The sequence below is a fragment of the Aristolochia californica genome, unplaced genomic scaffold (assembly GCF_029961685.1).
Source record: "Aristolochia californica isolate CCGP_79_NKW_82.1479 unplaced genomic scaffold, dmAriCali1.0.hap1 SCAF_11, whole genome shotgun sequence".
Classification (NCBI taxonomy): Eukaryota; Viridiplantae; Streptophyta; class Magnoliopsida; order Piperales; family Aristolochiaceae; genus Aristolochia; species Aristolochia californica.
This window is the reverse complement of record NW_027181782.1, coordinates 812,897-866,317: the sequence shown is the minus strand read 5'-3', so window position 1 is coordinate 866,317 and position 53,421 is coordinate 812,897. Positions and strand designations below refer to the sequence as shown.

The following is a 53,421-nucleotide window of genomic DNA, read 5'->3' as shown; positions in this document are numbered from 1 at the left end:
ATCATTCTTATAATGTTACTTTTACCCCATATAGATAATAATGTATATAGCCATGTCAATATGCCCAAATCATTCTTATAATGTTACTTTTACCCCCATATAGATAATATTGTATATAGCCATGTCAATATGCCCATTTGTGTGGATTCTTAGCCTTGTTAATGAATATCATTTGGTTTTAACAAAAACGTAAATTCACATAGTGGGATATCTGGATTAGACTAAAAATCTATCTTTACATTTATTCATTCTCCAAACACCCTCCTCTTTATTCTCCTTGATCAGTAAGCAAAATCAACTGATGTAGAAAAGTTAGAGAAGATCTCATCTTGTGACAAAAGATCAAACAACTGACCCCCCACAAGCTCAATTTCAGTCTCCAATTGTGCACTAAATCCCTTCTCAGAACTGAACTGACTGTTCCCAATTGCACCCACTCTGTCAGTCTCCAGAGACCCCATGAAGCTCTGCCCATCACAATTCTGCAGCCACTCAGAGAAGAGAAGCTTTGGGAGAGAAGTCTTTAGGGTCTCTCCAGAGTTGACTTCCGGTGCAGTCTTGGCTGCATCAAGAGGCTTAAACCACTCAATAGTTGAGAATTCGTAGCTGGGTGGAGGTGAGGTTTCTTGTGCTTCAGGAGTTGAACTGAGAGACGGAGAATAGTAGCATTTGGGCTCGATTGTTTCTCCCATCTTCAGCGTTTTCTTCTTCAGATAAGAGTTCCAATGGTTCTTGATCTCATTGTCTGTTCTCCCTGGTAAATGCATCGCAATTTGAGACCACCTGAGTAGCAGAAGATTCAGATATCGATAATTATAATAAATCGGGGTGAAAGGGGAAACGCTTACTTGTTTCCCAACAATGCATGGAGACTCAGAATGATCTCCTCCTCCTCCACAGTGAAAACGCCACGTTTCAAACCGGGCCTCAAGTAATTTATCCACCTCAGTCTGCAGCTCTTCCCGTTTCTCTGCAACCCTGGCGATTTCAGAAACGACAGGGTTCGATTAGACATTTCACAGGCAAAATTTTCATTTAATAAATCTAAGTCGTAATTGACCCTATAAAATAAACAAGTCAAAAATGCCACCGAAACTCGCGTTTCGAACTGATCGATTTTCCGGTCTGTTTCTGGCCTTTTCCAGAGACGAACAGACCGGAAAACGGCCGCCACAGCGGCGCTCGATCAATTCGACGAAGACACTAACGCGCGCCGGGATTCCATCTGATCAATGCATCCCGGCGCCTGAGTTCTTTCCCCAGAGAGACACTCACCAGCCTTGGCCGGGACGGAGCTCCAGCAGCCGTGGCCGTGTCTGAGCACGCAATCCCGCAGCCTCTGATCCTCCTCCGGCGACCAGAGGCCCTTCCGGTACTTGGGTTTAATCGGCTCGCACTTTTTGCACCCCATTCGCCGGAATACGCCTCACTTCCGGTCAATGCCGCGGACGAACTGTTTCCTGGAGTAGGTAATGTCGTCGAGGGGAAGACGAGGCCGAAAACGTCGAGGGCGAGTTGAAACCGACGGAGAAGGTCCCGGGTTTTAAAGGAAAGATTTGTCGCAGTTCTAATTTTTTATTACCAATTATTAATTAAAAAAATTAAAAACCGTTAAAACTCGAGAGAAAACAAATAATAGTTGACGCCAGCAAGTGACGTAGGTTCGGCTGTCGCAGCCTTGCAGACTCGGCGCCGAGCCGAGATGAGTCACCCTTGATTTCATCAAGAGGGCCTAAATGCGGGTCCCACTGGTAAATTCATAAAAATGATCTATCTCAAGTCTGATCCAAAAACAGGTGGGCCCGGAAGGTTTTAGTAGAGATTAAGCAACTATGATACTCCAGAGCACCACAGTTGGCACCTTTTTCTGCAATGGCAAACGTGTCATCTAGGACTTACGGCTTGATGACACGTATGTCCTTTGTAGACTAGTAAGCGTTGACAAAAGAATGGTCATATCAACGGAACCCTGATTTAAAAGAAAAAGGAATATTAAAATTAAATAAATATAAGATTATTAACTTATTATGTAAAATGAATTAAAAAAATATTTTTTTAATAATATCCTTTTAAATATCAAATATTAATCTTATTTATTTAAAATAATTACCTAAAATACCCATTAATTTTTTCTACCTAACCAAGAGGAGCTGTTAGTTTAATTAGGGTTTTGAGGAAATTTTTAGTTCTTTTAATTTGAGTTACTGAAAGATAAATTCATTAAATAATAATTATTTATATTATAATTTATTACATGTTTAATTACTTAAAATCAAATACTAATTAATACCAATTGCAAAAAGTGATTAAAAGAAATGTAGTGAACATAACATAATTTAACTACTTATGCTTCTAACATGAAATTATAAGATCTTTTAAATTCTAAGAGAGATTAAAATCATCTTAATTTAAAAAAAAAACTAAATATCATCTACTCTATCGAAACCTCAAAATCTGATACACCTCAATCGATATATATTAGCTTGGCTCAGGCTAAAAATAGTATTAAAAATAGTAAAATTTGCAATGATGATGCATTGAGACTCTTAAATCTGATACATATCGATCGAATACGTTGTGTATTGGGCTATATCGGTTTGGATCGGGTTTAATAATTATTAAAAAATAATAAAAATATAATATGTATCATGTATTCTATAAACATATTCAAAATCCAAGACATAAATATATCACTAATATGCCCACCACTAGATGCTAAGATATAAAAATACAATATGAAGGTACATGACACATATCAAGAAGATGTCCAAGTCCCAAGCTCTGAAAGGCAAGAGAGGGAAGACTCCATTTTTTAAAATTCTTTATTTAATAAAAAATTCAAATTTTGTCTAAGCTTCTTAGTGTCTTATTTTATATTCCTACAATATTTCTCAAATGATATTTATTTAAATAATCAATTTAAAACTCTTGACTCTTTGGGTCGGTCTTGCCTAATTTATATAATAAACAAGACCGAAAAGACAGAAGGAAAAGAAAAAGAAAAACTTAAAAATCTTTCGTTTTAAGGGACTAAATTTGTTTTACTCAAATTCTTCTTTTATTACAATAAATTAAAAAAAGAAAAACTTAAAAATCTTTCGTTTTAAGGGACTAAATTTTTTTTACTCGAATTCTTCTTTTATTACAAAAAAGAAAAAAAAAGATAGAAGGAAAAAAAACTTACGTTTTAAGGGATTAAATTTTTTTTACTCGAATTCTTCTTTTATTACAAAAAATAAAAAAAAAAATTTCTCATTGCTCAAATAGGAAATAAACGTGCTTAACAACAAGGTATTGAAGTGAACAACATTAACTCTCCATTAAGTATATTAATTAGAGAGATTAATTAATTAATGTACATCAATCACATCTGATTTGTTCTTGGTTTAAAAAAAAAATTATAAACCTCAGGGACTTTTTTAAGTATTAATTGACCTTTCTTTCCATTTTCACGTGCTTTATTTGAAGTAATTAAGTTTTTAATTAGCACAAATCTCAGTTAGTTATATAAAAATTAAAAATCTCTCTCAGTAAACAATCTTCACCAACTTCTGGTTTCTTTTCCATGAGTGCCCTTGTCATCCTCTCCAGTTATTTGTCTCTCCTTACAGTTTACATTACGATAGTCGATGATCGAACGACTGTTTGTGCTGTCATAGGAAAATAAAATCGTTTAAAATTTATATTTAATTTGATCAGTTTCTTTTCCATGAATAAATTTTCGATTCTCCATTTCGTGGAAGAAAAAGAAAATGTAAATTCTTTTTTTAATATTTTATCTCCTAAAATTAGAATAAAACTAGAAAATTTTGGTCAAATAATTGGTTTTAGATTGAAATAAATATATCCAAAATCATTTTTTTTACTACTATCTCAATCAATTTGAAACTTCAGGCTGTCTGTGAGTTTGCCTGTCTATGTTAGTTTCACTGGATAAATGAGCCTTCTCTCTTCCTTCTATATTCTTCTTCTTCCTTACCCCTCTTTGTTGTCCACACTTGCAGTTCTCTCTTCCTTCTATATTCTTCTTCTTCGTTACCCCTCTTTGTTGTCCACACTTGCAGGTAGTAGTTGGAGCTTTCACAGGTCAAATCTATCCACCACTAATTTTCTCTCATTCAATGACTAATTCCCACTAATGACAACCCTTTTTCCTTGTCTTCTTGTCAGTTTTCTAATTGAACAGGATTTGTTAAACTTGGAATCTGATACCTGAATTCACAGTTTCTGGGTTCTGTTCAATACATCATTTCATCCATTCAAATCAATGAAGAATTCACAGTTATAACTGAGAGATTTTTAAGGGTAGTTTGATGCTTCTGGAGATAATCGTCATCACCCATGAAAGTTTATAAAATGAAATTTTGGTACCTGAAACAAGTGTCCAAGTTGCTGTTAATTTTATTTAACCATGGTTTTAATACTTCAAAAACAACCCAATGATGGATTCATGAAATAGCTTTAGTTTGATGTGGTCACTGATTCCTAATCCATAGACAACTAGGAAGATAATACTTTACAATATATTTCGGTAGAAACCTGGGTAGTGATTATGCTGAGACTTCCACCTTCCTTAAACAGTTCTTTCTTCACTTATCTGCCATTCATGCAGATCCTTTGGTGGGTGGGAGTACTGCAATAAGGGGATACTGGTCCTTGTAAATGTCTCTAACCTGAACATGATCTTAACAACTCTAGATCATTTAGCTACAATTTTCATGCAATCTGATTCTAAATGTAAATGGAAATAAAAAAAAAAGGGATATGCAGAGGCATGCATTAGCTAGTGTGTTACCTACTAGTACTACTACTACTACTTGGGAGTTTCAGGAAATCACTTGGAGTGAGACAATTAGTTAAGTATTTCGACTATAAGTCATTCAACTGATGAGTCTTCAGTGGTCAGAAAAACCCTTAAATTTCCATCCCTTACCCTTTTTCAAGTTTGATTAGTATTAAGCGTGCTCCATGTTTATGACCTTAATGATTTTTTTATGACCAATGACTCTCAAATCAACAATTTTTTTAGTATTTAACCTTCCAACTTGTCGATTAAGTCGGTTATTTGTCACCTACTTACATAGACAATGGCTGAGGGGCGGTTTTTATTAGAGCGCGATTAGGAAAAAAGAGTTGGCTTAAGAAAAAAAGTATTTTCAAATTCAATCTTTTAAGTAATTGGTATGTAAGAATGTGATTGTTACTTCAAAACCCTTACATTTTCATCTCTTGCTGACCCTTAATCATTGTGGTTTTAATGCTTTCTTCTTATCTTATGTCCATCCTTTAAAGATCAATATCTCTTGTTTACCTACTACTTTGATCAGTTTTGTTAATATGACACTCTTAAAGTCAAATTATGTTTTTGCCTATTGTGAATCAATTAAGTAAGTGATTAAGGAAGACTTAGAGACTCCAAAATGGAGTCATGGACATAACAATTCCCTTTTGTTTTCTTAAACTTAGGTTAGGCAACAAAGGAGTCATGTAAGGGAGGTGGTTCTTTCTCACAGCCAAGACCCCTTTTACATACACAAACACAACCACCTTCAAATAATATTTTAAAGCACTATGTGAGGGGTGATGGAAATGATATGACATAGAAGTACACGTTTCTTTTATCAAATAGGGCAAGTCAAGTATTTATATAACAAAACACAGGTTTGAACTTATTAGAGTGGTCCCTAAATGATCTCAAAAGGTTGAACAATGGATACTTCCAAATGGGAGACAGAACATGGTTTGACCTCCTATAGTTTACTTCCTATCCTTTTAATAATCCTTCTTTTGATGGGTTCCTCCAATACAAATATGGGGATGAAGGGACACATGTACATAACCAAGCAGCTTTGGCCTCACAAGTCTGATATTCAAATATTTATGCATTTTCAATCACTGATAGTCCATGGCAAACAAGAAGTGTTTTGATGAAAAGAGGAATTATTCTTGAGTTTTCTTCTTGGTGTTTGAAAGAAGAAAAAAAATTATAGTAATTGAAGATTTTTTGTTGAACTCCCACAAATTAGAGTGGGATTAGGCAAAGAGTTGTATATTGATCAAAGAGTTGAGGTTCACCCTCATAAATGAATTTTTATTCATTTAGAAATTCTTTCATTTGTCTTTAATTCAAATATATCACTATAATTCAACTTCTATCAAAGAGTTGAGATTCTTCAGTTTCTCACTATTGTAATTCAGTCCACCCACATAAAATAAAATAAAAAATGTACTTCCATGGTGTCCCCTTGATGTATTATTTATTTAGAATTTGTTTTATCTGATTAAGCATTATATAAGACTCAATTGTATTTTGGAGCTAATCAATTATTTTAATTTTGTAATTATTAAACATAGAGCATTATTAATATATCTTATTTATTTTTATTTTTTAAAGATAAATTTATTCATTTTATCAAAGCCTCATAGAAGTGTCTTAGAGAATACTATCAATTTCTTAGAGCAATTGAATGGTACAAGGCAAGGCTAGTAGCAAAAGGATATACATAGACATATGACGTAGATTATCAAAAGACATTTTCATAGGTGGCCAAAATTGAATACGGTTAGAGTTTTGTTATCTCTTGCAGTTAATCTAGATTGGCCATTACACCAGTTTGATGTTAAAAATATTTTTCTCCATGGATATCTTGAAAAAGAAATCTACATGGATGTTCCTCTAGGATATATGACAGATTATGAAGCTAGGACGTGGTGCAAACTCCAACAAACTCTATATGGCTTGAAGCAATCTCCTTAAGCGTGGTTTGAGAAATTGAGTTTGACAATGTAGAAATATGGTTTTAAACAAAGTAATTGAGACCGTATACTATTTTTAAAGCATTGACGGAGTAAAGTAACAACTTTGATTATATATGTAGACGATATGATCATTACTGAAGATGATCTGGAAGAAATAGCAAGACTTCAAGAGCAATTAGCAACTGAATTTTAGATGAAAAATCTGGGAGAACTTAAATATTTTCTAAGAATCGAAATTGTTAAGTCCAAGAAGGGCATATTCCTTTCCCAATGAAAGTATATCCTAGATTTATTACCAGAAGTTGAACTACTGGAGTGTAAACCTTCAGATATCCCAATAATCCTAAATCTCATGCTTAGAGAATACCTAGACCAAGTGCCAACAGATAAAGGAAGATACCAGAGGTTGGTTGGAAAACTTATTTATCTCTCCCATAAACGACCTGAAGGGAATATCAAGAATGTTGTCTAAGTGAAGATCATATGAATGTTGTGAATCAAATTCTTCGATACTTAAAGTCCTCCCATGGGAAATAACTCATGTTTTCAAAAAACCATCACCTGAGGGTTGAAGGTTATACAAATGCTAATTGGGTAGGGAATATTTTAGATAGAAGATCCACTTCAAGCTATTTTAAGTTTGTTGGAGGGAACTTAGTTAACTGGAAAAATAAGAAAAAAAAGTGGTAGCGTTATCAAGTGCTGAAGTCAAGTTTCGTGGGATGGTTAATGGTTTTGTGAGCTTCTCTAGCTTCGGAGATTATTAACCGAAATTGGGTGGCCCAAACTGTGAGATGGACTTATTCTACGATAACAAGACGGCTATTGATATTTCACATAATTCGGTTCAACATGATCGGACTAAACATGTGGAAGTAGATTGGCACTTCATCAAGCAAAACCTTGAGGCAAAGATAACTCAATTTCCATTTATTAAATCTGAAGACCAATTGGCAGACATACTTACAAAAGCAGTATGCAGCAAGAACTTCTATAACTCACTTAACAAACTGGGCATCCGAGATCTATACGTACCAACTTGAGGGAGACTGTTAGCATGAGATCCTCCCTTCTTCCTCCATCGAATTGTCTTCCAGATCTGTAAAAAAATAGAAGAAGAAATCCTCTATAACATCAGAGGCGGATATGATCTAAGAGACCAGAGAAAAATTAATTGTAATTTTTTTTTATATAAATACAAATGTAAATGTATGAAATGGAGAGATGAAAATAAGACTTTATCAAAAAACTTACAATATTTATTGCCTTGCATTGATTTTATATTGAAAAATGGGTGCATCAAGGCGTAGGTAGGCCTTTGGCGGGTTAAAACGAGGATAGTAGGACAAAATTTTGGAAAATTCTCCTATGTCAGCCAAGGGCACATGGTCCATCGTGGTATAGTTCCAACCTCAAATAAACGGACCTATGGCTTTATGTGACCGACTCTTTTCCTTGAAGCCCTCTCTATTTATTATCATTTATTTCAAATCAATGGGCTTGGTACTAGGTCTTCACCCATTTTATTCCATTTAGAAATTGTTAAAAATATGCAAAATTATAAAAAAGATATTTTATTTTTCCTAAATATTAGGTATACATGAATTAAACTTATTCTATAAATCGTTGTCTTTCGATCGTTTATCCAAAAAAAAAAAAAAAACTTTTGCCTACCAACTGTCGTGGCATTATTAGGGTGGGAATGGGGTTAGATTTAAGTCAATCAGACCGCAGTTTGATATACTAGATCAATGTACCATATAAAGCTCTATGCAATTTTCATGACATTCGAAAAAAAAAAAGCTATGACTATAAAAAAAAAAAAAAAAAAAGTTTCATGTGGTAGATTATCACCCAAAAAAATTGCCACTCAATGTTGGTAATCTTTCGATGAAATCCATAATTAGTAAACACTGTCGATAACAAGATATAGGTGTAACCTCATTTTAATGGTGGAAACATTCTATTTCTTTTAAGAAAATGTTTCCTTTTTTTTCTATCTGTTCAATTTAATGGGTATAGTCCAAAGATGTCTTTTCTTGTAAAAATTGCTGAATTGACCATCTAATGTATCATAAAAATGTAGTTATTTGTCATATGCTTTGTATCATATGATAGGGTATGTAATACTCTCTCACATAATCTACGATTTGTAAAAGATGCTTCTATCTCCCATCCTTATATGACTTGAGGAAGCTACGTCGGAATTCATGGAGGTTACGTTCTTCCCTAGACTATTCCCCAGTTTTGCATCTGAGCGGTGTGGCTCTCATGCGTGCACATCTTCTTGCATCTCGCTGCCTCTCTCTCGTTGTTCTTCCAATGAGTGCTAACTCTTTCAGGTCCCCTTGTCACCATTGTCTTTTTGTTTCAGGTAAGCTCTCTCTCTCTCTCTCTCTCTCTCTCTCTCTCTGCAGAACATGCTGACCTTCTGGAGTAGCTTCTTTACTTTACACTCTGTTGATAAATATCTGCTGTGACATACAATTTGAATGATTCATGTCCTCATATATGATTCTTTCACGTCATTTTGATTTTGAAAGCATGTTTTTACACGTAATATAGAAGTTGGATTTCTGGTGCCTCTGAAGTGTTTGCTTGAATGGCTTAATGACATTGCCTTTTTTGTTATGGTATGCAATAGTAAGTTCTACTGGAGCTTTTTACGTAAAAATTATGGTTATTTTTCAAAAAGAGTTCCGATACAACATAATAAGAAAAAAAATGCCCAGATTTAAGCAGCAGAAAATAACACATGGAGCTAGTCTAACTTCCAAGTCCTCTGAATAGGCATTAAGTAGCTTTAACTCATCTTACATCAGTGATGATCATCGGTTATTTGTCTTAACTCTTGAAGCTAGTGCAAGGTAGGACTTTTTGGATTAAAAGCTTACTAGTTGAATTTTTCTATAGAAAGTTATCTCATATGAACTGTTTTATTTGGAAAGTTGCTCATATAGTTCTGTAAGTGGGATGATAAAATGCTTCTTTATTTTTGTAGAAAAGAGAAACCCAGAATTTTTTTGTCATTCCTTCCATTTTCTATGATTACTTCCTTGTCTTTCCTTCTCAGTGAGAGGAAAGTAGGAAAAAAGAGAAGTTGAAAGTTTTAGAAATGAGATGCTGGTGGAGCTCAGTTACTTTCTCATGAAACTTATAGAACGAAGAGTTAAAGCTCAAGTGTTGTTCCAAAGCAATCTCAAGGGCCTCTATCAGAAATAAAATTGTAATACAGTGGAAAAAGTTTCCCTTGAGTCTTTCTATGAGACTATCCTTCTATGCATTCAACTCCTTGATCTGCTCACTAGATTGATAGTCTAATCAACCTCTTCTGCCATGGTCTTGGCTTGTCCTTTTTTTGGAAACACAATTATTCGGTCCCTTCATTGGAACCAACAACTCAAATAGCCCCTCCCATGCTCTACATCTGAAAATAGCATTTCATCAACCTGCAAAAGCATTGATCAAATCTGGTAACTTACTGAAAATTAGGTGAACGGAAGTGATTTTTACTTGGTATTTCAGAACACTATCCCATGTTAGTTTGTGTGCATTGTTCTCGTATGGGGCTCTGTTTCCAGAAGCATAGTGGAGAGCTTGTTTCCCCAACAATCTTTATATTTATTGTGCAGCAACTGGAGGTTACTAAAGCTTACTTTTCTTTTTCCTTCATTCATTGCTGTATTTTGTCTTGCTGTTCTTCCCCTTTCAGCTTTGTTAGTTAGCTGTGATTTATTTGTTGCAACTCTCAATGACAATATTTAAAAAAATTATATGTTCTCGTTGCTATGGCTTGCTTTTGTTATTTGATCTCATGCATTGAAAGAACATTTGTTCTTTAAGGAATTGTTGGTTCAAAATTTTCTTAATTTTGTATCTTTTGCAATACGATATGTTGATATTTTAGGCCTAAAAGCACAATTTTCAATTTCAGCTTGTTATTCTGTCAACATCCTCTGTCATCTGTGGATAGCTGTGCAAGCAATACATTTAAGCTAAGCAATCAAGATAAGTTGAATCAAACTCCTGTGCTCACGGTGCATGGCCTATCCATCTGCTGTTCTAAGCTTATGTTTGGGCCCCACCTTTGTGGTACTGTCGAAAACAGTCCACTCTCTCAATCTCAAGCTTGGTACATTGTCAGACATCCATATTGCTACACGAATCCTTGGGGCTTACTGCAAATGTGGGGCGGTTGACTATGCATGCCAACTATTTGATGAGATAGCTCTCTTGCCATTCTTAATGGATGTTATGTCTTGGAATACAATAATCTCAGGTTGCATTCACAATGAAAGAAATGTAGAAGCATTCAGCTACTTCAAACACATGTTGAGAAACAGTGATGAAGGCAAAGGATTGGTGCCTGATTCTTATACACTCTCTAGTCTCCTCTCTTCCTCTCATTGCTTAGGAAATAATGTAAATACAGGGAAGCAACTCCATGGCTATGCTATAAAAACTGGAATTATTTCTGGTGTTTCTGTAGGAAATGCACTAATTACCCTTTATGCTAATTGGGGCCACACTTCAGAATCAAAACTTGTTTTCCAGTCCATGCCTCAACTCAATGTTGTCTCATGGACTGCACTGATCTCAGGTTATGCTCAGAACATTTCTGACAAGGAAGAGGCTGTACAGTTGTTTGTGCAGATGGTGAGGGAAGAAAGACCTAACCAGTTCACGTGGGCCTCTTTATTTAGTTTGTTTGCAGACAGTGCTTGGCTGATGCAGGGGATTTGTTTCATCTCGTTGGCTTTAAAAATGGGTTTTCTTTCTTTTCTTCATGTGCAAAATTCACTTGTGGGGTTCTTTGCAGATTGTGGTTGTTTGGAAGAAGCAAAAGCCACATTTGATGTTATACTTGCACCAGATATTGTTTCTTGGAATTCTCTATTAAAAGGATACTCTCAGCTAGGATTAGGAGATGAGGCACTTCATGTTTTCAAGGAGATGTGCAACAAAGGGTCAAAGCCAGATTCGATTACATTTCTGTTAGTTTTATCAGCTTGTAGTCACTCTGGGAAGACTTCTCATGGACTAGCTTTGTACAGGAAAATGGAAGAAGATTACAACATTGAGCCAAGAACAGAGCATGTCTCTTGCATTGTTAATCTATTGGGTCGAGCTGGTAAAATTGGAGAAGCAGTGGAGTTCATTCAAAATGTTCGATGCCAGCTTGGTTCCTCTGTGTGGAGAACATTGCTTGGTGCTTGTCGAGCACATGGGGATTCGCAGGAACTAGCTGAGATGGCTGCCAAAGAGCTACTCCTGTTGGAGCCTTATGATGCTGAAGCTTTTATTGTACTTTCACACATTTATGCTGCTAGTGGAAGATGGAATAGGGTACGCCATCTCCGACAAAAAATGAAAGAGAAAGGAGTAGAGAAAGAACCTGGGTTTAGCTTGATTCAGGTGAACCACAGGGTGCACACGTTTGTCGCTGCTGATTGGGCTCATCCCTGCATTTATGAAATTGTAACAAGTGTTATAGAACTGACTAACAACATCAAGGATGAAGATGAAGTTTTTATTAATGAATTACTGCTTAAATCGTCTGTTTGAATAAAAAAACATTGGCAAGATCAAAGGACTTTGCCATTCTAGTTTCATTATTATTGTAACGCTGGGGCTTTCTCAGTTTAATTCTCTCGACTACTGCGGTGTCGATCGAAAGCGCTACAACGGGCAAAGTGGGTCTGCCAAGAAGAGACGGAGAGTTTTGCGTGTCATCCAGGTGCAGTCAATCTTGTCGCCTTTAGAAAGCGAAACTCGTGAGATTATTCTCGGAAACATCTCAGCAGACAAAGGCGTTGAATTGAAGCACAAGGAGACGCGAACATGTCTGTTTTCTGTAAGCATTTCCGGTTTGAGTTTTGGTTGCCTTGGGAAGAGTAAAACTGTGGGTTTGTCGTTGTCTGGAATTGAGTTACAGTGAGCTGATCGAGCTTTTATGGGGACGACGGAGGAGAATCCTGGATGCAACATTTTACCCAGAAAGTGAACACAGGAGATGATCATCGAAGCTTTTTTCGCTTTAATCTTTTCGTCCGTAATTCAGTCGGGGCTGACCGGAATCTGATCGTATAATGTCCCTGTTCTACATAGTTATTTAAGGGTATGTTAGTGCGCAGCGTAAGTGACTTCACTTGGGGGGGGGGGGGGGGGGGGTGGGGCGTTAGTTAACATGACTCAGGACATGATATTCATGTTCATGTCCTGATGTCGTTTCATGTCATGCACACGATCATTCATGAATCAGGAGTTCATGTCCTAAGAGTAAACGGCGGAAAATGTTTTCCGTCCGATTTTGAGAATCATGTACATGACCCACGCACGGGGCTCTCTCTAGCGCACCCCTCTCCCGTTCCCGTAGCCCTCTCTCGTTCCTGTAGCTTTGTCATCTCCCTAAACCCTGAGCTCTCTGCTCCCTCTCTCGTCTCCACCATCCTTCTCCGGTCTCCCTCTCTACGGCCTCTCCCTCTCGACCTCCGTTGTAGAGTACGGGAAACCGAGAGGCTCTGTGATGGAGGTTGAGAGGGAGGGAGGCCTTCCTCCCTCGGCGACGGCTTCTCTTCTCTCTTGGCATTCCTCTCTTCTCCTCTCCCCCCTCGGCCATCCTCCCTCTCCTCTCCCTCTCTACCTTCGTGGCAGGGCACGGGAGGTCGAACATTTGTTGCAGAGCTTCTCGGCCTCCCTTTCTTTTCCCTCTCAGCGTACCGTCAGAGCGTCACCTCTATCGGCGTTGCCCACTGGCCTGTTGTCGTTGCCCACCGCTGCGCCGCTGAGGAAGACGATGATGGTTTAATTTTTCCTAAGTTAGGAAAAATTAAACTATCGTCATAAAAATCATTAATTTATAAATTTTATTTATAAAAATAATTATTTTTATTTATTTAATATATTTATTTCATAATTTCTATATTAAAATAGTAATTTAATAGTCATAATTAAAATATTGTTAAAATAAATATTTGATAAATTATTTTGGCATAATTATCCGATTGCTATAGTTAATTAAACCAATGGTTTTAAATTTTGTGATAATATATTATTAATTAATAATACATAAAATATATTATGTACATATATATAGTGTGTTAAAGTTATGATTAGAACAATTTTTTCTCTTAAATTATTTATTTTTAGGTTAAAGTATATCGTATGTTATTAATAAATTAATAACTCAACGTATTACTTTCGTTTTTGTTATTTATAACGTTATTTATTTATTATTTTTAATTAATCATGTGCATATTTCATTGGCTCATGTAATTACCATATTAATGCACAATAAAAAATCTAATTCAATTAATACATATATTAATATATTTAATTATACATTAAATAACTTATTCGTGTAGTAATAATGGTTGTTTTACCTAATTTGGGGTTTAAGGATTATGTTGTAATTAAGTGTACTGTAAGGGTTTATGGATTCTCTTATTTTTTATGTTTTTCTCATGTTGGGGCAATAACACTGGAAATTGTTTTCCAGTGCACATGAAGTCGTCAATACTAACACCAAGTGCGAAGATGATCTTCATGTTGAACATGAACTTGATCTTCAAAAATCCATTTGGGGGACTAACCCCCCTTAAGTTACTTCACTTACGTTGGGCAAAGTGGGCCGAAACGTGTTAGTGCGCCCAGTAAGTGACGGGGGAAAGGAAATACAGTTGTATTTCGCTTTCCCCCATTTCAGGTGCGCCCAGTAAGTGATGGGGGAAAGGAAATACAATTGTATTTCGCTTTCCCCCGTTTCAGGCATAAAACCATGGTAAGTGAAATCCGAGCGGTCGAGCTCAGATTTCACTTACCATCGCTCAAATACATCTCGCGCTCGAGGGAGAAGCTTCGTCGAACGACGTTTCGGAGAAAAAAAAATCTCTCTCGACCTTCGGCTTCTCTTCTCTCTCGGCCTCCCTCTCCTCTCCCTCTTGACCTCCGTCGCAGAGCAAAGGAGGCGGGAGGCCGAGCCTCTCGGCTTCCCTCTCTTCTCCCTCTCGGCATACCGTCGGAGCGTCGCCTCCGTCGCTGTTGCCAATTGGGGGCCGCCTCCGTCACCGTTGTCCGCTGGCCCGCTACCTCCGTCGCCATTGCCCGCTAGCCCGTCGCCATAGTCTCCCGCCGTTGAGGAAGACGACACGCACAGGAAGACAAAGGCTTAATTTTTCCTAAGGTAGGAAAAATTAAACCGTTGTCTAAATAATAATTTATATTTTTTATTTATAAAATAATTTTTTTATTTATTTAATATATTTATTTTATAATTACTATATTAAATTAATGATTTAATAGTCATAATTAAAATATTGTTAAATTAAATATCCGATAAATTATTTTGGCTTAATTATCCCATTGCTATAATTAATTAAACCAATAGTTTTAAATTTTGTGACAATATATTATTAATTAATTATGTTATTGATAAATATATATTTATTTATTATATTAAATTTTTTTTATTATATTAATTTAGTGGTTTTTAATATTAAAACATATCTTATGTTATTAAAAAAAAATTATTTATTTATTATTCACTTATGTTATTTTTTAATTTTTTATTCATTTTTAATAATTTATTCTAGTCACACGTACTCAGAGGGAGTCCGCAGTACAATCTACAAGAGCATCATATTATTGAGATGTTTTAGCAATTCAGATGTGGCAAAATTATTGACTATTATGTTTTAATGCCACTAAATATTTTTTGTGTTATACTTTTGTATGAACAGATATAGTTTTTTTATATTAAAAAGGTGATTGAGTTATATTTGTATTATTTTTATTTTTATTATTACGATATTTGTGTAGTACACTATATAGTACGATATTTGTATAATTATTTCATATTTAGATATTATAAAATTAAAATTTGATTACAATTTTAATAATATAAAAGTAAGCATTTGTTTAATTATTATATTTATTATATTTTATTTATTAATTAATATTAAATTAATTTTCTAATAGTGAAATATATCATAATATTTTATTTATTAAATGATCTATATGCACTTTACACCACACTTTCCATTGTGCACACTAAGGGGGGGTTAGTCCACAATGAAGTGGAAAATTGAATTGAAGTAAGATGAATTGCTTCCACTTCAACTCATGTTTGGGTGTTAGTATAGACGAGTTCAAGTGGCTGGAAAACAAATTTCAGTGTTAGTGCCCCCAAATGAAAAGTATGATATAAAGAAGAGAATTAGTAATTTTTTATAATATACTAAATAGAACATATACCTAAACATATAATTAACCAAAACAAACGTGATTACTACACTTATAAGTGATTTAACGTGTAGTCCACAATATATTAATATCTTAATTAATAAAAATATATATTATATTACTTAATGATTATAATTTATTATAAATTAAAACAATAATTACGTGTGACTAGAATAAATTATATAAAATTAATAAAAAAATTAAAAAATGACATAAGAGAATATAATAAATAAACCTAATGGTTTAGTTAATTATACCAATTGGATAATTAAACCAATTAATGATTACAGTTTATTATAAATTAATATACTAATTACGTGTGACTAGAATAAATTATTTAAAATAAATAAATTTTAAAAATATCATAAACGAATATAATAAATAAATAAATTATTTTGTACATAAGATATTTTTTAACATTAAAACTCACTATTTTAATACAAAATAAAGAATACATAATAAATAAATAAATATATTAATTTATCAATAACATAATATATTTATTTACGTATTATTAATTAATAATATATTAACACAAAATGTAAATCCAGTGGTTTAAAGTTTATTATAATTAAACTAATTCATTATTAAAGTTTTATTATAAATTAATATACTAATTACGTGTAACTAGAATAAAATTTTAAAAAGTGAAAAAATAAAAAATAATAAGTCGTCGTCGTCGTCGTCATCGTCATCGTCATGGTCGTCGTAGAGCTTTGCGGCTCCGAGACCTTCGATTTTGGATTTCCCAGGCGGCTCCGAGACTTTCGAAACAGCCGCAAAATTCTGTTACGGCGTGAAGATCAACCTCACAGCAACAATTGTCCCTTCGTTGCTCTGCGCCGACGAGGTTCCTATCCCAATCCGTTCTTCGGAGTATCATAGACTCGAAAAGAACCCTAAAATCTTGCTAATCACTGATGCCGATGGCAGAAACCCTAGGTATTGCACAGCGAGAAAGACGGAATGATTGAAGTTGGGGCAAACGGAGAAAGCAGAGAGCGAAAACGAGAGAAAGCAAAGAGAACGAAGATGAGAGAAAGCAGAGAGCAAAGACAAGGGGAATAAATGGGGTGAAAAAAATCGTCAAGGGACGAAGGCCGAGGGGGAGGGAGAGGAGAATAGCGAATGAGGATAATTTTTTCCTTTCGGGTGGGGGGAAGAGGCAACGCGCGTTGCGCGAGGAAAGTGGATGATTCGCAAAAAAGGTAGGACTCAACTTTGCTCCGTTTTTGCTTGGACAGATGAAATGGTGTAATCTCACTTCAATTCAAATCTTTTTACACTAACACCTTATTTGTAATGACCCAGGTAATGAGGGGGAGATTTATTGTATTTCATACATTTACTCTCACTTTATCCGGCTTTCCCCGGATAAATTACTTTTCGTTGTATTTCATTTCCGTCCGCGGTACGCTGTGGAGTATTAAATCATGCCCTGCGAGCCTATCTTAGTGAGGGGTATAATGAACATTACGCTGCGGCAGATCAATTGATCATCTACCCACAGCGACGGCGACTGCGATTACTGACAGCTGGAGTGACAATGATGTATCCACGTGGCACTCGCCTACGCCTCGATCAAGCAGTGATTGAGAATCTTGCCGCACTTTCATGGCGTGGCAACGGAATGTGAGATGCGCTTTGTTGGTTAACGTGACAGTAGGAAAAAGCAATTGGGTGAACGATCAGATCCGTTGATCCAGTAGGCCATCCGGTGAGAAAGGAGGAAATTTGGATCTATAGCCGCTCATTGACATGGGTCCACCATATAAAATTATAAGAAAAATAAAATAAATTATTTAATACGTATTAAATAATAATAAATTTGATAGAGACATAATAGTACTTCAATTTAAATGGTTTTTGTCTTAGATGGGCTGAGATGATAAGTGGGAGAAGAAAGCTGAAAACTACATGGATAGAAGAATGCCAACTAAATTGATGGAAAAGGATCGATGTCACATTGTCTCATATACGAAGTGTGTGACATTAATAACCATGATAGTGTCTTTTAGTAACGTTACATAAATATGTAATATTAGTAAATAAAATTGACCATCCAATCGGTATGATGATTGGTTTTGGTCCAATCGCGTTCGACTTGATTCAACCATTGGTTTGATCGGGTCCAATCGTTTTTTTTTTTTTGTCTATATATATTATTTTGTCGAAGTTGGATATTAATTAGTCTTTGGTTTGTTGATACTACATTTTTTAAAACTAAAAACCGATTTCTTTATCTGATTCACTTAGGTTGAACCGATTGGTCTGATCTAGTTGTGATAAAACTGGTAGTTTCCATGGAATAGTTGTTTTACATACACAAATCCCAGTACGGTGAGAAAGCCAAATATTTTTGGGATGGGGACAGAGGAAGAGCGTAAATCTTGAAAGAAGGGGGTATAAAATTACGAAAGAAAGAGGTAAGGTAATTCTCATTTCTACTATTTTGAGGACAACGATGCCCCTCCACAATATTTATACTGTTAGAGTGGTTTTGTCCACTCTTGTAGGCGGTAGCTTTCTGCACCTAACAGATCGGTCTTTTGGGTGTATTAGCTAGCCGTTGTCATGGTATCAAAAAAATGGGCGGGGCGGGTGTCAGAGTAGTTCCATCCACTCTTGTAGGCGATAATTTTCCGTACCTAACAGATCGGTCTTTTGGGTGTATTGGCAAAGATTGACACCCATATTTCATGTATATAGCTTGTGACAAGGCATATAAAACACCCACATAGAGCTAGATTCCAATTATGGAGCAATTAGAAAGTCAAATCATGAGGCATTACATAATAAAAGTGACCTAACACCCATATCTTCAAAAGAAGATTAGATGTTGAAATTACCCTTAGTACCTCCCTACGTAGAATACCTGTAAAGGGTAACCCACCCCTAAAGGCTGGCCAGCCATGCGTGATTATGAAGAGAATCTTAAACTACCTGTAAAGGGTTGTCACTTGTCACCACCATTTTGGACTAATGAGCTTGAGTGCTGGACCACGAAGGCAAAGATTGTCTTGCTTTTGCATTCAAAGCCACCAGTTATGCCGAGCCCACAAGTTCTTTGGTTTTTTTCCTGTTTTTTTTTACTCATTGAGTCGGATCGGATTTTGAATTAGGCAACTTGAGTCCTGATCCGACTTCAACTTTCATGTATTGGGTCTTGAGTACGAGTTGAAAACGAGTGGAAGAGTGGGGAGACGAGGACTGAGTCCCTATTGTTAGTAATTTATAGGCGCAGTTTCAGGACTCACTGAGTTAACTCATAACTTAAACAGGTTAACTTACAATTTTTACTGGGTTGAAACTGTTAATCAATTTGTAGCCTCTAGTTTGTTCTGAGTCAAGCAATTGAACTCCTGAAAAATCATTTGGATTTAAGTGGTTCGACTCAAGGGCCGAGTCGAGTCATAACTCGTGACTCATGAGTCAAGCAATTGAACTCCTGAAAAATCATTTGGATTTAAGTGGTTCGACTCAAGGGCCGAGTCGAGTCATAACTCGTGACTCATGATTGCATGTTTAAAGTTTACTGGAGTACATGTCGACACTTGAGGGTTTTGCCTGGCCCACAGGATTGATGACCACATGCATGCTTGGATGGAAACCGTTGGTGGTTTCCTTTCCTAGGGTAGTGTGCACGGACATGTGTGTGGTCCATGTTTGCAGCCCGGTTGGAGATGGGAAATTAATGGTCCGGTTTGGTCGTATCTCTTTTCACTCGATGGTTAGCATTAAGTTGGACCAGACTAAGCTGAGATCAGAGCTAAATATAAGACCACGCTATCTTCAGTGGTCCGGCGAACTTGCTTCTAAGATCCAGGCCGAGAAATCGTTCAGCGGGGCCCACACGACTGATACGCGGCGGGATCTGGACGATTACTAATCTTGAACGTGTACTGGCCGACAGTTTCGCTCGGACTTTGAGTGACAGTAAATAGCGCCGACTCAATGGATGCCAGGTGGAATTTTCTGCGTTTTTCAATTTTTTTACTTTTTTTGCAGCTGTTTTAGGTTGAGAGTGGAGATATTACTGGCAGACACCGCGGATGAGACGTGTGTTAGATTATCTGGATAATGTGGAATTACACAATTATTCCTTCATATAGGTATAGCGTCATAACCCTTTCAATGAGACAGACAAGGCTATTTCGGTAACTTAATTTCTTTTCCCCTGATAGATTTCCCAGGTTCTCCTTCTCTCTCCTTGCGTTCATCTCTAGCTTGTTACAGACCTCACTATCTATTAATCCCCCCAACCCCGCAATCTCCACCAACTTCTAGCCAGAGCTCTCACGCTTCCCAATCACTCATCCACTGAGCTGATACCCACCAAACTCACTGTCAATCTCCTTCGCTTGTCTTTTCAATTCACTCGAGAATTGCCTTATATCGGTGGGAATTCTCAATTCAGTGGTTCCGATCGGTTCTCTTGTTTCTGAATTTTGGTGAGAGGAGATGGGAGAGGAAGAAGCTAAGAAGGTAGAAGCTCCCACGCCTTCCGAAACTGCAACGGAAGCTCCCGTGGCTCCCGCGCCTGCGCCTGTGCCGGTTGAGGCGATGAAGGATGTTGCGGAGGAGAAGGCGGTGATTCCGGCCGAGAAGGTCGATGATTCCAAGGCGCTTGCGATTGTTGAGAGTAAGTGTTTTTGGGTATCTGGGGATGGGTGTTTGGAGGTTGTGTTTGTTTGGTGTGTTGGGTTAGTGAATTTTGGTCTGAAGCTGTTGAGTTTGCGGTTATGGTCTTTTGTGTGTGGAAGTAGGCGCGGAGTTGATTGTCGTGTTTTGTTTTTCAGCTGGCTCTGCAGATTCGCTACGAACGATCTTCTTTTTAGTCGATGTTAGAGTAGGATTTCTGCGAATTTTCCTTACAGTCTTCTGCATCCTCATCATCTTCTTCTTTCCTCTTTATTTCTTTTTTGAATTCCTGTTCAGTTAGTCTTTGTTTCAATTTTCTTTGAAAAAGAAATATTCATGTATTTTTTGTGAGGTTATTTCTGAGAAAAAAATTCGAATTGCGGCTTCTTTTTTGGCTGTTTCTTTTTATCTTTCTCTCTCCTTTTGAGCTTTTGTAGGAATTAGATTGAAGTGGTCTGTTTATCTAAATCTGTTTTTTCTCTTTTAATCATTTTTTTTGGAGCACTTTTCTGGGTTTATTCATCCCGGGAGCATCACAAGGATTTAGAGCATAATTTTCTGATTTGTGGCTCAGTTTTTTTTTGTCTTTATAGGTCAGAATACGCGATTTGTTACCTTTTACTTGATTGACCAATAGGTTTTGCTGATCTCTTTGGAAGAATTAATTCAAAGTTACGTCTCTTCAACGATTTGTCTAAATCTGTTCGTTCATGGTAAAAACCACTTTTGTTTTGAGAACGGTTCATTAATGATTAGATGCTCCATTTTACCTACTCAACATCTACTCGCTAAAATTTTCAAATTTGTTTTACGTTTGCCTACTGTTTTTCTCGAAGAACAATAAAAAAGTTTCTCCATGATTAAGAGCATCTTTCTTTTCAGAAAGTGTATAAGGCGGGTTGCTATTTTGCATCTTTTTTTAAAGTCTTTTAACCCGTTTCATTTTATCTGGGGAAGTGCAAAATGCTTTTTCCTCTGTTTATGTCTTCTGGTTCATCTTCCCCTTCCTTAGGATATTATATTATACATAGGATCCTATATTCTCGATGGCTTTTCATCAAAACAAAAAAAAAAAAAAAAAGGAAAATTTTTCTGTCTGGGAGGATTTGAGACGAATCCTGTCTTAACTCGAGCAAGTGGTCTCTATAGTGCTGGCAATGGGTCCCAGGATTTGAACCAAGAAAAAGAATGATAAGCTTGGACAAAACTTTCTCTGTGACATCATAGTTGGGACACAAAATAGATTTTTATCTTATTCAGGCTGTTGGGGAAGGAAGTGATTGTTCTGCCACGCCCAGATGGGCTCCAGCATTCCACACTGTTCAATGATCCTTTTGTATCTTTGATATGTGGTCCTCTACTACTGAATCACATTTCTGTGTTGCCCCACTCTTCCTGTAACTGGTCATTTTCCAGCAAAGTAGAGACTGTTCATATATGTGATCCATTTGGGTTGAGTAGTAGTCTTGGTTCTCTTATTAACAGTCCCCCTATTCACCTAATCCTTTGATCTGGCTTGGAAAAGTTTATGAAATACCTCTTAAGATTCCTCTTACTCTTGCTTGGATAATTCAGTCTATCTGAGATTTGACATGTAAGCTGTTCTTCATATTTAGTGTTTTAAAGTTTATCCTTGTGAACAGAGCCTCCAGAATCAGAGAAAACTTCAGGGGGATCATCTGATAGAGGTAGCTAGTTTCATTCGCATTTGAAATTTTTATCAGCCGAAATGAAATGAATTAGTTTCTTAAATGATAAATGTTTCTTCTCATATGGCAGATGCTGCTCTTACACGAGTTGAAACTGAAAAAAGGTTATCCTTAATCAGGGCATGGGAAGAGAGTGAAAAGACCAAGGCTGAAAACAAGTATGTGATCATACCCTCATTATTTATCTATCAGAGAGAAAGCTCAAGTAATCTGATTTGACTTCCAATCTCAAGCCACCAAACTACAGTGGCCTTTACTAGCTAACTTGCTGGGATAATCCAGTTTAAATTTATTAGTTTCATTGTAATAAACTCTATATTCTATCATAAACGTAAGTGGATCAGTACATTAACTGCATATTCTGAAACTTCCAGTGCTTCAAATTTTGCTTTTATGTTACTGTACTAGAATATTACACGAGTGTAACATCCTCTCTGCTTTACCCAGAGCCATTAAGAAGCTCTCAACTATCACCTCATGGGAAAATTCAAAGAAAGCAGCTATGGAAGCGAAGCTGAGAAAGATGGAGGTAAGGTTTCTGGCTCTTCAACTTCAGTTCCTATGTTCCAATGACCAATTTAGTTATCCTTGGTGAGGATATAAGGCCACTTGTTTTAATTTGGGAATGTGTTTGTCATCCTGAACAGGAACAACTGGAAAAGAAGAAGGCAGAGTACGGAGAGCAGATGAAAAATAAGATAGCCATGGTCCACAAGGAAGCAGAAGAGAAGAGAGCCATGGTTGAAGCCAGAAAAGGTGAAGATCTTCTCAAGGCAGAGGAGATGGCTGCCAAGTACAAGGCCAAGGGGATTGCCCCCACTAAGCTCTTTGGCTGCTTTGGAGCCTAAAGAAGGTATTAAATCAAAGACATGGTGAAAGGAAATGAAGATGTTGGGAGAGAGAAAAAAGGCTGCAATTCCTGTTTGATACAATCTCTATCTCTGTTGCTTACATTTGTTTAGTGAGTGGTAATTATTTCTTAGTGGGGGAGTTTTGATATGTGTTGTTGTATGTGTGTATAGTGTGGTATATTTTGTTTGTATATAGGTATTTGTGTATTTATTTCTTATTTGAGAACCATGAGTGAGATGAACCTTCTCTGATATCATGTACACAGGATTTTTAGGCTGACCCAGGCGAATTCAATTGGTTTAGCCATACTTTAGATCACCTCTGGTTTTATAGTTTATATAACTTGAACATGAGATTTGGTAATTTGATTGAAGCAATCAGTGGAATCCCAAGCCAAATATCTATGCTGTAATAGTGAAGAAAAAGAGAAAATGATCCATATGAAACAATTATTCAACACGAAAAACCCCACTAAACCCAACACTAATAATAACGAAGAAGTGTCATCAAGATTTGAGTGATTTCACACAAATTTATCTGCACCTCAGTCCTCCCCTGCAATGGAGTTTCCCCCGGAAAAGGCAGTTTTTTCAACTCCTCGCCGCACATCTGCGAGTACCCGATGCAGTAAGAAAGTTCACCGATCGTGTTGTCGTAATCCTGCACATGGAAATTCTCTTCCGCTTTGATTATATGCAGCACGACCGTCTGATTGTAGAAATCCAGACAAGTCTTGAAGACCCCGTGATGCTTCTCGTTTTTCGCTTCCGAGGCTAGTTTAGCGATGAACAAGACGCTGTCACTGGCGTTCAGCAGTGACAAGTCGAGAGCGATCCCTGCGAGTGCGTGGCGGTCGGCGGTGAGGCTATTGGGATCGGAGGAGAGGGCGGAGACGCAGAGATCGTAGTGACGGGTTGTATAGTTGCAGACTTCTAGGATGACGTCGTTGACGGTGGAAGCGCCAGAAGAGAGACGGAAGAGAAGAAGCACAGTAAGAAGAACAAAAGCTTGTTTTAACGTGAAGAAGAACCGGCGGCCATGGAGCGCTGAAGCAGCCATTTTTTCTCTTCTCCGACAGATTATCTCAATTGCGCTTTGGGTGCTTTGCATTTAATGACAGGGAAGACTGAAGATTATACGTTGCCAATCCTTTCTTGTTTGGCAACAACTGTAAGCCATGCTTGCCGTCAGTTACAGAATATATGAGGCCATTAAAGAGTTGATTCAAATATTTGGTAAGAGGAAAGGGTGGCTAAATATGAGAAAAATGGCTTTGACCTTTAAACGGATTTAGTATTATCATGCTATGAATGGGTGGATGATGGTTCTGTTGCTGGCATCCTAGGGTGCATTAAAATGCTCGACACCATTTAGGAAAACATTAACACGAATCTTATACAAGGACGGGCCTGATCGATACAAACAAATATTTCAACACTCCGCTGTATTGGGAAAATTCGTGGATAAATTCACCTGAAATACCTGGGACAAATTCGATGGGAGGGACTCAAACACGGGACCAACCTGCTCTGATATTATGTTGAAACCAGTGCACTAAAAGATTCGAACCTTTTAGGAAAACATCCGCACGGATCTTATAAAAGGACTGGTCCGATCGATACAAACAAATATTTCAACATGGGTCTATTGGCTATCTCTATAATGTCTATGTAACTTTTCTGAATTTTTTTCACACAGAGACGGAAGAAGAAGAACTAATACTTATAACTTTCTCTGTATTTTATTATCTTTTTTTTGTTTTTTTATCGTTTTACATTACTTACATAGGTATTTGTAGATGTAGAGGGTAAATAACCACCCTACGATCATTTATTTCATGGCAAATTCATTGCTATATATGTTGTTATTTATCTTGCTTCTTCTCCAACTTCGTGCCAGTTGAACGAATTTATCGATTTAATTGCCAGCTTAACTCTTAAGCACAAAACTTCATTTGGACTTAGATCATGGATCATTGATAAGGAGTAGAATAGGGGGTTTTGCAATTGGGGAAAAATAAAATCCAAAATTCTTTTTTAAATTAATTAATTATTTATTTTATTATTATTTATATCAGCAAAATACCCTTACATATTCAGAAATTTAAAATACACAAGTTCATGGCAAGTGTATTTCCGGATCATTTCACAGAGAAGGAAAGAGTAATATTTAAGGGAAAATAATAATAATAATATTATAAATTTCTCAGGTAAGAATACGGCAGGAATGAAAGAACACATCTTTGTCCCGTATCCTAGGCTACAGCGGTTGAAGAGGAACCACATCCCTGCAAAATTCAGGTTGGGTCGGGAAGATGAGACGGTTCGTCTTATACGGGATCACATCTCCTGGTTCCGTTTCTGAGGTGGAACCAAATCGGATATATCTGAAATTTTAGTTTGCTTCCTTAGTCACGCTAGGTGCCATTGATGTCTCTGCAGAAGCCATTAACTCCTTTTCCAGGTACGCTCAGGTACGGGCAGCTCGGGACTTGGAAACCTGAACGTCTGTCATTCGTCATCCTCTTTCACGATACGTGGCCGAGATCTCTGGTAATGTCCGCCATGCATTGACCACGTCCCTTCAAATCCCAACCACCGCCTCAAGCTGCTCCCGTTGAAACCGATTTTATTTGTTAAAAAACCCTGATCATCCGCTTTAAAACCTTTCTTAAACTCTGTATTCCGTCCAGTTTCTCACCCTCTCCTCTTAGCTCTAGACTGAAAGAGTAGTCTAGCGGAAAAGATCAGTTGTGGGATTTTGTTCCATTGGTTCACCGTGTGTGGCCTGATTGGTTTAATTTGTTTGTTTCTGAAAGCGTTTGCAGTAGCGGAAACGAGGAAGGAAGAGAAGTGAACGGATTGTGATCAGGCTATACCGGTCATCTATATCCCCGTAAATGACAACAGGCTTGTCGGGTTTTTGCAGCTTTCCGTCAACTGTGGCTTTCTCCGACGAGTCCAAGGCGTCGCCGAGTGCGTTTCTGCAGAAGCTTTCCCTGCCTTCGCCGGAGCTCGATTCACTATTCCCACCAGGTAATTGGTCTGGTCATATAACGACGTTTGATTTCTGGGTTAAATCTATCGCTCTCAGAAAATCCACTTGATGTGTTTGATTTTGTCTTTTTAATTATGTTGATTTCACCGTCTTCTATTCCGAATTTCTCCATTGGTGATTTTATTTTCGCAAAATTTGCCGATGTTCTCTCCTCGGGAGAACTGATACAGAGAGACGGGCTAAACGAAGATGACTTCTTCCGCTGCTACAACAAATGACGGATCCATTGACAAGCATGGAATGCCCGCAAGCAAACGCCTCACAGGAGGATGGAAGACTGCAATCTTCTTACTGGGTAAAACAAAAACACGCATCATCTTTCTCATTTCAACCATTCTCCAAAATTTCTTCAGCAGTCTCAAAATTGAAGAGATTGTATCTGTATCACTGCAGTGAATCAAGCTTTCGCAGCACTGGCATTCTTCGGCCTGGCAGTGAACATGGTTCTGTTCCTCAGAAGGGTCTTGCAGCAAGGGAACGCCGATGCTGCAAACACTGTCAGCAAATGGACTGGAGCTGTCTACATGTTTTCTTTGGTGGGAGCTTTTCTGAGTGATTCTTACTGGGGCAGATACCTGACATGTTTAATCTTTCAAATGATTTTCGTTCTGGTAATCAATGTTCAGTACATATGAAACCAAACCTCCTGAAACATCATTTAAATACCCATTAATCATCTTCTACATGGTTTTCTGATGCTATCTTGATCTGGGTTGATTAGGGACTAGTGCTTTTAACAGTTTCATCATGGTTATTCTTACTGAAACCGGTTGGTTGTGGCGACGGAAAATTCGAATGCATGCCATTATCAACAATGGGAATGGCGCTGTTCTATCTATCAATCTACCTCATCGCTATTGGAAACGGAGGCTACCAGCCAAATCTGGCGACATTTGGAGCTGATCAGTTCGATGAAACTGATCCAAACGAAAGACAATCTAAAGTGGCATTCTTTAGCTACTTCTATGTGGCCTTGAACTTGGGTTCTCTCATCTCCAACACTGTGCTAGTCTATTTTGAGGACTCCGGTGATTGGTCAATCGGGTTTTTGACAGCCGCGGGGTCTGCGGCGGCAGCACTTCTTCTCTTCTGGGCACGAAGCCCTGGTTACAGGCATTTTCAGCCAAGCGGCAACCCACTCACTCGCGTCGCGCAAGTCTTTGTTGCATCTGCTAGGAAGTGGAGCGTTGTTGTCCCGAAGCAGAGCCAGGAGCTCTACGAGTTGGAGGGAAAAGAATCTGCTATTGCAGGAAGCAGGAAGATCCTCCATAGTGATAAATTTGAGTAAGGAAGAAGAAAGAAGAAACACTGTTTATAGTTAGGGTTTAGGGTTTTTGTTTGATTTTTTCTGGAATTTGATAATCTTCTTCTTCTTTTTGTCCGTTAGGTTTTTGGATAAGGCAGCAACAATCACATACCAAGACATATTTCCAGAAAACCAAGTGAAAGATCCATGGCGGCTTTGCACAGTAACACAGGTGGAGGAGGCAAAGTGTGTGATGAAAATGCTCCCCATTTGGCTCTGCACTATAATCTACTCCGTAGTGTTCACTCAAATGGCCTCCGTCTTCGTGGAACAAGGTGCTACCATGAACACCAATTTCTACGGCTTCCAAGTCCCTCCGGCGAGCATGTCCGCCTTCGACATCCTCAGTGTCGCCTTCTTCGTCTTCTTCTACCAAAGACTTTTGGTTCCCTTAACAGCTCGACTGTTAGGCAACGCCAAGGGACTCACCGAGCTCCAACGCATGGGGACAGGCCTGGTGATCTGCATACTAGCCATGGTAGCCGCGGGGGTGGTGGAACTCGAAAGACTCAAGAGGGTGACCGCGAGCAACGAGGCCAGTTCCTTGAGCATCTTGTGGCAGATCCCTCAGTACGTGCTTATAGGAGTCTCCGAGGTGTTTATGTACGTGGGTCAGTTGGAGTTCTTCAATGGGCAAGCGCCGGACGGGATTAAGAGCTTTGGTGGCTCCCTATGCATGGCTTCCATGTCTCTGGGGAATTTCGTCAGTAGTATACTAGTTACCATTGTTATGAAAATCACTACCAGAGATGGCAATGTTGGGTGGATACCGGAGAACCTCAACTCCGGCCATTTAGACAGGTGGTTCTTCTTCCTGGGAGCTCTCACTGCAGTTGATTTCTTGGCCTACCTGGTTTGTGCAAAGTGGTACAGATACATTGAAGTGGATGACAGTGGAAATAAAGATGAAATGGAGATGATTGTAAGGGTTCTTTGATGGATTGTGATCTTATAGAGGGTAGTTCACAGCTTCATTAGTAGAATGTCGTAATGAATAGGAGCATGTGAAGGCTTGCTTTTTCTAAGTATTGCCATTAAGCTTCTTCTGATAACTAAGTTTTAATGAATTTGGATCAAGCATGGATTAATCAATTGTCATTTCCCTCTTCTCTTTCTCTCGCATTTTTGCCAACCTTTCCTGTTTGACAAAATTCCGAAGTTAGAAAAGAATCAAACGGCTCCAGGTATCACGTACGCACAACCTTGCAACCTTCCCTCCCCCAGAAAAATCCACCCCGCAGTGATCATGCAACAAAGACCCTCTCACCTGTTCGACGAAATTCCCCATTTAGAGAAAACAAGCAAACAAACCCAACTAAAATCTTTTTGCTTCCCGCAACACAACATTGCTCCTCCCCAGTCTCCTAAGCCAAGAAAAAATCTTCATGATCGTCCAATCCCCAGTTCGTCTGACTCGCTGGCAACAACACAGAACCTCTCACCTGTTCGAGCAAACTCCCCAGTTCGTGTCACGGCCTCCCGACTTCCACCCTCGCCGGAAAAACGTTCGTGTGAAAAGGGTCAATTTCAAAGCAATTACTCAGTTCCCAGACAGGTGTTTGTCCGTGTCCAGTCTTATCAGAAGCACGCCACCTCGCCCTCGCAGGAAGATAGCCATCAATGCGTCAAATATGACATTAAATGACGCTCACATGCTGACATTTACTTCACCCTTCACCCTCTCTGAGGACTGGACGACGACAGCCAACATCAATATCAAAATGAAGCGCCTCCGCTCGCTGTCCTCCACCTTTTGTTGAACTACCAGCCACGGTCAAGTTTGAATCTCTGAGCAAGAAAAGTTCCCAGAAACGGATAAATGCCGGACTGCATCACTCCAGTGTAAAATTCTGTCATTTTGTGCCGTAAAGCTTGTTGGCCCCTCTGGTCTTCGCAAACAAACGAGCTTTGAATCATCAATCAGAGTTTTACTACATGGTTATAGGGTAATTAATTTTAGAATATAATATTATGAATAGCAAGCGTACTGGTAATACCCATCGAGAGCTACCTCTCTTTCTTAGTATATTCGATACAAAATCCACCCTTGATTAAGCATTCAAGAAGAAGGGGCCGAAAATCAAAAACGAGATACTCCTGAGATAAAAAAATCGATACACCAAATCTGCCCATCGCCTTTCTTCCTATTTCCCACCTTTGAGACCTTCACTCGTACTTCATGGAGCTGCTCACCGTTAGTTCGTTGGAGAATAGAGGGAAATTTCCTACCAGTCCCTGGAAGAAGCCCATGTCGTCGGCCGGGAAATCCAGCAGCAACTGCAGCGACGTCTCCGACGACTCGTCCATGTCGTTTGAGCTCGACGAGTCCGACTCAGGGTGCGCCGCCTCCGACCCGCCTCGCTCGCTGGTGATCGTCGACGCCGTGGTGGTGGCGGCAGTTGTAGCCATTGCCGTCGAGGACGACGCGGGCGAGACGGCGCTCTCCTCCGGCTCCGTGGCCTTCGTGGGGATCTTGCGGAAGGACTCGCCGATGTCGGAATTCCACATGCGGAGGAAATAGTCGGACTCGGGCTTCGGCGTCGAAGGGTCGGACGACTGGCCGGATAAGAAGATGAGGGATTCCCGGGAGAGGCGGGCCTCTGCCTCGAGCCTGGCGCTCTCCCACTGCGCCATATGGCGGGTGGAGGGCGTGGAGGAGGTCGTCGCACCGGCGGCAGCTGCACCGGTGATTCCACCGGTAGCAGAGGAGGGAGACTGTGGGGCGTGGGTGGTGGGGTCGAGTCCCATACGGACGAGGCGCTTCTTCAGATGGGTGTTCCAGAAGTTCTTGATCTCGTTGTCGGTTCGTCCAGGCAACTGGGACGCTATCGAAGACCACCTGAAAATAGTTTTCAAGAAAATTAAAAAATTACGGCGATGCGCAGCACGCAGCGTACACAGGGTAGAAAATACGGACCTATTTCCGAGAATTCCATGGAGCTGAGTGATGGTTTTTTCTTCTTCAGGCATGAAGGGGCCTCGTTTTATATCTGGTCGGAGGTAATTCGTCCATCGCAGCCGACAGCTTTTCCCGCAACGGAGGAGACCTGGAAAAAAAAATCAAAAACAGATTATTAAATTATTAAATTACGAATATTAAAAGTTGAAATTTTTTGAAAGCCCAAAAATAAAAAATAGTTTAGACATTTAATGGATGGCTGATGTGAACGGCGAGAATGGATCCTGTAAATGGAGAAAATCGACGGGAAAGGCAGATGGTTGTCCTGCTGTAATTACGGTAAATAATGAGGGTGACTTTTGTCTTTAACTATAAACGGGAAGTTTTCAATTGCTGGACGTGGAGACGACGAGGAAGAGGACAGAGATACGATTCACTCGGACGAGTTGGTTGCTTCCGAGTCTAATCTGAAAACTTAACTAGCTTGTTAATGGAGATGAAGAGTATCAACCCAGAAGAAGAAGAAGAAAAAAGGGAAAGTGAAGCAGAGATCTAGAGTTAGTAGAAAAAAGATCACAGAGAGCTTTGATCTCGGAGTTTAGAGAGAAGCTGTTGGAAAATAGTTTGGGGAGATTAAGGAGCCCTAAAAGAATTTTCAATAGAAACGGAATATGCTGGGAAGGTTTGAGCTGTTGAGTTGATGCTACTGAAAACTCAGAACTGAGAAGAAAAAAAGCAGATGAAAGAGCCGAGAGTAGCTTCAGGAGAGTGAAAGATCGGTGTGAAAAAGAAAGTGGGTTGCGCAGAGTTTGGATCGAGTTTCCAACCTGCGACCTTGGGAAGGGACCTCCAGCTTCCATGGCCGTTGTTGTTGATATACTCAACGAGGATCTCATCTTCCTCCGGCGACCACGGCCCTTTCTTCAAACCCTGTTTCTCACAGCAAGGCGCTCTTCCCATACTCCACGAAAGAGCGGTGCGAGAGCAAGAGGGACAAATCCAGAAACAAGCGAGAAAAAGGCCAATTCCTTGCTACAGAGACTCTTAAATGGTAAGTTAGTAATACTGAACTAGTAGTAGCAGCAGAAGAAAGAAAACGAGAAGTCTCTCATCGATCCACAGTCCCTTACAATAAATGCCGCGATTTTGTTCTACGGAAATCGATGCACAACAACAAAGGAGAGATGCAAAAGGGTAAAGAACAACGAAGGCAGGATTGAATTTAACGTCGGCGCAGGACGCTCGGCGATTTTGAGGCCGGCGTGCATTAAATGAGAGAGCGTGAAATTTTCAATCCCCCGTCCGGGTTTTAATATTTCCCGGCACGAAAACGAAAAAATGAACTGTGTCGGAGTTGTCAGAGGGCAGAGGTAAAGGGCGATGTTAATGGCGGAACAGTGAAGGAGCCAAGATTCTCTGGCAGGGATTCGCCATGGAAATGGCGTTTTCCCGTCAAGTCGCAGAGATCAATAGCAGATAAGCTACGGTATTTTTTCCCCACTTCAGGAAGACAGATTTATTGCAAGATCGAACCCGACGTGGTTTAGTGGCATACGGGTCAGGGCCTCTTAGTGTATAAGGAAAGTTTGAGTAATTTCATTAAATGTTAGTGCACCTCTCAAAGTAAACTTAAAATGAATTCGGATTCACTTCCACTTACCTATTCAATTTCACTTTCCACTTACCTATGTAATTTACTTTCACTTATTCCGGTGTAAGTTTGGAAGGTTCACCCTCTCTATGTTTCCCTTTCAAACCAAGTCTCTCTTGACACTCCTCTCTATGAAGATCGGTGAACTTCGAAGCCTTCCTCTCGCCCTTTTGCCGTGTTGCTGCACCCGGGACACCTTGTCCTTGCCCTTGACCTTATATTCTATGTAATAATTTTATTTTACTTTGTAATTATTTTATTAATTTATATTACACTAAATTTCATCTTATTTTATTAATAAAATAACTAATTTATTTATTATATTAATGACTTTTAATACTAAATTAAATTAATAATTTAAGAGCGATAACTAAGATATTGTAAAAGTAAAAATTTTATCAAGTATCTAGACATTATAAAAAAAGGTTTTGTTTAAGTATTTTGTATTTTATAACTAATTAAATTAATAATTTTATTTTAACTTGTCATTATTTTAGAGTAAACTAAAATCCATCTTATTTTATTAATAAAATACCTTGTTTAATTATTTATTATATTAATGACTTTTAGTATTATATTAAATTACTAATTTAAGAGTGATAATTAAGAAATTGTAAAAGTCATAATTTCTAGACATTATAAAAGTAACCATATTTAGGTCTATTATTTTTAAATTTATTTTTAAAATTGAAATTATTTAGTTTATTTTGATAAATTAAAAGTTAAATACAACTATCTTAATAAAATTAAATCTATCATAGTATTTTATGAATAAACTCATTCTCCACTTTTCACTACAATTTTCATTGTGTACACTAACACAAGAAAATATTTTACACGGCTCTTTCCATTAAGTACATTATCACGGAAAAATAATTGACTTTCATTTTCACTTTAAAAGTTCACTAACCCCTAAGTATTAAAAAAAATTGGAGTAAAATTAATTTTACCAAGAAAACTGAATATTTAAGAAAATAATGAATATATGAGATTTCACTTTCATAAGTTGAATTCATTTACCATGGAAATGATTTAATATTTCTCTTAAGATAGCAGGTGGTGACAACGGGGGAATATCCTTCCTATCCTTGTCTAGTTTTCTTCGAGAAAATCCTTTTGCAATAGTCACAGAAAGTTTCTCTTTTTTAATTAAATAGTTAATTAATATAAAAATATATTAGTTTCAATTATATATAATTTTTATTCACTAAAATTATTTTAAAAATAATAATTTCACAATTTTAAGAATTTATTATTTATCGTTAATTATTTAAATAAGATAAATATTATATGAAATTATTAATATATAACTTAATATTTTATGAAATTGATTAATATATATATATATATATATTTAAAATAAAATAATTATTATACATTAATTGATGATTGTTTAATAAAATAAAAATGTCATTTTATTTGGTAAAATAAAAAATTTTAATTATTTAATTATTTATCATTTCTAATTATATTGGTTAAATGAAATGATTAAAAATTTAATTAAAAATTCAAATTATGTTACATAATAAAATTATTTTTTTTAAACTAATATCAATATAAACTATTAATATAATATTTTATCTTAATATTATAATTAATTTGATTAATATTTATTTTTAAAATTTAAATTCAAGTTATTATATTAAAAACTATTTTATAACTTAGAGAACTAGAGTAACCAATAGTTGCATAAATTTTAATTTTCTTCTAATAATCTCATCCTAAATTCATTTTATTAATTAATTTCGTAACACTTTCTATGAGGTTACACTAACAAAAAAACATATTATATTACATATTTAGGACATACTAACACAAAAAATTCACATTCAAGTAAGTCAAACAGGTTCATAAACCGTTTGAGCTAGGCTCATTCAGTTTTTACTTGAGCTCAACTCGAGCTCATACTAGAAACAAGGCTCGTTAAGTATAACAAGTCAAACTCTACTTGTTAGGTCATGAGCCAACTCATTAACATATTTTTTGTTTTTGTGAAAATACCATTTACTCTAATTACTCTCATCAATTCCCTCTTTAGTTGGTTGATAGTTATTCTTATTTACCTCAAACCTCAAATACGATCGATCGTTCAACCCTTCTGGGTCCCTTAACATTTTCTAGTATTTCCTGCAAAAGGCACTAACATGGCCTAAGATGAGTTAAACATAAAGAAACTAAGAGAATTCATTAAGAAAGCCCCAACGAGTTGAATTCATAATTTGGCAAAAATTAAAATCTATGCTCTTTATATTCTAAGTGGTCATTGGAATAAGACCATTAGTGACCTAGTGATGCTCATGTTTCAAGTGGAAAACATATGGAAACTTATGAAAACTCATAGAAACCAGCCTATGTATAGGATATAACTTACAGGTTTCTAAGTTATGGAAGCGGATAGGTATTAGTCCTTAACCAGTGTGGGTACACAAGAAAACTGAAAACCATGATCGAATGTCACGTGTAACGCGTTATATCGAAATCAAGCATTTTCTCGTAGGTTTCTCTAATTCCATTAAAGAGTACTTGTCAACTTGATTATTTTTGAGAAGTTGAGAAGGTGAGAAGAAGGTACATGGTGTAGTAAGAAAGGAAGAAAAGGGAGGAGAGACATGATGGGTTGTTGATTAAAGTAAAGTTTTTGATGTTTCCAAGCTTGACATGCCAGAGCTTGCTGGTTGGTAGAGCAGTGTGAACTTAGACGTCGTCGTTGCAGAGTTTCTACCGCATGAAAGAAATGGATTATTGCCTGTCAGGACCCAAGCATTTTTTGCATCAGCTGCCATTAACGACCTTCTGAACCACAGAGAGATCGTCCTCTTCGTGACGATGACTACGGTCCAGAATGTGGATAGATTTGTGTTAGATTCCGGAATATTGACTTAAAGAAAGAAAGCGGAGAGGTGTGAAAGTCCTCCTTCCTAGTCTCCATCTCCATTAGGAAAAATGTGTTTCTCGCTGGATATAAATGGATCCTTAGGAGCATGGGAACCCCTCCATTTGCAGAAAAGAGCACATATCGACAAAAGAATCCCCTGATAAAAAACCCATCTTCTTAGAAAATCTTCCTTCTTTCTTCCTTTCTTCCCTTTTTCCCTTCTTTCAGACTAATCGACTAGGGGAGGCCGATCGACAAAATGTCTTGACCAAGTTGATTCAGATTCAGATTTTAAGGTTCTCCTCAAGTTTTGGTTTGGTCGAGTTCTAAGCTAAGCAAAATTACAGTTTTAATTTTCAATCTAATTAGGAATTTTAGTCATGTTAGGATTTTAACAACACCCCCTCTTCTTGACCCCGAGTATTAACTTCATCTCCGTTTGAACCGAGATGGGTTTAGGGTTTAAGGTTTAAGGTTTAGGGTTTAGGGTCGAATCTTCATAATGTTTTGAAAATAGTGGGTGGTTGGATCGAATTCGAATTTTAACGAATAAATTTAAGAGATGGAGATTTTGTTAATTAATTTTTAAAAATGGGTATTTTCTAAAAATTCTCAAAATAAAATCTTTTAGCTCGTTGAGAGAGTGGGAGAAAGAAGAGTTGCAGGATGGGAGACCAAAAGTACTACTGCAACTGAGTAGAAACAGATGGAAAAGTTGCAACATGTGTAACGAAAAGACGGAAATTAAGAAGCGCTGCAGACAATATCTAAGATGGGGAACCAGCAGCCGTACGAGGTTCTTGAAATGTTCTCTTAAAAGCAATGGGTTACTCATCATAGCAGAAATTCCTCACCGAGCAGCAACAATGGTGACCAAGCTTCTTCTGTTTTCATCTCTGCTAGTACTACTTCACCTGGGTCACCTCGTCAGTACTGTCTCTTCCGCGGATATCAGCACCTTCGACGTTATTTGCCGTCCTGGAAACTTCACGGCGGGTAGCCCCTTCGCCACCAATCTCGACCTCCTCCTCCACTCTCTCGCCTCCATAACCTCGGGCGGGAGAGGTTCGGACATTGTTGGAAGAGACGAGGACACAGTTTACGGGTCGTTTTTGAGAGGATTTGATAAAAACCACCACAATCCGAAGGTGGAGTTGATGATCAATTTATAAGCTTTACAATGCCATATACAGAATATTACAATCAATCTAGAATGGAAATTATACAAAGAATTAGCCTGTAATCAGGGCTAATTATCCTCAACAGATATACAGAATTAGAGCCTTGAATCAAGGCAAGATATCTTTAACAGTATCTTCAACCCCCCCGCAAGCGAAGCGTCGGATTGGAACGAACGTGAAGCTTGGATCGAAAAAATTCAAAAAGAGGGAGAGAAACACTTTTGGTGAAGATATCAGCAACCTGCAGATGAGAGGGCACAAACTGGGTGCGAATTTTGCCAGCGACAACAAGTTCCCGAAGAAAATGGTAATCTAATTCAACATGTTTGGCCCGCTTGTGGGAAACAGGATTGGAGCTTAAGAAGATAGCACTTTTGTTGTCGCATAAGAGCAGGGGCGGTTGTGGAACTGGGACCTTGAGATCATGCAAAAGATGCGTAAGCCAAAAAAGTTCAGCAGCGGTCATAGCTAGAGCGCGATACTCAGATTCACAACTAGAGCGGGAGACAGTGGGTTGCTTCTTTGCACTCCAAGAAACGAGATTGTTACCAACATAAATGGAGTAGCCTGATGTGGAACGACGAGTATCGGGGCAGCCAGCCCAGTCAGCATCCGAATAAGCGACTAGCGCACTGGGAACAGTGGATGGGCGAAAACTAAGGCCAAAATGGAGAGTGCCCTTAACATAGCGAAAAATACGTTCAACAGCAAGAAAATGATCTTCAGTAGGGGCATGCAAAAATTGGCTGACAGAATTAACAGCATGAGATATATCTGGACGCGAAATGGTCAAATATTGAAGAGCGCCAACCAGAGACCGATAGAGAGTAGGATCAGAGAAAGGAGAACCATCAGCAGACAAGTGTTGGGAAACAACCATGGGAGTCGGAACAGGTTTGCTGTCGAGCAACTGAACGCGAGTGAGAATATCTCGAGCATATTTTAATTGACTGATAAATAGACCATCAGAAGTAGGCGAAGCTTCAAGACCAAGAAAGTAGCTGAGGGAGCCCAAATCCTTGGTAGCAAACTCAGAATGAAGCTTATGAGTAAAGTTGTCAAGCAGAGATGGATTATTGCCAGTAACAATAATGTCATCAACATAAAGAAGCAAATATATAAGGCTAGAGTGTTGATGAAAGACAAAGAGCGAGGTGTCGACGCGGCTGCAAGAAAACCCAAGTGTGATAAGAAAGGAGCTAAAACGCTGAAACCAGGCACGAGGCGCTTGCTTGAGGCCATAGAGAGCTTTCTTTAACAGACAAACATGAGTGGGAAAACGAGGATCAATATACCCAGGAGTTTGGTCCATATAAACATGTTCAAAAAGGTTGCCATTGAGGAAGGCATTCTTGACATCTAGTAGCCGAAGAGGCCATTTATTGGTAACAGCAAGAGAAAGCACAACACGGACAATAGTAGCTTTGACAACCGGACTGAAAGTGTCAGTGTAATCGAGACCAGGTACCTGAGTATAACCTTTGGCAACAAGGCGAGCTTTGAGACGCTCGACAGAACCATCCGGCAAATATTTAGTGCGAAACACCCATTTAGAGCCCACTATGTTGGTGTTGAGAGGACGAGGAACCAAAATCCAAGTGTCATTTTGTTGCAAAGCCTGAACTTCTTCATCCATGGCAGCAAGCCAAGCAGGATTCTTAGCAGTAGATTTGAATCCTATGGGCTCAGTAGAAGTAAGAAGAGCCGGAAGAAGTCCAGAAGAGCCCAAGACACTGAGGTGCTGGATGGCGAGGCTTGAAAATACCAACTTTAGCGCGGGTAATCATAGGATGAGAGCCCAAGGGAGAAGACGGATGAGCAGCAGTCTCAATAGAAGGCGGACTAGAGACCGAAGATGGCAAAGAAGCACCTGCAAGAGAATTATCAACCTGCACAGACTCATCCAAAGGGTCAGAACAAATATTACATGGGGAGGAGCTGGATTGAGGAATGTGAGGGAAATGGGGAGGAGAGGAAGGGGTGTGTGGCTCAATATGATGAAGACAAGGTTCCAAGAAATTGGATATGTGAAGAGAAGAAAGTGGTTGGGCCTGGGAGCTAGGGATTGTAGGAAAGTGAGTTTCATCAAATTGAGCATGACGGGTGATATATAGCCGAGAGGTGAGAGGATCAAGACAACGAAATCCTTTGTGAGAGGGACTATAACCTAAGAAAAGACAGGGAACACTACGGGGAGAAAGTTTGTGAGGCATGTAATCACGCAGGCAAGGATAAACACGACAACCGAAAGGATGAAAATTTTCATAAGTCGAAGAGTAGCCGTATAAAAGGTCAAAGGGTGACTTACCTCCAAGAAGCGGAGTGGACAACCGGTTGATGATATAAACTGCAGTGCTGAAAGCGTCAACCCCGAAGTGAGAAGGAAGATGAGAGTGGAAGAGAAGTGCTAAGCCAGTCTCAGTTAGATGACGATGTTTTCTTTCAGCGCGACCGTTTTGAGCAGGAGTATATAGGCAAGAGAGTTGATGATGAATGCCAGAAGAACGTAGATGGGCTTTGAAGCAATTACTAGTAAATTCGGCACCACCATCACTTTGAAAAATCTTGATACGAGTGGAATATTGGGTTTCCACAAATTTTTGAAATTGAAGAAAAATATCAAAGAAATCAAATTTAAATTTCAGAGGATAAAACCAGGTGAATCGGGAATAATCATCAATAAAAATGACATAGTAGAGAAAACCCGATGTTGATTTGGCTAGGGAAGGACCCCAAAGATCGCAATGAATGAGATCTAACACATGAGACGACCTGCGTTCATTTTGAGAATAAGGCAAACGATGATTTTTAGCAAGTTGGCAGGTACTACATAGTTTGGGAGAAGGCAATAAAGACGTAAGAGAAAGATGTCCTTTTTTATTTAAAAATGAAATAACAGAGTGATTCACATGACCAAGACGAGCATGCCATAAATCATATGAAGCACGCAAAGATTTATTGCGAAGAACAGAAAGAAAAGCAGAGTTGCCGCGCTCCAGCACATAAAGTCCTCCATCTCTTTTACCGGTTGCCACCACTCTTCCTTTTTGACGATTCTGGATAGTGAAAGAAGCATTATTAAATGTAATAGAGAGGGGAAAATCAGAAGTTAATTTGCTAATGGAAAGAATATTTTTTGTGAGATGAGGAACACCCAAAACATCTAATAAGTGAATATTTGAAACAGGAGAAAAGGTACCAGTGTGGGTAATGGGTAGAGATGCACCGTTTCCTACAATCACAGAGTCCTTACCCGTGTAATTTTTGGACTGATCCAAAGTAGATGGATCGGTGGTCATATGGGTGGAAGCCCCAGTGTCCAAAAACCAGTCAGCAGCCTCGGGTCTGGAGAGAGAACAAGATGTGTTGAAGGCTTCAGCAAGATGAGCCGAGGAGTCAGTCTGAGCATACCGCTGATTGCAACGATAAGCATAATGGCCCTCCATGCGACAAATTTGGCAGCGGGGTGGACGGCGACCCTGACCAAAGTGGGTGCGTCCTCGGTTGGAAGAGTTGCGGCCGTGGGAATGAGTACGACCTCGGTGGTTACCACGGGAATTAGTAAAAGTTCAATGGGTATTGGTACGACTGCGATTAGTGGCTGTGAACGCCGCAGTGGTGGCAGACGGCTCAAGGGACCGCTGGAACAACTCAAAACTTTCTGCTTTAGAAACTAAATCTGCAAAATAGGGGAGAGTGGTGAGAGCCATCTGAGCGGTAGAAAAACTGGAAAACTCAGCGCCGAGGCCACGAAGGAACCAATGCACTTTGTCAATATCCTCGACAGGTCTACCAATGGCATGGAGCTGGTCACAGAGGGCTTTAAAAGTACGAGCGTACTCAGCAACTGGTTTGGTGCCGTGTTTCATCAATTGCAAATCATCCTTGAGTCGTAGTTCACGAGCTTTCGAATGATGGCTGAAGGTACTCTCCACCGCAACCCAAACATCACGGGAAGTGGAGAGGCCAACAACAGCAGCCATGGCTTCCTCTGTGAGAGAGGATAGCAGTAAACTGAGAAGTCTTTGATCGGCTGATTTCCATGCAAGAACGTGGGTTTGAGTGTGGTAGAGGTGGCTGGTGCAAATCGAGGTGGCGGGACAAGAGTACCATCGACGTACGCTAACAGTTCTTGACTCTCAAGGAGAGGAAGAAATTGGCTTTTCCAGAGAAGATAATTAGAGGAAGAAAGCTTGATGGTAATCATGTGGATTAGAGTGTTAAAAGGGAGAAGATGAGAAGAAGATTCGGAAGCCATGGGAGAAGCCGAGGGATTTTTTTTTTTTAAACTTTGACTTTGACTATAACTATGATTTTGAATTTAATCAAAGAGATAAGAGAGGAAAGAAGCAGCGAAGCGCAAAAAAATAATTTTTAGGCAAAGCGGGGAAACGGATGAAGCAGCGAAGCGAGAAAAAAAAAAGGAAAACAAAAAAATTTGGGCAATATGGCGAAGCGAAAAATGTGGACGAAGCAACGAATCAAAGAAAAATAAATTTGGACGAAGAAGGATACGAAGGGATGATAGCCGACTCACCAGGAGGCACGACGATGTCTTCTGTAAATACCGAAGCGAGAAACAGCAAAGCCGAAAATCGGTGAAGGAGAAATCGGCAATCGGCGATCGGACAGCGATTGACGGTAGATTGGTTCGCGTTCGGCTGGAGGTTCGCGTCGGATAGCAGTGAGCAGACGACGAACATGGGAGATGAACAGCGACGGGATGCACCGCCACTGGCTCCGTCAAGAAAGCGAAGTTGTCGTCTTTCTTCAACGACGACGATGACAGAGACGATGAACAGGGACGCCGTGAAAATAAAATAAAGAGGTAGTGAAACTCGGCGGAGAGAAAAAAAAAAAAATTTAGAATCGCTCGTCAGAGACAGGGTAGAACGCCTGCTTTGATACCATGAGAGGATTTGATAAAAACCACCACAATCCGAAGGTGGAGTTGATGATCAATTTATAAGCTTTACAATGCCATATACAGAATATTACAATCAATCTAGAATGGAAATTATACAAAGAATTAGCCTGTAATCAGGGCTAATTATCCTCAACAGATATACAAAATTAGAGCCTTGAATCAAGGCAAGATATCTTTAACAGTATTTTCAACAGTTTTATTGTCGAGGTAGGTTTTCTGTTGTCTGCAGAAGCTGCCTGAGACGAGGCATGGTCGAAATAAAGAAGAGCTGCCCTGCCGCAAAATCTGTGTTTGCGTTGTCTAGTTTCTGCTTCGTCCACTACTCCGACAAGAATTTCTTCAACGTGTTGGATTTCTCAGTCAACTCTTGTAAGATTTTTCTTACTTTCTTCTTTATTTCAACACAATTACATTCGTATTTATAAACACATATTATAGGTAATATTTAACCAATCTTTCGGATCATCTTCAAGCCTTAGTTAGAGGACTTCTTCCTCTGTTCTTCGGATCTGGAAGACCGCTCCAAAGGAAGAAGTCCTCCTCTGGGGGAACTCACGCCAACAGTCCCCCTCAAGTTGGTGCGTATAGATTTTTGATGCCCAACTTGTCAAGTGAGTTGTAAAAATTCTTATTGTATACTGCTTTGTAAGTATGTCTGCCAACTGGTCTTCAGATTTAACAAACGGAAATCGAATTATCTTGGCCTCAAGATTTTGCTTGATGAAGTGTCAATCTACTTCCACATGTTTAGTCTGATCATGTTGAACATGGTTATGTAAAATATCAATAGCCGCCTTATTATCGCAGAATAATTTCATCTCCCAGTTCAGGCCAAAGCCAATTTCGATTAATAATCTCTGAAGCCAAAGAAGCTCACAAAGACCCTTAGCCATCCCACGAAACTCAACTTTAACACTTGATAACGCTACCACCTTTTGTTTCTTACTTCTCCAGGTAACTAGGTTTTCTCCAACAAACATGAAATAGCCTGAGGTGGATCTTCTATCTGAAATATTCCCTGCCTAGTTTGTATAACCTTCAACCCTTAGTGATGATTTCTTGAGAACATAAGTCCTTTCCCAGGAGAGGACTTTAAGTATCGAAGAATTTGATTCACTGCATTCATATGATTTTCACTATGACAATACATGAATTGGCTTACTATATTTATTGCATAGGCGATATCAGGTCGTATATGGGAGAGATAAATAAGTTTCCCAACCAACCTCTGATATCTTCCTTTGTCTATACGCGCATGGTCTAGGTATTCTCCAAATTTGTGATTTGGGATTATTAGGATATCTGCAGGTTTACACTCCAGTAGTCTAACTTTTGATAATAGATTCAGGATATATTTTCATTTGGAAAAGAATATGCCTTGCTTGGACCTAGGAACTTCGATTCTCAGAAAATATTTGAGTCCTCCCAGATTTTTCATCTCAAATTCTGTTGCCAATTGCTCTTGAAGTTTTGTTATTTCTTTTGGATAATCTCCTGTAATGATCACATCGTCTACATACACTATCAAAGTTTTTATTTTACTATGTCAATGCTTTAAGGATAACGTATAATCTAAGTTACTTTTTTTAAAATCATATTTTTGCATTGCCAAACTCAATCTCCCAAACCACACTCTAGAAGATTGCTTCAAGCAATATAGAGTTTGCTGGAGTTTGCACACTGTCCTTGCTTCAGAATTTGCTATATATCCTGGAAGAACATCCATGTAGATTTCTTCTTCAAGATCTTCATGGAGAAAAATATTTTTAACGTCAAATTGGTGCAGTGGCCAATCAAGATTAGCTGACATGGTATCAAAATATTACCATGTCAACTGTTGTAAGATCTTTCTTTTTTTCTTCTTTATTTCAACACAATTACATCCGTATTTATATACACATATTACAGGTAATGTTTAACCAGTCTTTCGGATCATCTACGAAGTCGTAGTTGTAGAGGACTTATTCCTCTGTTTTAACGAATATGGAAGACCTCTCCAGAGGAAGAAGTCCTCTTCTGGAGGAACTCACGCCAACAATCCCCCTCAAGTTGGTACGTATAGATCTTTGATGCCCAACTTGCCAAGTGAGTTGTAGAAGTTCTTACTGCATACTGCTTTTATAAGTATGTCTGCCAACTAGTCTTCAAATTTAACAAACATAAATGAAATTATCTTAGCCTCAAGGTTTTGCTTGATGAAGTGCCGATCTACTTCCACATGTTAAGTCTGATCATGCTGAACCGGGTTATGTGAGATATCAATAGCCGCATTATTATCGCAGAATAAGTTCATCTCACAGTTCGGGCCAAAGCCAATTTCGGTTAATAATCTCCGAAGCCAGAGAAGATTACAAAGACCCTTTGTCATCCCACGAAACTTAGCTTCAACACTTGACAACGCTACCACCTTTTGTTTCTTACTTCTCCAGGTAACTAGATTTCCTCCAACAAATGTAAAATAGCCTGACGTGGATCTTCTATCTGAAATATTCCCTGCCTAGTTAGTATTTGTATAACCTTCAACCCTTAAGTGATGATTTCTTGAGAACATAAGTCCTTTCACAGGGGAGGAGTTTAGGTGTCGAAGAATTTGATTCATTGCATTTATATGATCTTCACTAGGACAATGCATGAATTGGTTTATTACACTTACTGCTTAGGCGATATCACATTATGTATAGGAGAGGTAAATAAATTTCCCAACAACCTCTGGTATCTTCCTTTGTCTGTTGGCACTTGGTCTGGGTATTCTCAAAGTTTGTGATTTGTGATTTTTGGGATATCTGTAGGTTTACACTCCAATAGTCCAACTTCTGATAATAAATCTAGGATATATTTTCGTTGGGAAAGGAATATGCTTTGCTTGGACCTAGCAACTTCGATTCCTGAAAAATATTTGAGTCCTCCCAGATTTTTCATCTCAAATTCTATTGCCAATTGCTCTTGAAGTTGTGTTATTTCTTCTGGATCATTTCCTGTAATGATAATATCATCTAGATACACTATCAAAACTATTACTTTGCCTCATCGATGTTTTAAGAATAACGTATGATCTGAGTTACTTTTTTTAAAACCATATTTTTGCATTGCCAAACTCAATTTCCCAAACTAAGCTCTAAGAGATTGCTTCAAGCCATATAGAGTTCGCTGGAATTTGCTCACCGTCCTTGCTTCAAGATCCATGTAGATTTCTTCTTCAAGATCTTGATAGAGAAAAACATTTTTAACATTAGCCAATCAAGATTAGCTGACATGGTATCAGAATATTACCATGTCAACTCTTGTAAGATCTTTCTTACTTTCTTCTTTATTTCAATACAATTATATCCGTATTTATATACACATATTACTGGTAATGTTTAATCTGTATTTTGGATCATCTCAAAACCCGTGGTTAGATAGGACTTCTTCCTTTGTTAGCATTCTCGTCCAAGCTCTATGCAGCGAACCCGATGAACGTAAGGGGTTTATAAGTTGCAGCAAGGGATGTTTAACGTGCTCGCCATAGGAGCAGCAACTGATCCTTCGAGGACGGCGACCATGGGTTTTGATCGGAAAGAGATGTACGGGCTTGCGCAGTGCTGGCCGCACCTGTCAGGAGGGAACTGCAGCAGAGGCATCCGCCGTGGAGTTTCTGAGCTTCTCAAATGCTGCAAAGGAAGTATAGGTAAGTTTTTGTGGGTTCAGATCAGCTTTAGTCTATATATGTCTCGACCAATAACTAAACACAGGTGTCTGTCAGATGCCCCTCAGGTGGAACTCAGATGGGGGAGTCCACCCTTCCCCTGCGTTGTTGCAAAGGAAGCGAGAGGAGGGGGACTACTCACTCTCCCTCTGTTTTTTCTCTTCTCGGTAGTTCTTGCTACCAGGTAAAGCTCTTGTTGACGAAAGAAAAAAGGGATGGGGGGCTCTTCCTCTCCGACCCTGCAACCCTCTTTGTTGCGAACAAAGTAGACAAGCCACCATTGCTAGTGATAGGTAGGACTAGAAGATTGCTAGTCCATTTGGACCTAGTTTTTACTCGATTTGTGATTTTCTCTGTGAATCAGTTGAGATACACTAACCAAAATGCCCGTGTTTTTTGGTAGATTCTATTTGTGGTTTCTTCAGCCATATTAATTGCATGAGAAACTATTTTTAAATTTTTTTGTTATTTTTACGTGATTGCAGGTTTAGGAGTTGAAGTAAGAAACCGTGTAATAATCAGCTCTGCGGCAGCATTTGTTGGGGTAGTTTTAGTGGGTTTTGCTTTCTACTTTTATTGGAGGAGGAGACCAGGAAAGGGTGAGCTTGCATACAAGAAACAACTTTTTTGCCGAATTTTCATGCTCTGAAGCATCATGTTCATGCAGAACTGAAGTAGCAGAACATTAAAAATATTACTGAAATAGATGAATGAATCCCTTGTATTGCAGAGAAGAACCGAAGCTATGAAAACCCAGTGGATTCTTCCTCTATTTCAAGAATTTTGCATGGTGCAGAATGATTTTTCTTTTCAGAATGATTTTTTCACTTTCGAATGAATCGCTTCACTGAGATTTCTATACCATGAAACTTTCACAGGGTGTGCTCCCTGATGGCAAGGCAATTGCTGTCAAGAGGCTTTCGAGGAGTTCAAGCCAAGGTCTAAAGGAGTTCAAGAATGAAATCGTATTGATTGCAGAACTTCAGCACAAAAATCTTGTAAGACTCTTGGGTTGTTTCTTGGAGGAAGAAGAGAAGCTACTCGTCTACGAGTATATGCCAAATACCAGTCTAGATGTCTTTCTCTTTGGTGAGATTTCTTTCATTGGGTTTGAACAAGGATTATGAGTATTTAAACATCCTAACTTAAGAGGTTGTTTTATGAGTAGATTCCACGAAAAGAGCGCAATTAAGTTGGCAACAACGCTTGCAAATTATCAATGGGACTGCACGAGGTTTGCTTTATCTTCACGAAGACTCTCGACTTACAATTATTCACAGGGATTTGAAAGCTAGTAATGTCTTGTTGGACATTGACATGATTCCGAAGATATCAGACTTTGGGATGGCAAGGATATTTGGAGGCAACGAAACTGCAGCTAAAACTGCTCGAGTTGTTGGCACCTAGTAAGTATGGTTTTCCATCTATTTCATTCTGTTAATGGAGACCAAAGAGCTGGGATTGATCTGTTTAATATTCTGGTAATGGAGAGCCAAGGGCAGGGAGCCTACCTGTTGTGTTCTTTCTCCCCCTTTCCATGGGTAGGGGAGGAGGAAGGGCAAGGCCTTGCTTCCCTTTTCAAAGTCAATGGTGGGATTCCCTTTTCTATGCATTTATGTATCTTTTAAGTACTTTTAAAAGTGTTTGTTGTTTTGACTGACTGAAGTGGATATATGGCTCCCGAGTATGCAATGGCTGGGCACTTCTCTACAAAGTCTGATGTGTTCAGCTTTGGAGTCCTAATATTGGAGATTGTAAATGGAAGGAAGGCGACTAGTTTTGGCATCTCAGAATACCCTCTAGGCCTTATTGAATATGTATGTTTTTTTACCTTATTTTGTAGAATATCTCTCCATCTACTGTTGTTCTTGCTGAATGTAAGAATTGTCAATTGCAGGCCTGGAGCCTCTGGTCTGAAAACAAAGCGCTGGAGCTGATGGATTCTTTAATTCTTGAGAGTTGTTCAAGTTGGGAACTGGAAGTACAGAGATGCATACATATTGGCTTATTGTGTGTTCAGGGAGATCCCACCTTGAGACCCACGATGTCATCAGTAGTGCTCATGTTAAGGAGTGATCCCACTGGTCTTCCGCAGCCGTCACAGCCATCATTTTCTACTGTAAGTGCTCCACTGGATCGACGAAGGTCGAGTGGATGTTCCATTGTTGAAGAAACCATCTCTGATATGTATCCCCGATGACTAAATATCCTTAATAAGAGTATTCTCCTCCTTCATTGTCATTTTTTGTTTTGCATAAATCGAAAGAAGAGGGTTTTCCACCTCCTTTATGTACAACCAAATAGCTAAAAATGTAGTAGATATATGACATGGTTGATCCAACACGAAAAGCGATTTGGTGTGAAATATGCAAATAGTGTTGTGGTTGATCGGACTGTTGAGATAACCGTGGGGAATGTCCATATGACATTTAAGAGCACCCCAATGCGTGTTTATTGCTGTCTTGGTTCCAATGATGGCCTTCCATTTGACACTACTAGTGAGTGATGACAAAAGGTGTTTGTTCATAAGCCTTTTTATTTCTTATTTGGTGGCCAATAATAAGTGGATTGGTTGGTACTTGCATTCATTTTGTCTCTCTTCTTCTCTCCATTACCATAAAGACAAACCAGAGTGCCTAACTACAAAGGTAGAGGCCATGGCCATGGAGTTCACGGGGAAGAATAGCTTCTGCATTGTCTTGGCGATCCTTGCTCTACTCTTTGCCAATCTCTCAGGAACTGTTGGTGACATACGAGAGAGGAACTCACCGTGCAATGGGTCGATTGCAGATTGCTATGCTGAAGCAGAGTTTTTGATGGATTCCGAGATCAATAGAAGATTTCTGAAGGACAAACCCAATTACATAAGCTACCACGGCCTGGATAAGGAACGACCTGCGGGTGGTAATGCCCAACCTGGTAAACCTTACACCCGAGGCTGCGAGAAGGCATATGACTGCAGGCAAGGGTCCTAAACTGGTGTATAATTTCTTCTCATCCCTCTGCTTTCTTCTTCTAAAGATTTCTTGTTCCTTATTCTCTTCTTCTTCCTTTTGGTACTACTTGAATGCGAACTTGCCAATCCTTTCCCCACCTTGTGAATTTTCTGTAAGCCAATGACAATTCTAGCAATTTCCGTGGAGAAATCAGTAGCTTGAGGCCGAATAAACAGAATCCTTGTCTCGAAATCGGAAGGCGGTTGGGAGTATAATTGTATAGGGGTATCTAGGGTATTTGTGCCTTTTTTATACAAATACCTTTAAGGTTTAATATATATATATATATATATATGTTTTATAACCCTGATTGTATAGGGGTATTTATATCTTTTTATACAAATACTTCTAAAGTTTAATATATATATATTATATAGATATATGTGTATTTTATAACTCTGATACTACTAAAGAGTAGAGAAACGTTGTACAAAAAACAACCGGCAGAATGGATCACATGAATTCAAAAGAAATAGAAGCGAAGTTTGTGGCGACTTTGTCTGATTACTACGTGATGTATCATGTCATGGATTAGGAATTACCACCGGCAGTTTGGTTGAAACTAGAAAGTCGATATATGTCCAAGTCGCTGATGAACAAGCTCTATCTTAAATAGAAACTGTATGGTCTTTAGATGGCAGAGGGTTCGGATCTGAGCCAGAATATCAAAGTTTTCAATCAGCTCATTAGTTATTTGAGACGGGTTGATGTGAAGTTTGAAGATGAAGACAAGGTGTTAATTTTGCTGAATTCTCTTATGTATGAAAATTTGGTTACGACTTTGATGTGGGGAAAAGAAACTTTCGAATTGGAGGAAATCGCAAGTGTTCTATTAGGCATTCCATTAGAGGAAGAAAGTCAGTGATAAGATTTCACAAAGTGAAGGACTTATGGTGAAGGGTAACCAAGAACGTGGAAGAAACAAGTCTCAGAGTGGATTGAGTAACAACAAATCTCGGTCTAAATTCAGGAAGAGGAAGGACATCACATATTTTAAGTGCGGGAAAAAAGGGCACATAAAACGGGATTGTCTAGAGAAAAAGAAAGGGAATGCAGAGAACAAAGAGGGTCCATCAAAGTCTATGAATGTTGTTGAAGAAGAAGACTCATAGAGTGGTGACAGTGATATGCTTTATGTCTGGTCCAGTTCAGATCATCTCAGAGATTCTTGGATTCTGAATTCAGCATGCTCTTATCACATGACACCAAACAAAGATTGGTTTCACACCTACAGGTTAGTAAACTCTGGTTATGTTCTGATGGGTAATGATGCTTCATGCAAAGTTGTTAAAATAGGGAGTATACAAATTAAAATGTTTGATGGTGTAGTTAGAACATTGTGTGATGTTAGGCACATACCTGATTTAAGAAAAAATCTGATTTCATTGGGTACTTTAGATTGTAATGGATATAGTTACAAATCTACAAATGGAATAATGAAAGTTAGTAAAAGTGTTTTAACAGTGATGAAGGGATATAAAATATCTAGCAATATCTATACACTGCAGGGTACCATAATTGTAAGTGGAGTTGCAGCTGTAGAGTTTGAGTCAGACTGTACAGCCTTGTGGCATATGCGGTTAAGTCATATGGGAGTGCGTGGGATGATGGAGCTTAATAAGATAAATCTATTGAAGGGTATCAAAACATGCAAACTTGATATCTGCAAGTTTTGTGTCCTTAGGAAACAGAATAAGGTGCAGTTCAAGGCACTCACACATAAGACAGAGGGGATTCTTGACTATGTGCACTCAGATGTTTGGGGGCCAATAAGAGTACCATCACGAGGAGGACACATATATTTCGTGACCTTTATTGATGACTATTCATGAAAAGTTTGGGTGTACTTCATGCAACACAAGTTAGAAATGTTTGCCAAGTTTAAGTTGTGGAAAACTGAGGAAGAAAACCAAACAGGGAAAAAGATTAAATGCCTCCTGTCAGACAATGGTACTGAGTACACAAACTCAAAGTTTAAGGAGTTGTGTGAGCAGGATGGAATTAAGAGACACTTCGAAGTACACGAGACACCACAAAAAAAACGGTGTGGCGAACAGGATGAACAGAACTATAGCTAAAAAAGCTTGATGTCTCAGGTTGAATGTAGGGCTTGCAAAAAACTTTTGGGCTGAAGCAGTGAATATGACATGTTTTCTAATTAACAGATCACCTAGAGCATCACTAGGTGGGAAAATATCGTAGGAGGTGTGGACAGGCAGTGAGGTAGACTACTCTGGCTTGAGTATTTGGTTGTCCAGCCTATGTACATGTTTCCAGTGAGGAGAGGTTGAAGTTTGATGCGAGGTCTAGACAGTGTATCTTTCTGGACTATCAGAAAGGGGTGAAAGACTTCAAGTTCTAGGATCTAAAGGCAAACAAGACAGTGATCAGTAGAGATGCAGTTTTTTATGAAAAAACCATGTTGCAACATACTCATGAAGAAGAGAAATAGGTGCCAGAAAATTGCAGCACCAATGAGCATGTGGTGCAGGTGGAGCTATAGAACCAAGGTAGATAAATGGATGTTCAACATGCAGAAAGTTCTAGCTAAGGTGATCAGCAACATCACCTTATGGCCACAAACAGACCCGAACGCTCTATCCATATGACATTTAAGAGCAACGTTTTTTGATTGTTGTATTGGTTCCATTTCACACCACTAGTGAGTGATGACAAAATGTGTTTGTCCATATGCCTTTTTATTTCTTTTCTTATTTGGTGGCCAATAATAAGTGGAGTGGTTGGCAGTTGCCTTCATTTTCTCTCTCTTCTTCTCTCCATTACCATAAAGACAAACCAGAGTGCCTAACTACGAAGGCAGAGGCCATGGCCATGGAGTTCACGGGGAAGAAGAGCTTCTGCATTGTCTTGGCGATCCTTGCTCTACTCTTTGCCAATCTCTCAGGAACTGTTGGTGACATACGAGAGAGGAACTCACCGTGCAATGGGTCGATTGCAGATTGCTATGCTGAAGCAGAGTTTTTGATGGATTCCGAGATATATAGAAGATTTCTGAAGGACACCAATTACATAAGCTACAACGGCCTGGGTAAGGAACGACCTGCGGGTGGTAATGCCAAACCTGGTAATCCTTACACCCGAGGCTGCGAGAAGGAATATTACTGCAGGCAAGGGTCCTAAACTGGTGTATAATTTTTTCTTATCCCTCTGCCTTCTTCTTCTAAAGATTTCTTTCTTCTGTTCCTTATTTTTCTTCTTCCTTTTGGTACTACTTGAAAGCTATTGTGTCAACCTGTGCAAAAAAAAAAAAAAAAAGGCAATTTGATCGAACTTGCCAATCCTTTCCCCTCCTTGTTGTGAATTCAATGGCTATTGTAGCAATTTTCGTGGAGAAATCAGTGGCTTGAGGCCGGATAAACAGAATACTTATTACGAAATCGGAAGGCAACTAAACTCGTTAAGAAGAAGAATATGGGTCTTCGTAATGATCCCTGAATTATACTGAAAGGCAAAAAATTGCCAGATCTCCAACTGATCTTTGACTGGCTACAAATCCTTCACATGTGAATGCCCATTCCAGGCATTTCTCCGTCTAGCTTCAATCAAATGCCCATTTAAGCATTTATGCAAAGACCCGTGAAGGATTGTTCCTATTTCAAAGTTTCTCTTTTTAATTGTGAAGTTAAAGTGAAAAGAAGTTATATCAGATGTACTAAAAGTTCTGCAATGACATGTAGCAATGATGGCGTCCAGAAGAAATTATCTGGCTCCCCCACCTTTGTTGACCCATTACAACTCCCACAAACAGGACCCTTTATGAAAATATTTTTAATTAAAAATGATTTTAACATGTTACTACTCTAAATTGAATGAATTCCTGCTATTTCAGATAAAGAAGAAAAGGAAAATTATGTTTGTGAAGTTCAATGAATTGTTGATACAAGATTGCAAGGCCAGAGTGTCATCCTTCAAGAGGAGAAGATTTATTGCTTTCAAGTTGCTTCTCATCCGAAGAAATATAACAGAACATTACATGTTTGAAGCTGGCTCAGGGAGGCTAAAACAAGGGATATCCAGTCCTTTTTGTCTAATGGGGATGGAAACTTGCCCTATCCAAAACCGATTAGGATTTGGTATGGGTGAAATGGATTTAGAAAAATATAGTGAAAGATGGAAAAAAGAAAAGCAACCAAAACGACAATGATAAATATTGGTGAAAATTTTAAAACTCCTGAGCTGCTGTTGCCTCTTCTGTTTCAGCTTCTTTTGCTTCTTGGCTCTCATCTTGTGCTGCCTCCTCCTCTTTCTGAGACTCCCCTGGTACTGCAGCGGAGTTGCACCCTTAAGGACATGGCTGTAGCTTCCTCTCTCCTTGAATAATTGTGCGAAATGGGCCTTGCAGTAAAAAACACCGTCCATTGCTGCATAGGATGAAGGAGTGAGGACACAGTCTCCATGGGCACACTTGAAACAGGACTTATGATATGATTCACCTTCCAGAGTTACCTGTTACAGCCCAAAAAATTTATTTAACATTTCTCAAAACATGTGCACTAGTTGGAGTTAGACTTAAAGAAATAATTTCAACTGGATGAAGGGACAATCCAAGCCTCCATGGAGGTTCAAAGTTATATGCATCTCTTATTAGCTCATATATATGAAAACTAAACTCGTTTGTATCAACACGAGAACAAAAAAAGTGACATACCTTTTCAAGTGGATATGCTGTTTTCTGGCTAGTTGCACATTTGTCTTGGATCCCAGAGAAGAAGGAAGACAATTTTCTGTGCTGCCTACTTTGTGAGGTAAATTATCCAACTCATGTGTGGGCATTCTGGACAAGTAAAGTGAAGAAAAACTCCATTGCAGAAGATAATGTTACAACCTACCAGATCATTGGACTTTTCAGAAGGTTTTCCATCTGGAAAGTCATAAAACTGCACACATGAGAAAAATACTCACAAAAGAAAGAGAGAGAGACAGAGAGAGAGAGAAGGAATCGGTTTCAAGTATGAGAAAACCCATAAAGGGAAAGAGCATAAATCCTCACGCTGGAAATTCTTGGAGAAACTTTCTGTCTCCTTGAAGAGCTGTTCAAAGTGAGGCTTGCAGTAGAAGACTCCATCCATGGAAGAGTAGTTACTCATCTAAAGATATACATCATCAGCAGAATTAACGGAAAATAAAAACATATACAACAAATATAAATCATGTCAAGTTCTGCTCAAGATCTTATTTCAAATGGGTCATACTGATTTCAACAATACAACACTTCTACCCAGAACAACAAGAAAAAAAAAAGCTTATCTGTGATCCTAATACAAAAATACTAACCACAATGGCTGCATTTGAAGCAGATCTTGTGATAAGCCACACCATCAGCAGATAACATATCAACAATGTAAACAGTCCTATCACATGCCTTGCATTTCTCCAGAGTCCCAGTGAAAGCCATCTTGAAAAATCAAAACTCGTAGGAACAAACAAACAAACAGATGATGGTATGTAAAGGGGAAGGTCAGGTTCTTGGGTACCAAACCCTCCACCCCGACTTATCTACTTGTAAATATTAATTCTCTAATTTAAAGTGTATCGGAATTGGTATCAGGTAACGTATCGGACATATAATAGTTCCAGACGTCATAAATATTCATTTTCAAAAAAAAAAAAACCCGCCACCGT

At 38.6% G+C, this 53,421-nt stretch overlaps 9 protein-coding genes and 1 pseudogene across 9 annotated transcripts; 5 read left to right on the top strand and 5 right to left on the bottom strand.

The window, feature by feature from the left end:
- Positions 1 to 256: 256 nt before the first annotated feature.
- Positions 257 to 1,411, bottom strand: LOC137943955 (transcription factor LAF1-like). The gene is made up of 3 exons (XM_068789406.1): positions 1,276 to 1,411; positions 849 to 978; positions 257 to 783 (listed from the first exon to the last, which is right to left on the bottom strand). Exons 1-3 carry the CDS (start codon positions 1,409 to 1,411, stop codon positions 282 to 284), a joined length of 768 nt encoding a protein of 255 aa, XP_068645507.1. The 3' UTR covers positions 257 to 281.
- Positions 1,412 to 10,800: 9,389 nt separating this feature from the next.
- Positions 10,801 to 12,697, top strand: LOC137944494 (pentatricopeptide repeat-containing protein At3g24000, mitochondrial-like). The gene is made up of 2 exons (XM_068790178.1): positions 10,801 to 12,285; positions 12,401 to 12,697. The coding sequence occupies exons 1-2, from the start codon at positions 10,801 to 10,803 to the stop codon at positions 12,695 to 12,697; spliced, it is 1,782 nt and encodes a 593-aa protein (XP_068646279.1).
- Positions 12,698 to 20,213: 7,516 nt separating this feature from the next.
- On the top strand, positions 20,214 to 23,519 carry LOC137943956 (remorin-like). The gene is made up of 5 exons (XM_068789407.1): positions 20,214 to 20,641; positions 22,284 to 22,328; positions 22,420 to 22,507; positions 22,797 to 22,878; positions 22,997 to 23,519. The coding sequence occupies exons 1-5, from the start codon at positions 20,461 to 20,463 to the stop codon at positions 23,195 to 23,197; spliced, it is 597 nt and encodes a 198-aa protein (XP_068645508.1). The 5' UTR covers positions 20,214 to 20,460; the 3' UTR covers positions 23,198 to 23,519.
- A 165-nt stretch (positions 23,520 to 23,684) lies between these two features.
- LOC137944492 (pectinesterase inhibitor 28-like) lies at positions 23,685 to 24,260 on the bottom strand. Its single transcript, XM_068790177.1, has one exon. The coding sequence runs from the start codon at positions 24,258 to 24,260 to the stop codon at positions 23,685 to 23,687; it is 576 nt and encodes a 191-aa protein (XP_068646278.1).
- A 2,222-nt stretch (positions 24,261 to 26,482) lies between these two features.
- On the top strand, positions 26,483 to 28,703 carry LOC137943953 (protein NRT1/ PTR FAMILY 7.1-like). The gene is made up of 4 exons (XM_068789404.1): positions 26,483 to 26,553; positions 26,652 to 26,869; positions 26,980 to 27,542; positions 27,646 to 28,703. The coding sequence occupies exons 1-4, from the start codon at positions 26,499 to 26,501 to the stop codon at positions 28,499 to 28,501; spliced, it is 1,692 nt and encodes a 563-aa protein (XP_068645505.1). The 5' UTR covers positions 26,483 to 26,498; the 3' UTR covers positions 28,502 to 28,703.
- An 846-nt stretch (positions 28,704 to 29,549) lies between these two features.
- Positions 29,550 to 31,853, bottom strand: LOC137943954 (transcription factor MYB17-like). Its single transcript, XM_068789405.1, has 3 exons — positions 31,291 to 31,853; positions 30,482 to 30,611; positions 29,550 to 30,403 (listed from the first exon to the last, which is right to left on the bottom strand). The coding sequence occupies exons 1-3, from the start codon at positions 31,421 to 31,423 to the stop codon at positions 29,731 to 29,733; spliced, it is 936 nt and encodes a 311-aa protein (XP_068645506.1). The 5' UTR covers positions 31,424 to 31,853; the 3' UTR covers positions 29,550 to 29,730.
- Positions 31,854 to 39,739: 7,886 nt separating this feature from the next.
- LOC137944490 (uncharacterized) lies at positions 39,740 to 40,153 on the bottom strand. Its single transcript, XM_068790175.1, has one exon. It carries the CDS (start codon positions 40,151 to 40,153, stop codon positions 39,740 to 39,742), a length of 414 nt encoding a protein of 137 aa, XP_068646276.1.
- A 4,484-nt stretch (positions 40,154 to 44,637) lies between these two features.
- On the top strand, positions 44,638 to 46,982 carry LOC137944489 (cysteine-rich receptor-like protein kinase 6). The gene is made up of 6 exons (XM_068790174.1): positions 44,638 to 44,764; positions 45,268 to 45,326; positions 45,661 to 45,871; positions 45,951 to 46,188; positions 46,449 to 46,599; positions 46,680 to 46,982. The coding sequence occupies exons 1-6, from the start codon at positions 44,638 to 44,640 to the stop codon at positions 46,980 to 46,982; spliced, it is 1,089 nt and encodes a 362-aa protein (XP_068646275.1).
- Positions 46,983 to 50,604: 3,622 nt separating this feature from the next.
- Positions 50,605 to 50,919, top strand: LOC137944488 (protein RALF-like 33). Its single transcript, XM_068790173.1, has one exon. It carries the CDS (start codon positions 50,605 to 50,607, stop codon positions 50,917 to 50,919), a length of 315 nt encoding a protein of 104 aa, XP_068646274.1.
- Positions 50,920 to 51,961: 1,042 nt separating this feature from the next.
- Positions 51,962 to 53,194, bottom strand: LOC137944486 (LIM domain-containing protein PLIM2c-like; annotated as a pseudogene).
- Positions 53,195 to 53,421: the final 227 nt, after the last annotated feature.

What these genes read in the sequence shown, in the direction of transcription:
- LOC137944490 (XM_068790175.1), bottom strand. Translation starts at nt 40,153, where the DNA reads ATGGCTGCTGTTGTTGGCCTCTCCACTTCCCGTGATGTTTGGGTTGCG.
- LOC137943954 (XM_068789405.1), bottom strand. Translation starts at nt 31,423, where the DNA reads ATGGGAAGAGCGCCTTGCTGTGAGAAACAGGGTTTGAAGAAAGGGCCG. An exon ending in GTCCCTTCCCAAGGTCGCAG is followed by an intron (nt 30,612 to 31,290) that starts GTTGGAAACTCG and finishes TTTTTTTTCCAG; the next exon opens with GTCTCCTCCGTTGCGGGAAA. An exon ending in CATGGAATTCTCGGAAATAG is followed by an intron (nt 30,404 to 30,481) that starts GTCCGTATTTTC and finishes AACTATTTTCAG; the next exon opens with GTGGTCTTCGATAGCGTCCC.
- LOC137943955 (XM_068789406.1), bottom strand. Translation starts at nt 1,411, where the DNA reads ATGGGGTGCAAAAAGTGCGAGCCGATTAAACCCAAGTACCGGAAGGGC. An exon ending in CTCCGTCCCGGCCAAGGCTG is followed by an intron (nt 979 to 1,275) that starts GTGAGTGTCTCT and finishes TGAAATCGCCAG; the next exon opens with GGTTGCAGAGAAACGGGAAG. An exon ending in CATGCATTGTTGGGAAACAA is followed by an intron (nt 784 to 848) that starts GTAAGCGTTTCC and finishes TCTGCTACTCAG; the next exon opens with GTGGTCTCAAATTGCGATGC.
- LOC137944494 (XM_068790178.1), top strand. Translation starts at nt 10,801, where the DNA reads ATGGCCTATCCATCTGCTGTTCTAAGCTTATGTTTGGGCCCCACCTTT. An exon ending in ACATCAAGGATGAAGATGAA is followed by an intron (nt 12,286 to 12,400) that starts GTTTTTATTAAT and finishes GGGCTTTCTCAG; the next exon opens with TTTAATTCTCTCGACTACTG.
- LOC137943953 (XM_068789404.1), top strand. Translation starts at nt 26,499, where the DNA reads ATGCCCGCAAGCAAACGCCTCACAGGAGGATGGAAGACTGCAATCTTC. An exon ending in GACTGCAATCTTCTTACTGG is followed by an intron (nt 26,554 to 26,651) that starts GTAAAACAAAAA and finishes GTATCACTGCAG; the next exon opens with TGAATCAAGCTTTCGCAGCA. An exon ending in CTCCATAGTGATAAATTTGA is followed by an intron (nt 27,543 to 27,645) that starts GTAAGGAAGAAG and finishes TTTGTCCGTTAG; the next exon opens with GTTTTTGGATAAGGCAGCAA.
- LOC137943956 (XM_068789407.1), top strand. Translation starts at nt 20,461, where the DNA reads ATGGGAGAGGAAGAAGCTAAGAAGGTAGAAGCTCCCACGCCTTCCGAA. An exon ending in GGCGCTTGCGATTGTTGAGA is followed by an intron (nt 20,642 to 22,283) that starts GTAAGTGTTTTT and finishes CCTTGTGAACAG; the next exon opens with AGCCTCCAGAATCAGAGAAA. An exon ending in AGGGGGATCATCTGATAGAG is followed by an intron (nt 22,329 to 22,419) that starts GTAGCTAGTTTC and finishes CTCATATGGCAG; the next exon opens with ATGCTGCTCTTACACGAGTT.
- LOC137944488 (XM_068790173.1), top strand. Translation starts at nt 50,605, where the DNA reads ATGGCCATGGAGTTCACGGGGAAGAAGAGCTTCTGCATTGTCTTGGCG.
- LOC137944489 (XM_068790174.1), top strand. Translation starts at nt 44,638, where the DNA reads ATGGGTTTTGATCGGAAAGAGATGTACGGGCTTGCGCAGTGCTGGCCG. An exon ending in TCTAGATGTCTTTCTCTTTG is followed by an intron (nt 45,872 to 45,950) that starts GTGAGATTTCTT and finishes TTTTATGAGTAG; the next exon opens with ATTCCACGAAAAGAGCGCAA. An exon ending in CTCTAGGCCTTATTGAATAT is followed by an intron (nt 46,600 to 46,679) that starts GTATGTTTTTTT and finishes TGTCAATTGCAG; the next exon opens with GCCTGGAGCCTCTGGTCTGA.
- LOC137944492 (XM_068790177.1), bottom strand. Translation starts at nt 24,260, where the DNA reads ATGGCTGCTTCAGCGCTCCATGGCCGCCGGTTCTTCTTCACGTTAAAA.